Raw genomic sequence first — 72,089 nt, 5'->3', positions numbered from 1 at the left:
TCGTTTTGTATAGGTAAACTCGACACGTAAACTCGAATCGTAAAATCGTACGAGTTTACCTAAAATTAAAATAATATTAAAATTATTATGTATATGACATATATACTACTATAACTAGTATAAATTACCCGTGCATTGCACGGGTTAGTTTTTATTTATAAAAATATAAATTATTTTATATTATGATATCAATTTTTTATAGTATTTTAATAATAATTAGATTAAAATATAACATTTTTTAGTAATAAATTTAAATCTACATTTGTTTATCCTATTTTTGAAAGTGTATATAATATTTATTTTGTGTGTTAATCTTCCAGTTCATATGAGAAATAAAATAATTGTTCCGTCAAAAAATTGAAAGTGTATATTAATCTCTATACACCCTAACCAAGGATCAAAGGACCAAATCTTGAAATTTTATTTTTCTACGTTCAAAATTAAATTTTTTAAATTTTAAACATATAAGTAATTTATATTAAACAGTCATTCATTCATATACTTGTAAAAGTTTAATAAATAAAAAAATACTTGTAAAAGTTTCAACCCCGTGCTCTATGAATATAGTTGGTAAATTTTGACATTATTAGGGGGACCAAACTTCAAACCCTAAATTCTCTATTTCTCTACATTGAGTCTAGTCACTAATATAACCTATAGAAATTTCATCCCATGTATAAAAATTTGGATGTTCCACCCATCATAAATATATCAGAATTTGGATGAACCTTCATCCTAAAATATTTCTAGCAAAGTCATTGGTGACTGTATTTCCTATTTTTTTGTGGATTCGAATTTTTATTGCCCATCTTAATGGTCTCTTAATTAATTTGTGCGACAATTTTAATGACAATATTTCACTCTTTTTTTTCTTTTATGAATTCATAATTGACTAATGTGTTTATTGACAACAATATGAATATTAACGAAAATATTTACTAATAAAAATTTAAACGCCATACATAAAGTGTTTAAAATATGGACAAAACTTACATGCATTTCCATACATGCATTTCTTACTTTTCCTCTCACAAAAAGGTAGTTTTTTTTATTAAAAATAATTTTCTTTTACTTTTTTAAAATGAAAAAACACAAATAACCACCTCTTTGTGAGTGAAAAAGTAAGAAATGCATGTATGGAAATGCATGTAAGTTTTGTCCTTAAAATATTTAGTTAATAATATTTATAAAAATTATTTCTTTTGAAAATTTAAATGTATTCATGTTAAAAAAATAGAATAAGATGTCAAAATATTTCCTAAAATATTTCTAGCAAAGACATTGGTGACAATATTTGCTATTTTTTTATGGATTCAAATTTTCATTGACCATCTTAATGGTCTCTTAATTATTGCGTGACAATTTTAATGACAATATTTCACTCTTTTTTTCCCTTTTATGAGTTCATATTTGCTTTGACTAATGTGTTTATTTATTATTTTTTTTTTCGGCTTTTCACCACCAGTTGAATCTGGTTCGGGGGTCAGTTCTGGCATCAAGTGGTTCCAGCCCCCTCCCGATCGCAGTTGTGGGGGATCGAACCGCGGTCCTCCCTACCAAGTTCAGCACCAATCACCACTGAACCAACTAACGATTGGTTGACTAATGTGTTTATTGACAAAATATGAATATCACGAAAATATTTACTAATAAAAAAACAAAGACACGTTTGCATGAGTTTGTTGCTACTCCTCTGATCACTCGTAATAAGTTAAATAAAAAATGAGAAAAAATACACGTTTTAGAAAAGAATTGAGACTCCTAAATCGAACTTTTTTAAATATGTAAATAAAACAAAGATAAATGTGTAATCTAAATAATCACGGGTAATGAAATCATAGATGAAATCTAGGACAAACTTACAACAATAGCAATGAGCCTATTTTATAGGGAGGTTGAGCTTAAAAATACAATATTTTTTGTTAGAATGTTTGTGAAACTTTTAATGATTAGACACATTCAATAAAATAATTACATGTAGTAAAACCATAATAATAAGCAAATATGTTAAAAAATGCAATACACATATGAGATCAACCACAAGAAAAGACATTTGCGTTTCCAACAACGTATAAATTCAATAATTAATACATATATTATCGTTTTATTTCTTTTTTTTGTTAAGTTCAATACATATATTATTCTTTCTTTTTTTTCTTGTTTTCTTTTTGGGTTAAGTTCAACATATATTTTTTTTGTTGGTCAAGCATATATTTTTATTTTATCTAAAAAAATATGGTGGTACATATTCTTTTGGTATTTTTTTCAATTATGTATAAAAAGAGAACAAATATATAAATGTGATTGAAATTGCCTGCTAAGAAATATAGAATTAATGATTTAAAAAAAAAAATTAGAACAAAAAAATTACAGAAGAGCTTAATTGAATTTGAAACAAATAATTAATAATTTTGGATCTTGGTTTAGAATTTGAGTGAGAATGTAATTTAAAAATAAAAAATTTGTGTGACAATAGTATGAGTTGTTTGAAATAATTGTTAAGATTGTTTTATTTTTTCTATCTAAGGAAAATAATAATGAGTGATTAATAAAAATTATATACATTGATCATTTGAATGATACACTATTAATTTTGTATTTTATATCCATTTTCAAGTTAGAGAATTCAATGAGCATTCTAGAACTAATCAAATAAAAGTTGACTCTATTTTATTTTTGATTTGTTATTCGATTTTTTATTTACTATTATTTAAGATTTTCAAATGATATATATTTACAATCTTTTAAAAAATCAAATAAGAAATATTATAAATATTTTCTTTATTCCAGTTATATTTTTACTAACTTATTTTGAGAAAAAAATACAAACAAAAAAGTTCAAAATAAGAAGTGTTTATAAAAAGTTCAAAAAAAGGTCGCTTCGATTTTTTTAATTTGTTTGGTTTGTGATCTTGAGTTTGGAACTTTGAACCAAATAAAAAAAGAAGAGGTTTTTGGAACTTTCTTTTATATGATTTTGTTTATATTCATTGTACGCCTATTGAAAATTAATAGAGCATAGAGTATCATTTTTTTTTTTTACAATAGACATCACTTTTTCTACAATAATCAGTTTACACATAGTATCTTCAATATTGAAAGGAGAAGATGAGAAATGAATTATCAAATACAATAGAAATATAGTTACATAATTTGCATAAAGGACTAATCATCTATTGTGAAAGTCTCTCAATTTGTTATCTCGATTTGACAGATCTGTGAAAATATGATACATTTGTTATGCCTCTTGATTCTCTACCCTGTCTATTGATATTTTATTCTTTTTCTTTTGTGGTGAATGACATTTTATTGATAAACTAATTTGCTATGGATAAAATGATAATTTAAGAGAAGAATAAAAATAAATTTATTATATTCATTTTGTATGGAAATATGATGATGCAAAGGTAAATAATGCATATCAAATATCTTTCTTACATGTCCATTAGAGAAATCATGAATATCTTCTATGAGCACACAAATACCAAACATAATGGAAAAAAAAAAAGCAAAAAAGAAAAATCAAAACATAAGCATTATCATCTTGTTAGAAACAATAAAAATAAAAATGATGAATAAAATTGTATCGAAAAAATGAGAGAAGAATTTATTTTTTTAATAGAGATCAACACAATAAATCCATGAAAAACTAACACGTATTATAACAAACAAACATTGTGTATTTAAATAAACATAACTTAACCAACTGTATTGTATTGTATTCTCCCTCAGCCAACTGCAACAAAAAAATAAACAAACAAACGATGTTAAAAAATTATCAAAGAATCATATAAGAGGAAAAATAATATAATGCACAAAAAAAAAACTCATGAATGCTAGATCGATGAAAACGAAACCGATAAATCAATAGCAAATGAAAGAAAATATACTAAGAACTTATTTCTATTATCAATGAAAAGTGTAACAAAATAAATGAATAAAAGGGGGGGAAGACAGTGAAGAACTTCATAATGAAAAATTAGAGTAATATCACAAACTTATATTTAAGCCATTTAATTAAATAATAATAAATTATAGAATGTGTGAAGAAACAATGAGTAAAGCAACGTGGAGCTAATGTTTTCAACAACAGTATATATAGACAATAAATCATAATATTTTTGCTCATGAAACTTTGCGGCTAACCCTAAAAAGTTCACAAAAATATGATTCCAAATTATGCTTGACCATGGATTTAATTTGTTTCCATATAGAATACAATAACAATTATTAAAGATTCTAAGTAAAATGATATCATCATGTATTAGAGAAATTGCAAAGGCCTTCATAGTTAGCCACATAGGAATTGGAGAAATATTAGAATGCCACATAAGACATGAATCAAGGAAATGGTGCCACATAGGAATAAGACCATGAGAGAGAAACTCCTAAATATATAAATAATAGATACTATAAAAATCTCAATATTTAAAAATATTAACTTAATTATAAAGTCAAAATATACTAAATCATCATATAAATAGCATCATGTCCATAAACTTGCATCAAAATACATAATTATCCCAACAAAATCATATAAATATCCAAATAACAATCCAAAATAAGAAGATTCATAAGTTTCTAACTTAATTATAGTCTCCTACAAGTCTACAACATCATCTTCAAACTGTGTTTTTGTCTATTGGGCCAAAAAAGATGAAATTGGGCCAGAAAAGTTTGAAAAGGTAAACTCGGAAAAACATGTAAACTCGCCCGAGTTTATCCGAGTTTACCGTTTTCACTTCGAGTTAACTTGGTTAAACTCGATTTTCCCACGATTTTACCAAAAACCGAGTTTACCTTCGAGTTAACAAGTTTTTCATACCTAAACTCGTAAACTCGTACGAGTTTACAAGTTAACACTCGATTTTAACGACAGTGGGAATAATAGTTGGGTGGAACCTGATTTAAAAATTGCAGATTTAGATGTTGTTAATAGCTTGTTAAATAGTATTATGGTTTCTGACTTGGTGGATGCTAATGGCCAATGGAATGTTGAATTGCTGCAAGCTTGGCTACCTATGGGTATCATTCATAAAATTGGTGCTATTATTCCTCCATGCAATAAAAATGAAATGGATATGAGATTCTGGCCTGGTTCAAGGAATGGTACTTATACAGTGTCAGTCAGCTACTTATAACTTATAAGCTTCTATGTGATTTTGGTTGTGGATAGTGATGGGAAGAGAATTTGGTCTTTGGAGGTTCCGGAGAGAATTCGGCATTTTATGTGGATAGTTAAACACAATAGACTGTTATCAAATTATAGGAAACATAAAATGCATTTTGGTAATGCGAATTGTCATCATTGCGGCGACACTCCTGAGACTACCATGCATGTCTTGCGGGGTTGTCCTATGGCTATGATGGTATGGGATCGGGTGGTTGAAGAGGGTAATAGAGTGCAATTTTTTACTGTTAATTTTGACAGTTGGCTGCATCTTTTTTTTTTTTTGAACAGCAGTTGGCTGCATCTTAATTTGAATTTTTCTGGAAGTGCAACCGTGGGGAAGTGGCCGGAGCTGTGGTCTACTGCCTGTCACTCTCTTTAGATGTGGAGATATAAGGAGGAGCATTGTGTTGGTTTTGAGAGACCTCAACATCCATGGCAACATATCGCAAATTCTGCCATATTGTACATGATAGTGAGGGATGAAAATCATGGTTGGTTGGACTGCACCTTTGTTGGGTTTGGTTAAAATTAACTAGGATGGGGCGTGTCAAGGTGGCTTACGAGCGGGGTGTGGTGGTTTGATTAGAGGAGATGCAGAGGAGTGGTTATGTGGTTTTGGAGAGTTTGAAGTTGGCTCGGAGGTATGGTTTCAGCAAGGTAGAGACGCATGTTGATTCTATGGTGGTGGTGAGGAATTTATGCAGTAATAATGAGATTGGGGGAAGCAGGGATCCGTTTGGTTCAAAAGAATCCGCCAATTATTGGAATTGAATTGGGAGGTTAAGGTCTGTCATACGTATAGTAAAAGCCAACGGTTGTGCTGATGTGTTAGCAGCGTTGGGTTGCAGTCATGTCGCCAAAATAGTTATTTAACACAATGCCCTTAGGACGCTTGTGTGGGTGTGGCGCGCACAACAAGCTAAGACGGATAAATTTATATTTGGAGTAATCACCAACATGGGACATGCCTACAACTAAGTGCTCCATTTATCATTCCTCCATGAGCAATTGATAAAATTAACAATGTGATAAATATACAATCCTCCATGACAGTTCTAATAATGATGATGATAAAGGAAAAATAAAACTACAGCAATGACTTTTATCAGTTTGTCATATTCATTATGCATTGTAAACCTTACACTCGCCTCCTCTTGCAACTTGCCTCCTTATCAACAACATTTTCTAGTGCTTTCATCGATGGTTTTGGGGGTCTTCTACTCCTCCTCAGAGTCTCTGCACCTCGCCTGCTCTTGCAACTTGTCTCCTCTTCGTACTTATCAACAACAGCTTCTAGTGCTTCCGTTGATGGTTTTGGGGGTCTTCTACTCTTCTTCGAAGTTTCTACATCTCGCCTCCTCTTGCAACGTGTCTCCTTTTCGTACTTATCAACAACAGCTTCTAATGCTTTCGTTGATGGTTTTGGGAGTCTTCTACTGTTCCTCAAAGTTTCTACATCTCGATGGCTAAATTGATTCTCATGGTCATCAAATTTGATCTCAGCCAAATCATTAACCATAGTGCTCCCCTTATCCAAGTACATTGCACCAACATAATTTGATTCATTTGAACCATTTTGAGAAGCAAGATCTTTTATTAGTTCAGGATGTGAAACAACTTTAGCAAGGAGATCTTTAACAGAATCTGCAGTAACATTTGAAAGATCATCTTCTTTTCCAATTCCAACTACATTGACAAGAGCTTCAAGTCCAACCAAATCCTTCAAAGCAATAACATAATCTTCTAGAGACAATTTGTTTTCCTGAAAATTCTTGAACTCCTACAAATTTCAATGCAATTAATTTAAATTATGGTGCATAATCCAAAAACCTTTCAAGATGTTTAATGGTGTAGCTATAAATTTTTTGAGATAAAATGGTGAACATTAAAAGTTTTAATTAAAGGCCCTATTTAGATTAGCTTATTTTTTAGCTTATGCAATTTTTATGTATTATTATAAGTTTGTTAAGGTAGTTTATGATAAAATAGCTTATAAAAATAGCATAAAACCTAATTTATATAGCATAAGCTTAAAAATAAGCTAATCCAAACGGGGCCAAATTGGCCACTGCATGCTATCACGATTTTTTACACATGAAAAATGTTTTGTTATACCATGGGAGGGTAGAAAATGATTTATGAGTAATGTATTTGTATTGTTTATGATGCAATATGAAATGATGAAAGGATGTCAACGGGGGTCGAGAATTTAACGGAAAATATTTTACCATAAAACAAATACAAAAACATTATTGTGAATCTTGTGACGATAATAAACATTATATATATTAGAAGAAAATGGTCATTTACTAGCGGCAATTTTATACACATATTATGCGAAAATATAACTAAAAATAATATATAAAATACTCACATATACATTTGTAAATGTTATTTTAATAAAATACTTAGAGACCGAGTCTTTGCAGGGTGGAGGATAAATTTCATCCCCATCTCCAAACCTCTTTCGGGTAGACTTTCTCCTCCAGCCCCATTTCCACGGAAAAATTCTCTATCTCCGGGACCTCAAATGGGACAATTCTCACGAAGATCCCCATTTACAGGTCAAATTAACATCCCTAAATTAAAAAACTTAGAAATAATTTAATTAAGTAAATACCTGAAGTAATTTTTTGCAGCATTCAACAGAATCATTGTTGAGTAAACAAGATAAAAGGTATTGGTGTGTTGGTGTTGTGAAAAGTTTTTGCCTATAAACTTTCCTATATCCATTTGTAGTAGTAATATATTCCTCTCTTGCTTTCCTATATACTTTCCACCTTTTGTGATCCTCAGAATTATAAAATTTTGTATAGTAGAAAGTTTGGATATCACCTATGGTTTTGCTACCAATAAATCTTTTCACTTGAGCAAAACTCTTTCCAAATATATACAAGCCAAGCATTAAACTTGCTTCTTCAATTTTATTCCAAGTATCATTTGGATATTTGTAGAAGTTATGTGTCTCTATAGTATCATTTGGAACCTCTGGAGAATAGTTGCAATCATAATTCGATGTTAAAGGTGGAATTTCTACTTGGTATGCCTCACCGGTTCGAGGACCCTTTTTTTCATCCGATTTCTTGTACCTTTGCTTTCTTTTCGCTTTGATTTTTTTGGCAATTTTCTGTAAAAGAAAAGTTAAATAAATTTCAAGAAAACATAAAATAAAACAAAAAAGCATTTTAGACTATACACAATTGAAAAATATTGCATTTGCTTGATACCAACATTAATCGATTCAATGAATCAACTTAGGTCACGCTCCTAAATGAGGTGTAGGTTACCCTTTCAAAATGTAATCTCATCTCAAAACTCAACTCAAAAGATACTTGCAAGCACGTATAAATAACTCAAAATATATACCTAACGGTTTGTTTGTGAATTTCTATCTCAATTAGTTTCTTACAAGAAGGATATAGGATATGCTATTTTACACACAGATAATCGTATTTTAATTTCGTAATACTGGTCATTACGACAAAAACAGATAAAATTGAAGTAATAAAGAATTTTGAAAAAACAAAAATTAAAATAATTATAATCATCTTCATATTATTTTCTCCAAAAAATATAATTAAACTGACAAGGTCCACAAAAATTTCATATGAACATAAAGCAAAATGTTACAACTCGATAATTCTAACCCAAAGTCAAACCATAACCCAAATCTAACCAATAAACTAAATTCATTTCTTTGAGTAGCTGAAAGGTAAAACAGAAAACGAAATAGCACAAACTTTGATCCAAAGTTTATGAATTTACAACAAATTCAGATTAATTTACAACAACAAAAATTAAAATCAAGTAACAGCCATATTGATTTTTTCAGAAAAATAATAAAATACAGATCAAAACGACATAGCCCCACTAGATTTTCCAATGCAAAAAAATAAAACAAAATCAAATGCGATCCATGAAGATTTTGATTATTCAGTCAAAAATATTATAAAATTGATGACATATCTCTACTACGCTAAATTGTATAACATCAATCAAAACACGATGGTGAAGCTAAATAACTACAGGAGAAAAATCATAAAAGAAAAACAAAACTGGGAGATTTACAGTGTTACCTTCATGGTAGAAGATGGTAAACGAAAATGAAAAAGCCTTAAACCTGCATGAATAAGCTAGCTTGAATTACAGACAAATGAAAAATGTAAACAAAGTCTATTAGTGAACACACATACACAAAGTACAAATAAGGAGAGATTGATACCTGCGTAATGTGCAAATGTCGTGGTAGGAGTAGGATCGGTCAAATCGTCTGCAAACGAGATTGATAGAGAGAGAGACGGGGGCGAGGGAGGGATCGATATTGTAATGGGCAGACAACGTTTATGATATATATATATATAATAAAAATATAGAAAAGGGGTTTTTAGATTTAAGATTACGAATTATATTTGCTCCGCATGAATGACGTCACAATAATTATTAAGCATAATTTTACTAATATGGATATTCAGTGTGGCTTATAATACTCAAATCTCTCACCACTAGACCAAACTTAGTGGCTTTAATTATTAATAAGTTACGACATCTTAATATATTTTTTAACTACTTATTAAATGTACGTAGTTAAAGAAGTATTTGAAATGTATACGCATACAAATTGTTTTTTTACGAAATTCATACAAATTGTTGTCTAACTTAGTTCCAAATAATATCTGTTGAAGTGATTGTAATGTAAGTCTCACATTACTAATGAAGAAAAAAGGGTTAAGGAAATTATATCAGATAAATTTCACATTGTTTAGAGAAGTAAAGGTTGGGGGAGCTCAATTCTATATATAGAGACCTCAAGTTTCTTTTTTCAACACATCAAACAGTAGCATCTGAAAACACGTTAAGTATATATTTGTGTTTCTTGTTTTTCTCTTATGCTCTTGTTTTAGAGTATTGTGAGATGTAGTTCAAATATTTACTTTGGAGAGTGTGGATGTACTAAGGGTCATGGGGTGGTTGAGTGTGAAGTATATATATGTGTTGTAACAATTTTTATTTTTTTGAAAACTTTGTATCCGGCTCTAAGACCGACTAATCCAATAGGACCAATCCCACAGCCCACTTGCGGGAGCCCCATTTAAAGCCAAAGTTTTTTTTTTGCTCTGTAAGGACTTAGCCCACTGAAATTGGCACCAGGAGGAATCGAACCTGAGACCTTGAGAGGAGCATACTCCAAGGAGCCAAGCCAACACCACTAGACCAACCCCAAAATTGGTTGGTGTTGTAACAATTTTGACATGGTGTTTATTCTTTGGTTATCAGTTTTGACAATATCCGTGATTTTTTTCTTCGATTTTGGAGTTTCAATGGTATATTCTTATGTTGTGATTGCATTTTGTTATCTTCTCTATGTCTGTTTTTCCCAACAACATCTACTATCTATATAAGAACGTTAATTACCGTTTTCGCGAGCTTAGCTCAGTTGGTTGCGATATTGCATAATATATGCAAGGGTCGGAGTTCGAACCCCGACACTCCACTTATCACTTTAATGGTGGAATTTCTATCCACTAGGCTACTTAACAAAAAAAAACATTAATTACCTTTTTTTGACGCAAAGAACATTAATTACCTATGTAATTATATTCATATTTTTTTCTTTAAATCAATTTTTCTTAAGGATAAAATAACCATTTTATATTTTACATTAATTTTTTTTGATAAATTTTATTTAGTTTTTCATTCTTAATTATATATCTCTCTCTTACTTTTTAAATTTTTTTTCTCTTTTGACTTCTTTTTCCTTTTTTTCATTATTTCCAATCTTAATTATGCATATTTTTCTTATTATTTGTCTAATTTCTTCTCGCTTTTGACTTATTTTTTCTCTTTTTCTTTTTCATTCATTCTTATTTATTTTTCCACCCTTTATCTCTTTTTAACTTTTCAATTTTTTTATTACTTTCTTTTCTCTATCAACTTTTCTTTTTTCATCGTTTTCAATTTCAAGTTTATATTATATATATTTCTTTAATATTATCTAATACTCCACTTTCTATTTTATCATCAAAGAACATTAATTTAGTTTAAATGGACTATACCATTTTTTGAGTCCCGTTTGACCCTACTTATTTTCTATTTTTGGATATCTTCCTTTCAACTATCTAGGGGTGCCAATTTTTAAAGGTAAGCCTAAAGTCATTCATCTTCAACCAATTGCTGATAAGATTAAAATGAAACTTTCTGCATGGAAAGCTTCTTTGCTCTCTATGGCAGGAAGAGTTCAATTGGTTAGATCTGTGATTCAAAGTATGATGATATATAGCATTTCTCTTTATTCCTGGCATGTTACTCTGATCAAAGAGGTGGAAAGGAGTGTTAGAAACTTTGTTTGGAGTGGAGACTCTCAAAAAAGGAAGACGGTTACTGTTTCATGGAAGAAGATCTCCTGGCCTTTTCTCAAGGGGGTTTGAATATAAGGTCTCTTTCTAGTTTAAACAATGCCACCAACTTAAAGCTTTGTTGGAATCTTATCAATTCTCGGAATTCTTGGGCCAATTTGTTGAAAGATAGAGTGATTAGAAATGGTAAAACAATTCAGCACCATATTTCATCTTCGATTTGGAGTAGCATCAAAGAAGAGTTTACAGATATCAAAGAAAACACTATTTGGCTTCTAGGTAATGGTGAAGAGATTAACTTTTGGAAAGATAATTGGTGTGGAATCATCCTTGCTGATTTATGTAATGTCCCAGATAACACTAGATGGTTTCTCTCTTCCACAATGAATGACTACATTTTTAATGGCCATTGGAACTTTCCTCCTCCGATGCAGCTTAATTATAACAATTTGATTTTTCATGTTCAACAAATTCCAATTCCAATCTCAGCTACTTAGGATAAGCTAATATGGAAGCACTCGACACTGGTGACTTACAACTCAAGGAAGCTCATCAGTTCAAACATCAACAATACCAAGATCTGCTTTGGGCCAAAATCATTTGGAGTCTTGACATTCCACCATCTAAGTTTCTTTTAGCTTGGAGGCTCATGCATGAAAAGGTCCCCACGGATGAAAATCTCAAGCTAAGAGGATGCTCTCTTCCATCAATGTGCAATCTTTGCAACAATAATGTTGAATCCTCTTTTCCTCTCTTTTTTGAATGTGATTTTAAGGTCAAAATTTGGTCTTGGTTTGCTAACTGCATTAATTTAGTTCTGCAATTTACATCTATGGATGATATTTGGAAAATTTGTGATATGAATTGGTCCCGCCAATATAGAGTTTCAGTTACCGTTGCTTTGATCAACCTGCTCAACACTATTTGGTTTGTCAGAAACCAAGTCAGATTCAATAACAAGCTCATTTCTTGGAAATCTGCAATCACTATGATTATAGCCAACACTTCTTTGAGTGGGAATATAACTAACAAAGTCTCTTCTAGCTCTATAAGAGACTTCACTATTTTAAAACATTTCAAAGTTAAGATTCATCATCCTAGGCCTCCTGTGATTAAGGAGATTGTTTGGCATCCCCCTTTACTTAACTGGACTAAATGTAATATTGATGGAGCCTCTAAAGGCAATCCTGGTTTATCTGCTTGTGGTGGAGTTTTCAGAAACAATGCATCAGGTCTTATTCTTTGCTTTGCCGAACCTTTGTGATTCATTACTTCTTATCAAGCTGAGCTGTGTGAAGCTATTAGGGCTATTGAAATTGCTCATCATTTGAATTGGAATAATCTATGGCTGGAAACAGATTCTGCATCAGTGGTTTTGGCAGTTTCTAATCCTAATAAGCATGTAACTTGGTCCTTGAGAAATAGATGGCAGAATGCTATGGAGTTACTTAAACAGATAAATGGAATAATCACACATATTTTTAGAGAAGGAAACAAGGTGGCTGATTCTCTTGCAAATCATGGTTTATCTTTAAGTATGTTCAATTATTGGCATCAGGTCCCTTTGTTTATTCATGATAGTTTTTGGATCGGGCAATGGATTAGAAGGAAATTTAATTAGGCCCAATAAATCCAAAATTAGCAAAGCACAATCAAAAGTGATCCATGAAGACTCAGTAGGCGAGATGGCGAGACAACATGACGTGGCAAGAAGAAGTGGCGTGGCGCCAACAGGTTTTGAACACTGTGTCGTGCCCAAAATATCTTCTTCTCCCAAACTGTCAACTGCTTAGCTTCACGTGGAAGAAACCATCACCCCCATGACCTTACATAGCTTGAGGACGAAGGAAAGAATAACCACCCCTACTGTTGCGCTAGCTCGCCGGAGAAGACGGTGGTGGCCGAAGAATCAGGAGACTAAACTTGGAGAAGAAGGAACTCGCAACATATAAATAGCTTAATATATTCATTGTAAAAATGATCACATTTTTTATCAGTCCATTATTGATCAATTGATGTAAATTTATAATCACATTATTAATAATATAACCCCCCTTGAGTGTTCCCCAGAACATTTTGGCACCCACCATAGAGCTGAGGTAAAAACATTTTTCCCAGCCTACCACATCAATCTAGACGAAAAGACGAACATCTTCACATGGCTGGTGATCATAGCAATCATGAAAACTCAAACGCTGCAACCCTGCAAGCCGCCGTCCTCGAAATCCGACATTTGCAAACCCAGACGGTGGCCATTGCGGCAGAAGAACGTGAGAGAGCAAAAAGAACTTCAGAGGAGGAAGAAGGAGAATGTGTTGTTGACTCTCAGCCTTTAGCGCAACACCTATGGGACACTCAAGTCCTAGAAGGAATCAAGGTCCCTCACCTTCCTTCCAAATAGCGGTAGGCACACAAACTGCCATAATAAATGCCCCGGAGCATTTAAAGTGCAAATTGTTGTCTGGAACATTCAAAGACGCAACGTTACGCTGGTACATGAATCTTCCAAAAAATTCTATTGAAAGTTATCCTGACTTCCAAAAGAAATTCATCCATCAATTTGCTGGATCAAAACATGTGAAAGTCACATTAACTAGCCTCTTTTCAATTTTCCAAAACCACGCAGAGTCATTGTGTGATTACTTGGCTATATTTAGCGAAGCCACCATAAAGGTTTCGAATCCTAACCAAGAAATATTCGTAGTGGCTTTTCACAACGGGCTAAGGGTGGGACACTTCAATGAATCCTTAGCCCAAAAGCCTGCATCTTCAATGCAAGAAATAAACAAGATAGCAGAATGTTATACCAAGGGAGAAGAAAGTAGAGAAGAGGCAGAGAGATGCCAAGGAAAAAGAATACGTCAACCGTAACGGAAAGGCTCCTGACCATCAGCAACAAAGGTATGGAGGCCAACATGAGGCGTCATGGAAAAGATGCCAGGGAAACCCTTATTACCAACTACCAAGGCGCGAAGTCAAAGACTATCCCTCCTTCAGGGAGTACACGCCTTTGAACAAAGCCAAAGTGCATGTATTGAAGGAAATTCTCGCCACCGGTTTAGATAACTTTCCTCCCTCTAGGGATAGAGGCGCTTTGATGGGACCTGACAGTGATGCTTGGTGCGCCTATCATCATTGTAGAGGGTACTCGACGGAGAAGTGTTTTCGACTAAGAGATCTTATCGAGGAGTTTATTAAAAGCAGTCACTTGAGAAAGTTTATCGAGGATACGACACAAGGGCGAGTCGTTGTGCCAAAAGTTCCTAGGCGAGAACCGCGGGATTCATCAGAGGGTAGAGAAGAACCTCCCAACGCGAGAGTCTCCGTCAACACTATTGCTGGAGGATTTTCAGGAGGAGGCGAATCAAATTCTGCTAGGAAGCGGTTTGTTCGACGCGCCATCTCTGAAACATACTGAAATTCTGGTATCACTAAAGTTATGTTGCCTAAGATGTCCCAACAACTACTTTATGAATAATATTGTTTCTATTGTTGGCACATCTTATATAACATATAAAAACTGACAGAGAATAAATAAATGACACAAGTAATTGTTAACCCAGTTCAGCCAACTGCCTACTCTGGGGGATACCAATCCAGGAAGGAAATCCACTAATAGTTCTAGTTACTAAGACCTCCAGCAAACCCTAGGATTTACGCCTTAAACTAAGACCTCCAGCAAACCCCTGGTTTACGCCTTATAACCTCGACACTACTCATGCAACTTCTGCCTAGGAACTCATAGACATGAGATCCCATCTCACTTCCACTCACACAACACAACCTGTGTTGTTTAAACAATGTTGGGAATGATGTGGCAACAACTTACCAAGACACTACTTCACTTTTGCTTAAAAGCTTCAAGTGAATCACACACGGTAAACTCCGTACTTCAAAGCTTAGGAGTAACCTTAAAAAATAATAAACTCACTTCTTAACTCGTGTTATAGAATCCACAAGCAAGAATTACAATCAAATAATAAAAGACTCAACAAAGACTCAATATGTGTAACTAATACTTTTCAATGAGATACTAAGTCTTGAGCTTGGTCTTCGTATATATAGCATAATAGCACGCTCCTCTTGCTTCAGAATAGATAGGACGCTCCTTGAGAATCATAAAAGGTGATCTGATACTTTTTCAATCTTCATTAAGGATATATCAAGACTTTCCAAAAGTGTTTAAGGGACTTTAGAAGATAGGATAAGTCATCCAGCTATCCCATTAAGTTTGTCTTATCCTTAAAGCTCCTGATCAGATCAAATCTTCAATAAGCGTGTTTATCAGTGGATTTCCATATATAGCAGATGCTCTCATAAATGCGCGAGATTTCCTTTAATAAGTATGATGTTGTAACATGTTTTCCAACATCTTGTTAGAATATTTGTTTTAGCAAAATTAAGCCAATTTCAAATATCCAACAATCTCCCCCTTTGGCAATTTTTGGCTAAAACAATTTCAAGCCATTACCTTTGAGAGATATAAAAAGCGCAATCCTTCAAATCACCATGATCACACAAAAGAAGGAATGTTAGAGCATTTTTTAAACAAAATTTCACATAGGTGAAAAAATATATGCATCAGAGGCAGCAGCAGCGGAGTTATCATCAAATAGCCTCGAGCAAAAATAAAACATGTTTAGCAAAGATGTTTTAACATGTTTGTCTTAGCGTGGTATCAGAGCAAATGATCAATCAAAGCATATGTCATCGAGCACATCTTCTAGCACATGTTCGTCCAATCAGGGCACCATCCATTTAGTAGCAGACTCCCCCTGAATTCATCAGCTTGTGCATCATCTCAGGGTAAAAAAAATACTCCCCCTGAATACTTGCTTACTGCTACTTAAAACATGTCATAACAAAAGACACAACAACATGTAGCAGAAACAAACAAATCAAAAAGCTACTCCCCCTTTTTAGCCACAAAATGTGCCAAAATAGGAAAGTAAAGTATCCAAAGTGCAGAATTAAACAAAGTACAGACCATGCACTCAGAAGGTGCTAAATCCAGGGCACAAAAACCCACAAACCAAATAACAAAGTACAGCAAAACCAAAAAGTAAAAAAAATTACAAAATCATTCATCATCACTGCTATCAGAGTCATCATCCTCATCTGTAGCAGTATCATATCCTTCATCCTCATCAGCATTGTTTTGTTCACCTGCAGCAGCCACATTTGCACTAGCTTTGACAGGGACCTCATCAGCTTCCAAGCCTTCAATCATCTTCAAGAACACTTTCTTTCTCTCCTCAAGCTCAACCTGCTGTTTATCAATGTCCTGACATTGAACCCTCAAACCAGCAATAATCTCCTTTTTGGTCATAACACCGGCTCCAGCAGTAGATTTCCCAACATGATCAGCAACATTGTGATTACCAAATAGCTTATGATGAAAGGTGAAACCTGATTCCCTCTTCTTAGGTGTGTCAGTTACAACCTTGATGTCTGGATATTGGGCCAAGATGATTCCACATAACAAAGATGGGAATGCTATTGGCATTTTCACAGCAGTAGATCTGATATGCTTAATGGTTTGATCAAAGATAAAAGTGCCATAATCATAGTCGACCTTGGTTCCTACAGCATATATAAATCTACCCAGGTTGGTGGCAACATTAGTTGCATGCTTAGTTGGTACCCAATTAGTTGACCCTATCCTATTGAGGATGGCATACTTGACATTCAACTTACTAGTGGGTATCAGTTTCTTCTTGGGCCATACCTTAACCTTACCAGCAGTTATTTCAGCACTCACAATATCATTTGCAACCTCTAATTCAGCCTTAGGTTCTACAGATCTTCCTAAGTAATTATTGATTACAACAGGAGAAAAATTGATACATTTACCTCTGACAAAAACTTTGTGGTAGTCCTTGCTCAGTGGGTTATCACATTCTTCAGGAATATTCACCAGAAATTCTTTCACAAGCAGCTCATAGCAGGGACTGAAGTCACAAACTGTCTTTAGCAGACCAGCTTCCTTGATGTAGTCAAAGATGTCTTGACACTTCAGAGCATCTTTGGTCAATTCCTTTTCAACAGCTAATCTCCTCTGGTAGATGTAGTCTCATCTCAGTGCAAAGGCAGCACGATGGAAGGAAATGTTGTCACGGGGAGCTTCTTCAACACCTTGAGGAGCCTTCTTTGCAGTAGCCTTCTTAGGGTTGGGGGATGAGATGTTAGCAACATCTTCAGCAACATCATAGTCTGAGTCACTAGATGACTCCTTCTTCCTCTTCAGGGTCTCCTTCTTCTTGCTGGAAGGAGAGAATACTTTGCTCCAACCTTTGATTGGTCCAACACCTTTTGTTTTCACTCTTGGTGCAGGAGTCTTGCTTGCAGTGGGCACAGCCTTCCCTGTACAGCTTCTTAATCACTTTGTAATACCACCAGTTGATTTTTCAGCAGTCTTGGTGGTGACATAGTCATCAACATCTACTACATCTTTTTCTTTTTCTTTCTCAGCTTCTACAGATTTGTCAGCTTCAATCTCTGGTTCTTCTGTGGGGATGGACTGGTTGCTCTCTTCAGACTGAGTATCTCCTTCATCATCAGAAGTACCCTCATCAGTAGTTCCAGTTTCTTCATCTAAGGACTCAGATGTTGTGACAGTTGTCTCAACATCTTTTTCAGCAGCAGCTTCCTTCACAGGTTCTTCCTCAACAGTTTCAACTTCTTCATACTCATTCAAGGATGTCTCATCATCTTGCATGACAACCTCTTCAGTTACCACATGGGTTGATTTTTCAGTCACCATCTCAGCAATAGTTGGTGATTTATCAGCAATGTCAGGCTCAACCTCTGTAGGAGTGTCTTCCATCTCAGTTTCAACAGGCATAGAATTAAGATCTCTCTTTTCAGCGTCAGATCCCAAATTTTCTTGACTAGGGTTACCAGCAGTTGAAATAATTGTTTCAACAACTTCAGACACAGGTTTAGGGTTTTGAGGTTCTACTTCAGTTGCTTTCTCAGATGTGTTAACATTTGATTCAAAAACCAAATCAGACATAGAAAGAGAAAACTTAGATTTATAATCCCTTCTATTCCTTTTAGAAGTTCCTTTCTCGGATTTATTACCAGATGGAGAGATAACATCACTTACTTTTGGAGTTTTCTTCTTTCAACTGATTTTCCCTTCCCTTTCTTCTCAGCAACACTTGATTGAACTTTGGGTTTGGAAGCACGAACAGTTGTAACAGGTACAGCATCCTTGATGATTAGAGACGATTCGATCTTTGCCTTTGATCGAGTAGAACGGCCAGACTTTGTAGTTTGTGATGATTCAGACATGTTTGAATGGTGATTTCTGAGATTTGAGAAGATGAAACAATGGAGTTTGAATGGAGAAGTATGAGAATAGGGTTCTCGAGCAAAGCTAAATTTTTGGAAGAAAAGGAATTGATTGCGTGTGATGACACATTTAAGGGAAGTTTGCAATAATTTCCCTAAATTAGCGTGCATTAATGGATGGAAGGGAAAACGGTTTCCTTTTGCACGCCTTAACTGCTGTAACTGCTATGCTTCTTCATGCAGGCAAATTCCTAATTTGCCCCTTAAAAACTCAAACTGATTTGCGTCAAGTGCCTTTGTAAAAATGTCAGATAGCTGTTCACTTGTACCAATATGCTTAAGTTCCACGCAATTTTCTTCCACAAGGTCTCTAATGAAATGATGCCTGATGTCTATATGTTTGGTTCTTGAGTGTTGAACTGGATTCTTTGATATATTGATTGCACTCAAGTTGTCACAATATAATGTCATGACATCTTGATCGACATTATATTCTTTCAGCATCTGTTTCATCCACATCAGCTGGGAACAACTGCTACCTGCAGCTATGTATTCAGCCTCTGCAGTAGATAGAGACACACAGTTCTGCTTCTTACTGAACCATGAGATTAAATTATCACCCAAAAAGAAGCAACCTCCTGAAGTGCTTTTTCTATCATCAGCACTTCCAGCCCAATCTGCATCACAATACCCTACAAAAGTAGAGTTCTTTGTCTGGGAGTACAGAATCTCATAATCACTGGTGCCCTTTATATACTTCAGAATTCTTTTGACTTGTACAAGATGGCTCATCTTTGGCTTGGCTTGATATTTTGCACATACACCAACAGCAAAGGTGATGTCAGGTCTACTAGCTGTAAGATACAAGAGACTGCTATTAGAGTCATCATCCTCATCTGTAGCAGTATCATATCCTTCATCCTCATCAGCATTGTTTTGTTCACCTGCAGCAGCCACATTTGCACTAGCTTTGACAGGGACCCCATCAGCTTCCAAGCCTTCAATCATCTTCAAGAACACTTTCTTTCTCTCCTCAAGCTCAGCCTGCTATTTATCAATGTCCTGACATTGAACCCTCAAACCAGCAATAATCTCCTTTTTGGTCATAACACCGGCTCCAGCAGTAGATGTCCCAACATGATCAGCAACATTGTGATTACCAAATAGCTTATGATGAAAGGTGAAACCTGATTCCCTCTTCTTAGGTGTGTCAGTTACAACCTTGATGTCTGGATATTGGGCCAAGATGATTCCACATAACAAAGATGGGAATGCTATTGGCATTTTCACAGCAGTAGATCTGATATGCTTAATGGTTTGATCAAAGATAAAAGTGCCATAATCATAGTCGACCTTGGTTCCTACAGCATATATAAATCTACCCAGGTTGGTGGCAACATTAGTTGCATGCTTAGTTGGTACCCAATTAGTTGACCCTATCCTATTGAGGATGGCATACTTGACATTCAACTTACTAGTGGGTATCAGTTTCTTCTTGGGCCAGACCTTAACCTTACCAGCAGTTATTTCAGCACTCACAATATCATTTGCAACCTCTAATTCAGCCTTAGGTTCTACAGATCTTCCTAAGTAATTATTGATTACAACAGGAGAAAAATTGATACATTTACCTCTGACAAAAACTTTGTGGTAGTCCTTGCTCAGTGGGTTATCACATTCTTCAGGAATATTCACCAGAAATTCTTTCACAAGCAGCTCATAGCAGGGACTGAAGTCACATACTGTCTTTAGCAGACCAGCTTCCTTGATGTAGTCAAAGATGTCTTGACACTTCAGAGCATCTTTGGTCAATTCCTTTTCAACAGCTAATCTCCTCTTGTAGATGTAGTCCCATCTCAGTGCAAAGGCAGCACGATGGAAGGAAATGTTGTCACAGGGAGCTTCTTCAACACCTTGAGGAGCCTTCTTTGCAGTAGCCTTCTTAGGGTTGGGGGATGAGATGTTAGCAACATCTTCAGCAACATCATAGTCTGAGTCACTAGATGACTCCTTCTTCCTCTTCAGGGTCTCCTTCTTCTTGCTGGAAGGAGAGAATACTTTGCTCCAACCTTTGATTGGTCCAACACCTTTTGTTTTCACTCTTGGTGCAGGAGTCTTGCTTGCAGTGGGCACAGCCTTCCCTGTTGATCAGTGCATTTTAATGCACATTCTTCTACTATTGTACTAGTGTATTCCTATGGTTTAATTTACTATTTTCACTATTTTAAGGTGTTTTTATATTTAAGTTTATTTCTAACTCTATTTTATTTTCGCACTTAATTTATGAATAAATAGCACTTTGACACCCTTCCGGTCCGCAGGTCATAACTGGAGTTACAAATATCGGATTGAGACGCGGGAAGATGCGTTGGAAAGCTGAGATCAAGAGCTACGACTTTTATGTTGAGGCCAAAACCCAGTTCGGAGCGCAAGTGTGTCAAATAATTGCGTTTATGTTCCAGACGAATTTAATTTCAGCACAACTTTATATTTTTCGGCCCAATTGTTTTAAGGCCCGTTCCATGTATTATTTAAACCGAAAAAAAGGCAGCTAGGGTTATTTCATTCTGATTTCACGAGAAACCAATCCCCAGAGCAGCCACTACCTTCATGGAGAACTAAACTTATTTTCAATCCATTGGTGTAAGGAATTTTGTTCTTGATTCTTGAGGTTCGGTTTTATTATCAATTCATATGTTTATGCTTATCATATATCAATTTTCGTGTCTCCTTCTTTATGTATGAGTTTGATACAATTGATGCTTAATTATTCTGTTTCATATTCATACTATCGAGACCATTCGAATTCATTCATCGCTTGTATAAATTAATTTGAATAGAAATTGATATATGCTTTTTCGCTTGTAAAAAGGGGCTGAATGAATTATTGTTATGATTTTATCTATGTTATCGGTGACGCTTGATCATCTCCATAGTCAATTGAACACGTTGGTGCTTAATCAACGATTCTTTATAGAATTGATTTTCGCTTGTTAAATTAGTTCCATAATCAGTCCAGCATAAACTAACGAACAATCTTATGAGAACCTAGGATAGATGATAAACAAGATTTCCTAAAACCAATGGATTGATTACTTTCACATTGATTAAATTCGTTATTGTTGTTACTGTTTTCAAAACCGAAAACCCCCAATTTGCAATCTTTAAATTGATTCTAACATTGTTAAACCGATTGTGAGTCCTTGCGAAACGACCAAGGTTACTACCTTGTACTACTTATTTTAAAATTATTTTGATCACGAAACGACGGTGATTAAATTGGCGCCGTTGCCGGGGACTCTCAATTGATTTTAGCTAATATTAGACTCAGTTTCTGTGTGGTTGCGTTCTAGCCTTGCTTTCCCGTGTTTTCTGGCTTTTACGTGCCCTAATAATCAGTTTTCGTAAAAAAACAGTTTTCTGGAAAATCTTCTCCAAATCTAGTGTTTCCTGTACCTGTTCATTAGAAAAAAATCAGAGTTCAAAATCCCCTATTTTGGAACAAAATAGGTGACGGAAACCTAAAAAGTTCAAATTCCGTGTTTTACTATTTTATTTTAATTTATTTCTGTTTTTATAGTTTCAGAAAATTCCAAACTAATTTCCAAAAATCTTATTTTACTTAATTAGACTAAATTTCGTGTTTTTATATTTTTCTGAATCTATTTTAACCATATCTCTTCTTTCTTTTTGTTTCATTAACGAATCTGATTCTGATTCTTACATAGTTTCTCTTTGCATACTTTATTTGATTCTAAACTTGCTTTTGATAACATGGCTGAACAAAGAACACTAAGGCAGCTTGCTGCTCCTGATGTCAATTACAATGGTCTATGCATCCAATATACTGACGTTGATATTCCTTTTGAATTGAAATCTGGTTTGATACACTTGTTGCCCAAGTTTCATGGTCTTGCAGGTGAGGATCCGCATAAGCATTTGAAGGAATTTCAAGTTGTTTGTTCTACACCATTGAGGCCTGAAGGTATAACTGAAGATCACATCAAGCTCAGAGCTTTTCCATTCTCGCTCCAGGGTGCTGCCAAAGATTGGTTGTACTATCTTGAGCCGAATTCTATCACAACTTGGAATGATTTGAAGAAGGTCTTTCTAGAGAGATACTTTCCCGCTTCTAGAGCTGCGTCAATCAGAAAAGAAATATGCGGCATTAGGCAGGGAAACGAATCATTGGCAGAATACTGGGAAAGATTCAAGCAGCTAGTTTCTAGTTGTCCTCAACACCAGATCACCGAGCAATTACTCATCCAGTATTTCTATGAGGGGTTGCTACCAATGGATAGAAACATTTTGGATGCTGCTAGTGGTGGAGCACTTGTTGATAAAACTCCAGCTGCTGCAAAGGCCTTGATCGAGAACATGTCACTCAACTCGCAACAGTTTACAACTAGAAATAATTCTGCAAGTGTGAATGAGGTTCAGTCTTCCTCTCCTTCCATCAAGGCGCTCGAAACCAAGTGTGATGCTAGAATTGATGAACTTACTTCCTTGGTGAAACAGTTGGCAGTTAATAGACCTCAAATAGCTAAAGTGTGCGGCATTTGTACTTCTACTGAACATCCAACCGACACATGTCCTATTCTGCAGGATGAAACAATAACTGAGCTACCTCAAGCATATGCAGCAGCAGCAGCCCTTTACAATCAGAACAGGTACAACAATCCTGACCTCTCCACCAACCAGTATCATCCTAGTTGGAGGAATCATCAAAACCTCAGATACGGTAATCAGTCACAGGCTGCAGCCCCCTCTGCCCCACCAGCCATCCCTTCACCTTCATTGGAGGACCTTGTCAAGCAAATGGCTACAAGTAACATACAGTACCAACAACGAACAGATGTTAGCATTCAGAACTTGACAACTCAGATGGGGCACATGACAACACAGATGGGACAAATGGCTAATGCAATAGGCCAATTACAAGCTCAGGGCTCTGGTAACCTTCCTGCACAAACAGTGCCGAATCCGAATGTGAATGTGAGTGCAATTACTTTGCGATCTGGAAGAGTGTCAGAACCAGCACCAGAGAAAAAGAAGAAGAAAACCGTTGCATCATCATCTGCTCCTGAACCTCCTTCTGTTACAACTGAGACCGAACCCGAAAAAGAAAGAGTATATGTGCCACCAATTCCTTTTCCTCAAAGGGTGCAGAAAAATATCAAGAAGACAGTTGAGGAAGACAAGGAGATTTTAGATGTATTCAGAAAATGTGCGGTTAACATTCCTCTCCTTGATGCAATTAAACAGATTCCTAAATATGCAAAATTCCTGAAAGACTTGTGCACACACAAGAGGAAGTTGAAGGGAAATGAGAGAGTCAGGTTGGGACGAAATGTTTCTGCTTTCATTCAGCCCAAAACTGGTTCCTCAGCTAATGTCTCAGTTCTCAGTCAAACCATGCCAGAAAAGTGTGATGATCCAGGAGTTTTTGCTATTCCCTGTTCCATTGGGGATCACAAGTTTGAAAATTGTATGCTTGATCTGGGAGCAGGTATTAATGTTATGCCTAGTTCTATTTATAATAACCTTGATCTTGGTCCTTTGCAGCCTACAGGTTTAATCGTACAATTAGCAAACAGGAGCAATGCCCGCCCTGCTGGGAAGGTAGAAGATGTCCTGGTGCAAGTTAATGACTTGATTCTTCCTGCAGATTTCTACATTCTAGACATGGAGGGAGAAACTAATTCCAGCAGGGCACCCATCATTCTAGGCCGACCATTCATGAGAACGGCAAGAACAAAAGTTGATGTTTATGATGGAACCATGTCCATGGAGTTTGGCGACATTGTCGCTAAGTTTAACATTTTTGATGCCATGAAACATCCCGTGGAAGAACATTCTATTTTTTATATGGATTTAGTTACTAACACTAACCTTTGCTCTATTTGTGCTAAGATTGAATCTGATTTGCAGGATAATAACATTCATACAGGTGAAGTTGTTGTCAATGAGGCAGTCTGTACGGTTAAAGTTCTTGACATTCCGGCTGCCCCAACCAAACACTCCCATGATAAAGAAAAGACTACGCACTTCCATGATAAGATGATTTCCAAAAAGAAATTTTCTGTTGGCCAAAAAGTCTTGCTGTTTAAGTCTCGCCTGAAAGATATGGTTGGTAAGTTTCGATCCAAGTGGATTGGCCCCTTTGTCGTGACTAATGTTTTTCCTTCTGGTGCTATAGAAATTAAAAGTACAGGTACTGGCAAGGTTTTCAAAGCAAAAGGACAGCGGTTGAAGCTGCTCCATAAAAGTGTGGAAGGGCTTCCACCAAAACCACCAGACATAGAAGCACCAGCACCAGCCGCTACACCTGTACAGCTTCTTAATCTCTTTGTAATACCACCAGTTAATTTTTCAGCAGTCTTGGTGGTGACATAGTCATCAACATCTACTACATCTTTTTCTTTTTCTTTCTCAGCTTCTACAGATTTGTCAGCTTCAATCTCTGGTTCTTCTGTGGGGATGGACTGGTTGCTCTCTTCAGACTGAGTATCTCCTTCATCATCAGAAGTACCCTCATCAGTAGTTCCAGTTTCTTCATCTAAGGACTCAGATGTTGTGACAGTTGTCTCAACATCTTTTTCAGCAGCAGCTTCCTTCACAGGTTCTTCCTCAACAGTTTCAACTTCTTCATGCTCATTCAAGGATGTCTCATCATCTTGCATGACAACCTCTTCAGTTACCATATGGGTTGATTTTTCAGTCACCATCTCAGCAATAGTTGGTGATTTATCAGCAATGTCAGGCTCAACCTCTGTAGGAGTGTCTTCCATCTCAGTTTCAACAGGCATTGAATTAAGATCTCTCTTTTCAGCGTCAGATCCCAAATTTTCTTGACTAGGGTTACTAGCAGTTGAAATAATTGTTTCAACAACTTCAGACACAGGTTTAGGGTTTTGAGGTTCTACTTCAGTTGCTTTCTCAGATGTGTTAACATTTGATTCAAAAACCAAATCAGACATAGAAAGAGAAAACTTAGATTTATAATCCCTTCTATTCCTTTTAGAAGTTCCTTTCTCAGATTTATTACCAGATGGAGAGATAACATCACTTACTTTTGGAGTTTTCTTCTTTTCAACTGATTTTCCCTTCCCTTTCTTCTCAGCAACACTTGATTGAACTTTGGGTTTGGAAGCACGAACAGTTGTAACAGGTACAGCATCCTTGATGATTAGAGACGATTCGATCTTTGCCTTTGATCGAGTAGAACGGCCAGACTTTGTAGTTTGTGATGATTCAGACATGTTTGAATGGTGATTTCTGAGATTTGAGAAGATGAAACAATGGAGTTTGAATGGAGAAGTATGAGAATAGGGTTCTCGAGCAAAGCTAAATTTTTGGAAGAAAATGAATTGATTGCGTGTGATGACACATTTAAGGGAAGTTTGCAATAATTTCCCTAAATTAGCGTGCATTAATGGATGGAAGAGAAAACGGTTTCCTTTTGCACGCCTTAACTTCTGTAACTGCTATGCTTCTTCATGCAGGCAAATTCCTAATTTGCCCCTTAAAAACTCAAACTGATTTGCGTCAAGTGCCTTTGTAAAAATGTCAGCTAGCTGTTCACTTGTACCAATATGCTTAAGTTCCACGCAATTTTCTTCCACAAGGTCTCTAATGAAATGATGCCTGATGTCTATATGTTTGGTTCTTGAGTGTTGAACTGGATTCTTTGATATATTGATTGCACTCAAGTTGTCACAATATAATGTCATGACATCTTGATCGACATTATATTCTTTCAGCATCTGTTTCATCCACATCAGCTGGGAACAACTGCTACCTGCAGCTATGTATTCAGCCTCTGCAGTAGATAGAGACACACAGTTCTGCTTCTTACTGAACCATGAGATTAAATTATCACCCAAAAAGAAGCAACCTCCTGAAGTGCTTTTTCTATTATCAACACTTCCAGCCCAATCTGCATCACAATACCCTACCAAAGTAGAGTTCTTTGTCTGGGAGTACAGAATCCCATAATCACTGGTGCCCTTTATATACTTCAGAATTCTTTTGACTTGTACAAGATGGCTCATCTTTGGCTTGGCTTGATATTTTGCACATACACCAACAGCAAAGGTGATGTCAGGTCTACTAGCTGTAAGATACAAGAGACTGCCAATCATGCTCCTGTATAGGCTTTGATCAACATCAATTCCATTCTCATCTTTGGTTAGCTTTAGATGAGTAGCTGCTGGAGTTCTCTTGTGTGCTGCAGTGTCCATTCCAAACTTCTTGATCATATTCTTCGCATACTTGCTTTGAGAAACAAATATGGTGTCTTCCATCAGTTTGACTTGCAGATCAAGGAAGTATGTTAGCTCACCTACCAAACTCATTTCAAACTCTGACTGCATTTGTTGTACAAAATGTTGCACCATCTTTTCAGACATTCCTCCAAATACTATGTCATCAACATAAATTTGGGCAATCATCAACTTCTCTTCCTGTTCTTTAACAAACAAGGTTTTGTCATGGCCTCCTTTTCTGTATCCTTGACTAACAAGAAAGTTTGTCAGCCTCTCATACCAGGCCCTTGGAGCCTGTTTCAGTCCATAAAGAGCCTTCTTCAGCTTGTACACATGATCAGGATTAGCAGGATCTACAAAACCTTTTGGCTGCTCCACATAAACTTCTTCATGTAAGTACCCATTAAGAAAGGCACTCTTGACATCCATTTGGTACAGCTTAAATTTAAAGATGCATGCTATACCAAGAAGTAGCCTAATAGATTCCAGTCTTGCTACTGGCGTAAATGTTTCATCAAAGTCAAGTCCTTCAACCTGAGTGTACCCTTGAGCCACTAATCTAGCCTTGTTTCTTGTTACAACACCATTTTCATCTGATTTGTTCTTGAACACCCATTTTGTGCCTATGACATTAACACCATTGGGTCTAGGAACAAGATCCCACACATCACTTCTTCTAAACTGAGTTAGTTCATCTTGCATGGCTTCTATCCAAAACTCATCAGTAAGAGCCTCTTTTACATTTTTAGGCTCAATCTTTGAAACAAAACATGAATTAGTAACCACTTCATTTGTCCTTCTTGTAGCAATTCCCTGGTTAGGATTTCCAATGATGAGATCCTTGGGATGGTTCTTCTGTATTCTTATTGAAGGAACTTTGTTCACAGGACCAGGTGTAGGAATAGTTGATTCATCATCTGAGTCTGATTCTTTCTCTGCTACAGTTTCTTCAGATGTTGGCAAAGTTGTTGCAACATCTTCTTCAGTGTCTGATGTTCTTGCAGATGTTAAGTCATCTATCACAACATTGATAGATTCTACTATTACCTTGGTTCTCTTGTTGTAAACTCTATAGGCCCTGCTGTTTGTTGAGTATCCAAGAAATAACCCTTCTTCGCTTTTAGGATCCATTTTTCTTCTGTGTTCTCTATCAGATAAAATGTAACACTTACTTCCAAACACATGAAAGTGTTTCACAGTTGGTTTTCTTCCTTTCCACAGTTCATATAGTGTAGTGGAGGTTCCAGTTCTGAGAGTGACACGATTGTGAATGTAACAGGCAGTATGCATAGCCTCAGCCCAGAATTTATATGGAAGATGTTTTGCATGCAACATTACTCTGGCTGACTCTTGAATTGTCCTGTTCTTCCTATCAACAACACCATTTTGTTGAGGTGTGATTGGAGCTGAGAATTCATGCTTGATTCCTTCAGAGGTACAGAATTCAAGGAAGCTTGCATTCTCAAACTCTTTACCATGATCACTTCGTATCCTCACAATAGCAGAGTTCTTTTCTCTTTGGGGTTGAAGGCAAAGTTCTAATGCATCAAAACTTTCAGATTTGTCTTTTAGAAATTCAATCCATGTGAACCTTGAAAAGTCATCTACCATGACGAACGCGTACCTTTTTCCTCCAAGGCTCTCCACTTGCATTGGCCCCATCAGGTCTATGTGCAACAATTCTAGCACCCTTGATGTGGTAAGATGTTGCAACTTTGGATGCGACATCTTTGTCTGCTTCCCTATTTGACATTCTCCACATATACTTCCTTCCTCTATTTTGAGCTTTGGAAGACCTCTGATTGCCTCTTTAGCTATTGCCTTTTCATGCCCTTGAGGTGCAGGTGGCCAAGTTTTTGGTGCCACAACTTTACCTCATCTTCTTTGCTAATAAGACATGTGGATAAATCTTCTTCTTTAGGGATCCAAAGATAGCAGTTGTCTCTTGACCTTACTCCTTTCATCAACAGCTCTCCTTGCTCATTTGTAACTAGGCATTCAGCTTTTGTGAAGTTAACTTTCATGCCTTGATCACAAAGTTGGCTTATGCTGATTAGATTTGCTTTAAGCCCTTTTACAAGCAACACATTATCTAGCTTTGGTAAGCCATAGTTTGCAAGTTTACCGACTCCCTTAATCTCTCCTTTGGCTCCATCTCCAAAGGTCACAAAACTGGTGGCATAAGACTTCAGATCTTCAAGATAGTGTTCAACACCTGTCATATGTCTAGAACAGCCACTATCAAAGTACCAAGTTTCTCTTGAAGAAGCTCTCAAGGATGTATGAGCTATCAGACCTGTGATCTTCTTCTTTTCTCTCCATTTCTTTCTAGTTGTAACATTAGAAAAGGCAGGAGTATGTAACTCTTGATCATCTCTTCTTGGATATCCGTGCAGCCTATATCAGAAAGGCCTAATATGTCCTTTCCTTCCACAATGATGACATGTCCAATTATAGAACCTGGGCATAGGATGTTCCATAGGTTGTTGCGACAATCCTCCTGACACAAAAATTCTGTTGATTGGAGTGTGTATGGTGGCATTGTTGAACTTCATCTGCTGCTTTACCCTTTCATGTTCAAAACCAATGGGCTTAGGTTTCCCATAGTTTTGTCTTTGTAACATTTCTTCAAAGGCATCAGTACCTTTGGTCATCATTTTGGCCACCTTTGTGACATGATCCAAGTCAGCATTTAACTTGGTCACTTCTTCTCTTTGTTCAGCAATCTTACTCAGGAGGTTGGATTTTTCCATTTCCAACTGATGAATTTGACTACTCTGATCTTCAACCTTAATGTTGAGATTATCAATGTTTGTGAGTAACTCATTTCTTTCAGCTTGCAGTTTGCCATTGATTTTCTTTTGTTTCTCCAATGCTTTGCAAACCTTTATGCTTCTATTATGAAGATCTTTATAAGTAGCATAGGATGTTCCATAGGTTGTTGCGACAATCCTCCTGACACAAAAATTCTGTTGATTGGAGTGTGTATGGTGGCATTGTTGAACTTCATCTGCTGCTTTACCCTTTCATGTTCAAAACCAATGGGCTTAGGTTTCCCATAGTTTTGTCTTTGTAACATTTCTTCAAAGGCATCAGTACCTTTGGTCATCATGAAGCTAGTTCTATGCTTCTATTATGAAGATCTTTATAAGTAGCAGCTAGTTCTTCATAAGTTACCTCATCATCACATGATTCTGAGTCAGATACACAAACTCCTGTTAATGCATTAACAAATTTAGCAGATTCTTCCTCCTCTGAATCTGTATCAGACCATGAAACCACAAGACTTTTCTTTTGTCTTTTTAGAAAGGTTGGACATTCTGTTCTGATATGGCCAAAACCTTCACATTCATGGCATCTTACTCCTCTTTCATCTTCATTTGTCTTTTTCTGAAAGCTGGACTGTTTGTTGTTGTTGAATCTACCATTTGGCTTGGGCCTTTGGTCCACTTTCTTCATCAACTTGTTGAACTGTCTCCTAAGCATAGCCATAGACTCAGCTAAGCTTTCTTCACCTTCAGATTCAATTTGTAAGTCATCAGCAACACTCTTTGAAGCAAAGGCTAGATTCTTATCTTTCTTTTCATTCCTCCTGTTCAAGCCAATTTCATAGGTCTGAAGTGATCCTATGAGTTCATCTAAATTTAGACTTGAGAGATCATGAGCCTCCTCAATGGCTGTCACCTTCATATCAAATCTTTTAGGCAGTGATCTGAGTATTTTTCCAACTAGCTCCTCATCTGAGATAGGTTTTCCAAGTGCATCAAACGAATTTGGAAAGTCAAGCACATTCATTTGAAAGTCATGAATGGTTTCTTCCTCCTTCATTCTGAGATTCTCAAAATTTGTTTTGAGCATCTGAAGCTTAGTTAGCTTAACTTTTGATGTTCCTTCATGAGCTTTTCTCAGAATTTCCCAGGCATGCTTAGCAGTAATACATCTCTTGACAAGCCTGAACATGTTAGCATCCACACCATTGAAAATTGCATACAAGGCTTTAGAGTTGCCAAGTGCCAGATCATCCTCATCTTTTGTCCATTCATCATATGCCTTCTTTACATCAGTTTTATTGCCATCCTTGTCAAGAACCATTGGTGGTTCCCATCCACGTAACACAGCCTTCCATGTCCTGCTGTCAATTGATTTTATGAAAGCCTCCATACGAGATTTCCAATAATCATAGTTCTCAGGACCTGTCAGTAAAGGGGGTTTAGACACTGACCCTCCTTCTTTGTCCATTGTACCAGAAAGTACTTTCCCTGGAGCTCACCCAAAATAACAGAACAGGGTGCCTGCTCTGATGCCAATTGAAATTCTGGTATCACTAAAGTTATGTTGCCTAAGATGTCCCAATAACTACTTTATAAATAATATTGTTTCTATTGTTGGCACATCTTATATAACATATAAAAACTGACAGAGAATAAATAAATGACACAAGTAATTGTTAACCCAGTTCAGCCAACTGCCTACTCTGGGGGATACCAATCCAGGAAGGAAATCCACTAATAGTTCTAGTTACTAAGACCTCCAGCAAAACCCTAGGATTTACGCCTTAAACTAAGACCTCCAGCAAACCCCTGGTTTACGCCTTATAACCTCGACACTACTCATGCAACTTCTGCCTAGGAACTCATAGACATGAGATCCCATCTCACTTCCACTCACACAACACAACCTGTGTTGTTTAAACAATGTTGGGAATGATGTGGCAACAACTTACCAAGACACTACTTCACTTTTGCTTAAAAGCTTCAAGTGAATCACACACGGTAAACTCCGTACTTCAAAGCTTAGGAGTAACCTTAAAAAATAATAAACTCACTTCTTAACTCGTGTTATAGAATCCACAAGCAAGAATTACAATCAAATAATAAAAGACTCAACAAAGACTCAATATGTGTAACTAATACTTTTCAATGAGATACTAAGTCTTGAGCTTGGTCTTCGTATATATAGCATAATAGCACGCTCCTCTTGCTTCAGAATAGATAGGACGCTCCTTGAGAATCATAAAAGGTGATCTGATACTTTTTCAATCTTCATTAAGGATATATCAAGACTTTCCAAAAGTGTTTAAGGGACTTTAGAAGATAGGATAAGTCATCCACCTATCCCATTAAGTTTGTCTTATCCTTAAAGCTCCTGATCAGATCAAATCTTCAATAAGCGTGTTTATCAGTGGATTTCCATATATAGTAGATGCTCTCATAAATGCGCGAGATTTCCTTTAATAAGTATGATGTTGTAACATGTTTTCCAACATCTTGTTAGAATATTTGTTTTAGCAAAATTAAGCCAATTTCAAATATCCAACACATACCTTATCAAGCACCCACCTTTCCCATCTATTCCTGATTTGTCTTTCACGGCGGAGGACGGTCAAGGAATAACGCCACATGATGATGACCCTCTGGTTATACAAGTTCAAATCCTAAATTGTGATGTGAAAAAGGTCCTAATAGATTCCGGCAGTTCTGTGGACATCTTCTATTAGGAAGCCTTTAAGGACATGCAATTAGAAGAGGAACAGGTACAACCATATGTGGGAACTTTGGTTGGATTCTCCGGAGAACAAGTGGATGTGATGGGATTCTCGTTTATGACTTATCACCTAATCACTACCCGTGCTATACTCTACCTAGGAACTCCTAGATATGAGGTCCCACCTCACCTCCTCTCAAACTTACAACCAGCAAGAATTTCGTAAACGTTACAGATTTATAATGAAGACACATTTCTAACACAGACCAATTCCTTACTTCAAAGCTTAGGAATGGTTCACTCGACTAAAAACAAACCACCTCTGTGCTTTGGTAATCAATAGTAGCAACCAGAGAGGTATACAATTAACAAGGAACAACAAAAGACTAAAACCCTAAAAGACTCCTTTTATAAAATATTGATTTCGGTTTCAGTGATGAAAACTAGGTCTTGAGTCTTCCTTATATAGTATCTGCAGCATAGGCTTGTTGAGTAATCCAGGCTTCAGATAGAATAGTTGGTCAAAGGAGTATCCAGCAAACATATTCTTGAACCAAATATCATGTTTCCTTAAATAGATTGTTTCCTTAAATGTTTCGACCTTAAGGAATAAAACTTTTCATGGCCGCCTTCTGGAACTAAGAAAACGCAAAGCCTGACCCACTAGATGTTGTATCCAATGTTGAAGCATTCTATCCAACATCTTGCTTAGCAAATGAGGCCAACATAAATCTCCAATAACTTCCAATTCAGGTTCTACGCCCAAACAGAAGCAAGCCCCAAAACAAGGTGGCATAAATGTGATAGAAAATGCAGACATGGATCCTAGGGAGGAATTTCAAGACAAAAGAGTAAGCCCGATAGAAGAGTTAGAGTAGGTGCAGATTGGCGAGGAGCCTCCCCAAACAACAAATTTGGGAACGGATTTGTCGCACACTTAAAAAGAGAAGATAATGAAAATCCTGAAAAAGAATGTTGATCTTTTTGCATGGAAACCCTCTGACATGCCGGGGATAAAAGAAAGCGTTATCACGCATAAGTTGTCAATATCGCCCAGCATTAAGCTAGTATCGCAGAGGAAAAGAAAAGTAGGAGAAGAAAGGCGAGCCGCGATAGCGGTGGAGGCAGGAAAGCTAAACGAAGCGGGTTTCATCGAAGAGATAAAGTATCCATCTTGGTTGGCGAACGTGGTCATGGTAAAGAAAGCTAACGGGAAGTGGAGAATGTGCGTGTCCCAAAGACCCATACCCATTGCCCAACATTGACAGACTAAAAGATGACGCTTGGGTGCAACATGATATGTTTCATGGATGCTTCTCTGGTTAAAATCAAATCAGAATGAACCCCATGGACGCCCCTCATATAGCCTTCATGTCCAATACTTGCAATTATTACTATAATGTCATGTCTTTTGGATTGAAAAATGCATGGGCGACATACCAACGGTTGATGGATAGTGTCTTCACCGAGCAAATAGGGAAAAATCTAGAAGTTTAAATTGATGACATGGTGGTGAAAACAATGGAAGAGGGCGAGCACGATCAAGATCTGACTGACATTTTGAACTCAGTTAGAAAATACAACATGAGGTTGAATCCTGCAAAATGCTCTTTTGGTGTTCAAGTAGGAAAGTTCCTAGTTTTTATGCTTACCAACAGAGGGATAGAAGCGAATCCTGTGAAATGTCAAGCTATAATTGATATGAGAAGCCCTTCCTCTGTGAAGGAAGTTCAACAATTGACAGGAAAGATAGCAGTGTTGTCCAGATTTTTGTCGTGTGCAGGCGAGAAGGCTTTTCACTTCTTCACATCTTTGAAGAAAAGTGAGAGATTCTCATGGACTCCTCAATGCGAAGAATCATTCAAGTAGCTGAAGGAATTTTTGGCGTCACCTCCAATCCTGACACGCCCAATACCAGGCAATACTCTTTACCTTTATCTAGCAATTTCTGAAAGAGCCTTAAGCTCAGTTTTAGTTCAAGAAGTAGAGGGTGAAGAGAAGCCCATTTATTTTGTTAGTAGAACCCTAAGAGGAGCAGAAGCGAGGAATCAAAGGATAGAAAGATTATCCCTTGCAATAGTAGTTACGGCAAGAAAACTAAGGCAATATTTTCAAAGTCACAAGGTCGTAGTTAGGGAAGACTATCCTATAAAGAACGTCCTAAGAAAGCCAAACTTGGCTAGAAGAATGGTGGCATGGTCCATAGAATTGTCAGAATTTGACCTCACTTTTTCTCCAAGAGGAGCCATTAAATCTCAAATGAATTACCAGGTCACTAATAATCCAAGATAGGGGTATACTTACAGAAAGATGAATTACCAAGTGAGAAAGAAAAGGCTTTCAAAATAAGGAAGATGGCGGCTTGGCATTCCATGGTTGGTGACAAGTTATACAAAAGAGGATTTGCCTCGCCCATGTTGTTGTGTGTCGGCGAAGAGGAGGCGAAGCCGATTATGGAAGAAATACATGAAGGATCCTATGGAAGTCACATTTGATCAAGATCATTAGTAGGAAAAATCCTAAGGGCAGATTTCTACTGGCCAAATCTACATGACGACACCACCATGTATGTTAGGAACTGTGACAAATGTCAGCGTCACGCTGATTTACATCACGCTCTTGGAGAACCTTTGAAATCTGTCTTATCTCCTTGGCCATTCTTCATGTGGGGAGTTGATATCGTGGGTCCATTTCCCATTGATTATAAGCAAACAAGGTGGAATATTATTGCTATGGACTACTTCACCAAATAGATAGAGGCGGAACAGTGTCCAGTATTTCGACAGATCAAGTTAAGAGGTTCTATTGGAAAAGGATCATCTGCGGGTTTGGATTGCCAAAATACATAGTATCAGACAATGACACTCAATTTTCCATTGAGAAGGTCATTGAATTTTGTCGTGGAAAGGGAATCCAAAACACTTTTATATCAGTTGAACATCCTCAAGCAAATGGTCAAGCTGAATCCGCCAACAAAGTCATATTGAGAGCTTTGAAATGAAGACTAGCTAGTAAAGGCGATGCTTGGGTAGCTCATATCTTGCCCATTTTATGGTTGTACCATACCACGCCTCAGTCCTCAATGGGAGAAGCATCGTTTACAATGGTTTATGGTTCAGATGCAATGATCCCAGTTGAGATAGACCCACCAAGTTGGCGTAGAGAGAGACGACAACCTTATAAGAAAATAACAGAGCCCTAGAAGAAAACCTTGACATGATTGAAGAAAAGAGAGAAAGGGCACATTTCAGAGAATTCGCCACAAAGTAGAGAGCAGCAAGGCGATACAATTCACGAGTCATACAAAGAAGGTTCAGAGAATGTGACTTAGTACTAAAAAGACCTATGGAGAAAGATAAAGGAGGAAAATTCGCGGCTAACTGGGAAGGCCCCTTTCGCATTCACGAAGTCTTTGAATGAGGAGCATACCGTTTAAAGACGATGGAAGGAGGAGTCTTACCCAGAACATGGAATGTTACAAATTTGAAGTTTTATTACAGCTAGGCGAGGAGCGCCGCAACAAGCCGCCTATGGCGGTATCATTTTCATTTGTTTTATTTTTCATATATTATTATTGTTGAACCTTTGATGTATCAAAACTTATTTGCAGAGAATAAAAGAGCAATGAGACACTCTTTTCTCTTGAGAAAACAAGAGTTTTTAGTGAGGCTCATTGCATTCAATATCTCATTGTTAATTTATATAATAATTAATTGCATATTTGGGTTTGAAATCGAAAAGGTTAACCATGTGTTACAATTATGACAACACAAAAAAAAAAAAAATCAAAGGTCACCCTGATTAAGTTGCGGACTCTGAACCAAATAAATCAAAGGTCAACCTGATTAAGTTGCAGGCTTTGAACCAATGAAAATTCAAGGTCAACCTGATTAAGTTGCGGGCTTTGAACCAAATAAATCAAAGGTTAACCTGATTAAGTTGCGGTCTCTGAACCAATGAAAATTCAAGGTCAACCTCATTAAGTTGCGGGCTCTGACCCAAGAATAAAGGCCAACCGGCTCTGGACCAAAAAAGGCCACCCGGCTCTGGACAAGAAGAAAAGGTCAACCGGCTCTGGACCAAAAAAGGCCACCCGGCTCTGGACCAAAAAAGGCCACCCGACTCTGGACCAAAAATGTACATAGGAAACTCCAGGCGCTATAAAACGCCCTGGCCATCACCTATGACGGGAAACTCCATGTGAAATGAAATCTCTGTGGCCATCACCCATTTCAGATTCAGCAATACAAAAAAAGGCGAGGTCATTAACATGTACAACACCAACAACAAATTTTTAAATACAGCAGAGATAGGCGACTCATCATGGCACCAAATCATTTGCAATTGCCAAAAAGGCAACAGATATAAAGTTATTCGCAAAATGATTCCTAATTGTAAATACTAAAGAATATTGCAGGTGCAAGGATAAAGATAAAACGATTTCAAATGGAGCACAACAATTATTCATACAAGATTCAAATGAAAGCCTCAGAAGGGCATGATGTCAAGGCCACTAAGGGCGAGTTACAAAATCAAATTAAAGCCTCAGAAGGGCGTGATGTTCGATGCCACAGAGGGCATATTACAGAAACAAAGTAAAAAGCCACAGAAGGGCGTACAAGAACTATTTCAAAAAGCATAATTAAAACTATTGGTGAGGAGTATAAGGGACAAGTTTCCCATCAACGATCCGCTTCATAGCATCAAGTTCGCCCAGGCGTTCTGCGTCCAAGTCAGGGAAAAGAATTTTTATCTGTTCCAAGGCAAACGAGAAGTCCTCATCATGCTGCATGACGGCGGAAAGTTGGAGATCGTTGATGTCACTTTTCAGTTGGGCTTTCTCCTTACCCAAGGCCTCAACAGTAGACACCGCCTCCTCATTCTCCTTCATCAAGTTGGAAATTTGCTTGCCTTGAGCAGCAACATTTTCCTTAAGTTTCTTCTTTGTGGCGGCATAGCTATCCTTTACCTTTTCCAGCTTATCCTCATAATCTTTTTTCATTTTCTCAGCTTCATTCTTCTGAGACTCCCACTTCTCCTCGTTGAAATATATTCCCAAAATCTCTTCTTGGACCTCCATGGTTTCTTTCACGATATCAATCTGATTGTTCACGGCTTCAGACACCTATGTGTGGCATTCCTTCACATTCTCCACAGCAATGACAAAGGAAGCATCAAAAGTTATCCCCTTCTGAAGGCGGAGAACGCTATCCAGAAAACGTTTCTCCTCCTTGTTCAACCTTCATGTGTAATCGTTCAGTTCCTTCACAAACTCAGAAAAATCATCGAAGTTCTCCATCAACTCTTCCATATCAATACATAGCATACGACAGAGTCTCTTAATAACTGGCAAGGCCGGAGATTGACCACACTCGAATGAAGAATCCATAGCTGCAATAACTTAGAATTTTTTTGTGAGTTTGGTTGTTTGGAAAGTGGTGATTCAAATGCAACTTGAAGCGTTGAATTTATAGGAAGATAAGCATACATCGTGGGATTTTAGAAGTGGGTTAGTGGGAAACCCTAATTGCAGTTATCTCCTTCAAAGGGCGCGACAAAGAACGTGCAGGTGGTTTTTCAAATGGCGCGCGAAAGAACGTGCAAGAACGATGTGAAAAACGTGCTAAATTATTTACCTTCAGAGATGCAATAGGAACGTGTGTTTAATTCTCATGTAAGCACTTCACCTCACCGAGCTTTGTGCTTGGGGAAAATTTCTCATCCCACCCACTCACTTTCTCACCCACCCCCTGTTTTTCCATTTTTGCCCTTGGTCAAAAAATTTGGAACGCGTTTTCCGATTTTTTTTTTGCCTTTAAAAACAACTTCGGAATGTGTTTTCCGAATTTTTTCCAAATTTGAACTAAAAAAATTCGGAAAACGCGTTCCGAATTTTTTGACCAAGGGCAAAAATGGAAAAACAAGGGGTAGGTGAGAAAGTGATTGGATGGGATGAAAATTTTCGTGCTTGGGGGCTGTGGACCAGACAATGGACTAGAAGGAAATTTAATTAGGCCCAATAAATCCAAAATTAGCAAAGCCCAATCAAAAGTGATCCATGAAGACTCAGTAGGCGAGATGGCGAGACAAATGACGTGGCGAGAAGAAGTGACGTGGCGCCAACAGGTTTTGAACACTGTACCAAAGTGTTCACCAAAATATAAATGATTGAAATCGAGTCCAAATTAAATGATTGCAATTTTTATTATCAAGTTGACAATTTTCAATCCAAAATCTACTAAAACTACCGGATGAAATGAGTCTTCTCATGCTAGCTGATACTAGTGAGACTATTTTTTTAAGATCATTTTCTTTTTGTCTTTTCCTTTTTTCTTCATCTTGTACCAAAAAAATATTTTGAGGTAATACAATTTTTTTTATGGAATTAATTTTTTTTAAAAATTCTAAAAAAAATACAATATCATAAAATATTCCCGACCCACAACACTTTTATTATTATTATTATTATTATTATTATTATTATTATTATTATTATTATTTTAATCAAATCAATATCTTTTATATTATAAGCTTGTATACACAAGCAATCCCTAAACCCTAATTTGTTTTCCCTCCATTTTATCTTGTAATTTTTATTAAAAAATAATACAATTTTGTCTTGACTATGATTCAAACCCGCAACCCTTCAGGACAAGACAATATTTCCAACCATTATGGCAAGTATACCAATTGTGATTAAAATTATGTGCAATAATTGATAAACACCATCAATTTTAAAAGTATATCATATCAAAAATATTGTTGACTATATTATTTATCTGATCGGGAGAAGTTGGTTAATGAATTGCAAATTATATATCGGACCTACTGCGTTGAGTTTTGCGTAACCGAAGTTAGTATAGTTCCAAATTTTTTAATAGATTGTTTTTTACACCAAAATTCTCAATTATTTATATTTAATTTTTGTGAAGTTTTAATATTGAATAAAAACATGAGGCTTCTCGGTGGTGCTTCGAGTGCAGATGTTGAACAAAGAAGATTGTTTTCTGAATGGGTTTTGGGTGTTGGCGATGGAGAAATTGGAGATGACAACGACGATGATTTAGAACTTGACATTCCATCAGATTTATTGAATTTCCAAATTCGGGTGATCCTCTTGTTTCTATCGTTGAAAGCATTTATCCCCAACTTTTACAAAACATGAACGATATAACGTATTTCCAAAATAGAGCTATACTAGCTCCTAAAAATTCAATAATCGACACAATAAATGATTATATGTTGGATTTAATTCCTGGTGAAGAAAAAATATATTTGAGTTATGATACTCCACTCACACAAAATGTAGACGGTCAAACAGTGGATGATGTTCATACTCCCGAATTTTTGAATACGATTTCTATGTCGGGACTTCCAAATCACAAGTTGAGACTTAAAGTTGGAGTTCCAGTTATGCTATTAAGGAATTTGAATGAAAAAATAGGATTATGCAATGGAACAAGACTTATTATTACGAGATTGGGAAAACGTTCTTGAAGTTAAAATTATTTCAGGAAGTAATATTCGTGATTAGGTTTTCATACCTAGATTTTCTCTGACACCATCTGACGTGAGAATTCCTTTTAATTTTCAACGGAGACAATTTCCTATAATGATTTCTTTTACGATGACTATTAATAAGAGTCAGGATCAATCTTTAAAGCATGTTAGGATCTTCCATCGCCAGTGTTTTCACATGGTCAGTTGTATGTTGCAATTTCAAAAGTTACTTCTAGAAAATGATTAAAAATATTGATCATCGATGACGACAGTGAAGATACGACTAAGACTTCGAATGTGGTCTATAAGGAAGTCTTCCTTAATATAACATAATTTTCTTTGTATTAATATTTATACAAAATTATTGTTGAAACGTTTAATGTTACTCAACTTTTTTCATATACCTTACATTATTTAAATTATCGTATATTATATTTAATTATTATATATCTTACAGCTAATCAGACCCGTGCACCGCACGGGTCAATGTTCTAGTTGATTAAGTTTTTCTATTTGGTCTAGTGGTGAGAGATTTGGGTAGTACGTTATAGGTCCTGGGTTCGATCCAAGTTCATTGTAAACAAAAAATAATAACACGATCATAAGTCACTAGTATATTATAGGTTCTGTGTTCGATCCCAGCTCGTCATCAAAAAAGAAAAAAAAGAAAAAAACAATAACACGATCCATTAAGTTTTCCTTATACTTTCAAAACCTGCGCTATTCTTCTCCAAATAGGAGGAGCTTCATTCTTCCTTCAGCTTCCAGCTTCCATTTGGTTTCACACTAAACTAACTAACAGGTAACAAATTTTCTGCAATCATTTTTGAAATCAATCGGAATTAGGGTTCAAATTTTTCAAATCATTATCTTTTCCTTTCATTTACCTGTTCCTATCATATAGGGTTTAGGGTTTTATTCTTTGATTCATGCATTGTTTCGTTTGATTTCTCTCTCATATTGTTCAATTCGTTTGATTCTTCCTTTAAATGTTAACTACAAATCTTCATAGAACTTTTCTCTATCTCAAAAACCTAACTTTCCCACCAAAACCTTACCAATACCCATCACAATTATCTCCACATTTTTGCACCAACACTTCAGAAGATTCAACCACTTTTGCAGTCTCCTACCTCATAAACAATTTTGGGTTCTCCCCACAATCTGCATCCAAACTTTGCTCAACCTACCATCTTAGTTTTAAGACTGCCCAAAAACCTGATTCTGTTATCACATTCTTTAGAACCAATGGTTTCTCTAACTCCCAACTACGCGATATCATTGCAAAGTTACCAGGGCTACTTTCCTGCAACCCCTCCATAAGGGTATTGCCAAAGTTTCAATTTTTACTCTCCAAAGGTGCTTCTAACTCTGACATTGTTAACCTTGTCAGTAAGAATCCCAGAATCTTGTCTACAAGCGTGGAGAATCATATAGTCCCAACCTATGAATTGCTTTATAGATTCTTGCAATCAGACATGGACATTATTGCTAGTGCAATACGATATCCAGCTTTACTTTGTGAGCATCGTGTGCCACACAACATCACAATCTTGGTTGAGAATGGAGTTGCAGACTCGAGCATTGCAAAATTGCTTCGGAGGAATAGTTGGGTATTCCTGAAATGTGAGATGCTGAATTTAGTGGAGGAATTAAAGAATTTAGGGTTTAATCCTTCAAAAACAACTTTTGGTGTAGCGTTGGAAGCCAAACTAACTGTAAACAAAACATTGTGGAAAGAAAAAGTCGATGCTTTTAAGAAGTGGGGGTGGTCTGATGAAGATGCTCATGAAGCATTTAGAAAGAAACCTCACTGTATGTTGGTATCCATTAATAAAATTAATTCAGTGATGAGCTTTTGGGTCAATCAATTGGGTTGGGATGCGCTTGCCCTTGCAAAAGGACCGTCGGTTTTATCGAATAGTTTGGAAAAAAGTATCATTCCAAGGGCCTCAGTTGTGCAATTTCTGCTGAAGAAAGGTTTGCGAAAAAAGGATGCAAGCTTAACTTGTCCATTTGTAGTGTCTGAGCAGGTGTTTCTTGATACGTGTGTAAAACGTTTTAAGGAGGAGACATCTTATCTATTAAAGCTTTATGAAGAAAAATTGAGTCTTGCACAAACCAGGGACAAAACCGGCATGTCATGATCAAGTTTTCAGGTATTTAGCCTTAATTTGTTATCGTGTTCCATATTCGATTTGAATACTTGTTCAGGACTTGATTGGAGCTAGTTTGAGATAGTTTAGTTAACGTTTTGCATTTCCTACTTACACAAATGTTGGTTTTGTTTTTAAATTTGTTAACCTTTTTCAATACCACGATGTATATAAGTCTTAATAATTGGCTAGTAATTCATGTGAAAGTTGATTTTAGCTTGCACTTATGGGCATGAATACTTTTTTGTGATAGTAATTTCTCTCGCCATGTTTGTTTAGTCTAATAATCTATTGCATGAATTCCAGCTATACTGGAATAGGTTGCTGGATTCAAAATGGTTTCAAGTAGCGGTGCAGTTGCAACTGTGGTTACATTTCAAATACCGAAAGTGAAAACAATTGTGGAAAAATGCAGTCGTAAATAAATACGGTAGTTGTGTACTTTTCAACATTGTTAAGGCAGTAATTGTGGTTGTGGACTGCAATTATTTAAAACACTTGCATTTAGGATTATGGCGTAGTCTAACCTTATGTATTGTTTGAATCTGCTTCATATTCGGTTGCTGCTTGTTGTCTTTACCTTTTGTCCATAGGTATTTGATTAACTGTCATTGACATATTTTTGCATGTTATGGATTTTATGTGACTACATTATGCATTGAACATTGTTGTTGTCTTGACTCTTGAGCCACTAAGGTGTAAGAGCTCAACATATGATTTACAAGTGAACTGTATATTAGTCGATGGATATAATCTTTTATTGAACAGCTGGGACTTTTTACATGTCTTGATAAGAAGTTTTCTCTCCCGACCCCCCCCATTTCTTTTATACCCCCCGAAAATCCCATTTTGCCCTTTGCGGTATAAAAAAATTTTGTCAAGAGACTTCGGTTTTTACGAACCGCAGTCCATGGACTTCGGTTTTTACGAACCGCAGGCCATGGACTTCGGTTTATATAAACCACTCGCTGAATTACTTCGGTTAACGTTAACCGAAGTGTTTCTATATATAAATACTCTGCTGTCAGTTCTTATTATTCACAAAATGAGAATTTGAAAAGCTTACGGAAAGAAGATCAACTTTTGACGCATTTGAGGCTTGAAATCGAGATTGAAGCATCATCTAATGGATTCAACACGCACCAAAGCACAAAACTCAGGTAACCACCGATTTAAATTCGTTTTTTCTTGCTATCATAGACTCTGTTCTCGCAAGGTTTCTGACAGTAATCCTTCGGGGAATATAAACCGAAGTCAGGTTATGTGACCTTCGGTTTATAGGAACCGAAATGTTGATCCTCTGCGTTAGACTTAGGCTTGGCTTGACTTGACTTTATATTGACTTATAAACTGTACTTCATATTGACTTGGCTTTATTTTGGCTTCATATTGACTTCATAGTGTCCTATGTGTTTAATTAGTGTTGTAATAGGATTGTAAATATTATGTGTGGTTGATTGATTGTTTTTTCATTTGCGTATGCTGTAGTTACGGAAGGCGAAATTAACGAAGTTGTCGAAGTTAGGCGACCTGTTGTGCTTGGCCTTTTTGCAACGGGCATTGTTCAAGCTGGTCAACCAAGAAGTCCTCCTAATGTGCCGCAGCCGATAGAAATTGACACATCGTCTCATTTTGCGACTGATAGGGAAGAGAACGACAGAGATGAGTTGATCAAATGGGCTCGAAGCGTGTCGCAAAGTTTAAGGTTCGCAATTATAGTTAGGCGATCCGATTCGGGCGAGAAGAGAAAGGCTCAATTGGTGTTAGAGTGTGAACGTAGTGGGAAGTATGTTCCAGCCAAGAAGAAGTTGAAATCCGATACCTCCGGAACAAGAAAATGCGAATGTCCTTTCCGACTCCGTGGGTATTACAACAAGGCAACAAAACTATGGCGTTTGACTGTTGTCAACGGTATGCATAACCACGAGTTGGACAAAGGGCTTGAAGGGCATCTCGTGGCGGGGCGTTTGAAACCGCAAGAGAAGGAATTTATGGACGAGATGACAAGGAATGCGGTCGCTCCAAAAAACATATTGTCCACATTAAAGGAGAGAGATCCGGAAAACAAGACCTCTGCAAAGCAAGTGTACAACGCTCGTCATAGGTACAGAGTTAAAATGAGGGCGTCCATGACTGAGATGCAACACTTATGCAAGAAGCTTGATGATAATAAGTACTACTACAAGTATCGGACGGTTGTTGAAAATGGAGTAGAACATCTTCAAGATATATTCTTTGCACATCCGAGGTCCATAACTTTATTCAACTCTTTTCATACTGTGCTGATGATGGACTCCACATACAAAACCAGCAAGTACAAAATGCCGCTGTTTGAGATAGTCGGATTCACTTCGACCGAGAAGACATTCAACGTTGCTTTTGCCTGGCTCAGTAACGAAAAGGAAGACAACTTTATATGGGCTCTGCAACAACTACGTTGTTTGTTAAGGCGTGAGACAAATTTGCCGAAGGTTATCTTGACGGATCGAGATTTAGCTTTGATGAATGCTATTCCGGCTGTGTTTCCAGAAGCGGCGGCGTTGGTTTGTCGGTTCCATGTTAAGAAGAATGTGAGGACCAAGGCAGTCGAGCTGGTCAAGGTGAGGGATGGGGAAAAGGTCAAGGCGGCGGACATGAGGGAAAGAGTCTGTTTGGCGTTCGAGGATGTGTTAGATTCGTCTACTGAGGCCGAGTATACTGAAAATGTTATGGCTTTTAGGAAGTTATGTGAGAGGTGGCCAAAATTTGTTCGATACGTTGAAGAGACAATTTTGGACACCGACAAAGAGAAGCTCGTGAGTGCATGGGTGGACAAGCATATGCACATGGGCAACCATACGACAAATAGAGCCGAAAGCGCACACGGTGTTTTGAAAAGTTACTTGACCGACGGTCTCGGTGATTTGGTGAAGGGTTGGGAATCGATACACAGAATGTTAGGCAATCAATTCACCCAAGTGCAAACTGAATTTGGCCAGAACATGTCTGTGTATGGACACACATACCGGAAGAAAACACTTTACTCGACTTTGATGTTTAAAATCTCTAGACGTGCAATGAGATACATCCACACTGAATCAAAAAGAGTCGAGTTTACTGGTATGGATAGCATGAAGTGTGGTTGTCTGATGAGGACTAACTACGGGCTGCCATGTGCGTGTTTGATTGCCAAGAAACTGCACCACAATAGGCCTATTAGACTCGATGAGGTTTACAAACATTGGAAGATAATTTGTTTCCAAGATGAAGAAGTTGGTGGTGACGTCGAGGACGATTATGCGTGCACGGCAGAGTGGCAAGCAATTCAGGTGCGTGTTTATTAAAGGCATAATACACTTATTTTACGATTTTACGATCATTATGCGTTGGTTTTTAATTTTTAATGGCATATTTTTTTTTGTTTGTTTTAGGAACGATTGAGGACAGCTGATGTAAGCATGAAAAATGAGATCCGAGATCAACTCCGCAAGATTGCGTATCCTACAACCACCGATGTGGAGCCTCCGAACACAAATGTAAAATCAAAAGGGGCTAAAAAGAAAAAGGTGGTCCGTGGAACAAGATCCACCAGCAGAGATAAGTCTCGATGGGAGCATGTTGAAGAATATTTCACGGAGACACAAGCGTCGCAATCGTCAAAGCCGTCTCCGTCAATTCCATCCCACTCAAGGCCATCATCATCACAACCTACCGCATCAAACCCTATGCCTACGGTGTCTGAAGCTCCGCTCACTGTGTCCAACCCATTGCCACTAACCTCATCATCTCAAATTTTTGGAATTAACCACATGCCAAAATTCATGCATCCCTTCATTGAAGATATCATCAACGTGGACGGCGACGGCTATTGTGGTTACCGTGCCGTTGCATTGGCTCAGAGAGGCAACGAAGATGATTTTGAACTGATACGGTGCAACATGAGCAGGGAGTTGCGATTGAATAAGGATATGTATGTTGCTATATTTGGTTGCGAGGAGCGTTACCAATATATCTGTGATGCACTACTCCCACCCCCGAGGACGAGACAACGTACTAGTATTAGGAATAGTGTTGCACCGATGGATAAATGGTTCACGTTGCCGGATATGGGACATATCGTGGCCACCATATTGGATAGAGTAGTTGTTCAGCTCTCCATACTTCAAAACGGCCCTTGTGAAACTTTTTTCCCATTGCGTTCCATTCCGTCACCAAACCCGTCTTCAAGGGTTATTTGCCTTGGCGCGTTACCGGATCACTATGTTTTGGTAAAGCTTAAAGTTGGGTGTCCGATACCCAAATCAAACAAGTCGTGGAAGCAATATTGTGCTAAACAAAGTTTGGGTTGGGAAGATTCATTCATAGCTGCGCAACATAGGTTCGAGGAGATGATGAGCACCGAGAACGTTGTCCCCATCCAAATAGTTGGTGCAGGCAGTAGAGAAACTCCATTGGTGATTGACTGATCATTTGGCCTATTTTAATGTATTTTACGTTGTTATATATTTTGATGTAAAGAACATCCATTTTGTAATGATATGAATCGAGATGTAATGACATCCATTTTGTAATGAAATATATTGAAGTGATTTGGTGTTGTGTAATTGTTTGTGTCAATATAATGATATTGGTTGAAGTAATTTTGATGTTGTGTAATTGTATGAATAATTTTTCCAATATGAATGTGTCTGGATGAACAGCATTAACAGTGGATTTCGCGTGGATGTCATTCCATGGAAGGTCGTGAGTTACAATATCATTGGTTGTCATGAAAATATATTTCGGTAACTAGGTACCGGGATTTACCCAGATTTCGGTAAATATCTGCCGAACCAGCCTATTTCCAGTGAACAACCGAAAATTTCGGTAGATTGGTACCGAAGTATGCTGTTATTCCGGCACATAGTTACCGAACTAAAATTTCGGTAAACATCTGCCGAACCGTACAAATTCCAGTGACGCACTGAAATTTTCGGTAGATTGGTACCGAAATAAGGGGGTATGACAGTAAACTTCGGTTAATATTAACCGAACTCATAAACTTCGGGGAATGCGAACCGAAATGTGTTTAAATTAATGATATGAATCGAGATGTAATGACATCCATTTTGTAATGAAATATATTGAAGTGATTTGGTGTTGTGTAATTGTTTGTGTCAATATAATGATATTGGTTGAAGTAATTTTGATGTTGTGTAATTGTATGAATAATTTTTCCAATATGAATGTGTCTGGATGAACAGCATTAACAGTGGATTTCGCGTGGATGTCATTCCATGGAAGGTCGTGAGTTACAATATCATTGGTTGTCATGAAAATATATTTCGGTAACTAGGTACCGGGATTTACCCAGATTTCGGTAAATATCTGCCGAACCAGCCTATTTCCAGTGAACAACCGAAAATTTCGGTAGATTGGTACCGAAGTATGCTGTTATTCCGGCACATAGTTACCGAACTAAAATTTCGGTAAACATCTGCCGAACCGTACAAATTCCAGTGACGCACTGAAATTTTCGGTAGATTGGTACCGAAATAAGGGGGTATGACAGTAAACTTCGGTTAATATTAACCGAACTCATAAACTTCGGGGAATGCGAACCGAAATGTGTTTAAATTTACAACTGTTTACTGGGGGTATAAAAGAAAACTGGGGGGTAGAAAAGATGTAAGCATATGCCTGAAAACTTGTTAAAAATCATATAAATAACTTAATCGATACGAACCCGTCAAATAATTTATATTTGAGATTACACCGACACTTTTTGTGGTCGAGATTGGATTGACAATTTTTATTTTTTTTTATTTTTTTTTTTGTGGTCAAGATTACACCGACATTTAGTTGTGGTTAAAATTACACCGACGAAATTATGTGGCCGTAATTAGATTGAATGTAGTATAAAACCGCCGTATGTGTATAGTTGTGAAAAACACGTTTGAACAATTTCGCAAAATGAGTGCTTCAAATCGGTCTGTTAATAACAATAGGGCGACATCTCATGCATTTTCAGTTAAGTTTCGCGGTAACGACGAGTTGTTCTGCGTTGACCTGTCGAACAATTTGACGACTATTCAAGCTCTTAAACGCCAGATCGAAGTCATGTATCGCTTCAAATACGGCAGACAAATCAAAATAGAAAAAATTGCGTATTACGAATCGACAATCGACCTGGCCAGTGATAATGTCGGTGGATATGATGAGCAACCGCGAAAATACGAGTGGAAGGAGTTGAAAAATGATGACGATGTGAACGACATGTTCAATGGGGTAGAAGTTGATCCGAAGTATCCACGTTTGTATGCTACCTTAGTAGTTACAAACTGAAATTTGGTTACTCATGTTGTTGAATTCTCAGTTATGTTGTCGTTGCATTTTAGTTTACGTTATCGCTGATTTTTCAGTTATGTTGATGTTGACCTTTTAATTAATGAATGCTTTTATGTTGCACGTTTTTTATGCTCCATCTAAATTTTCTAAACGCTCGCCCAAACGAATCAACACTCACCTACCGCATTTAAGCCCACCTAACTCCGCTAACTACCAATCCACCTCATTAACGCTCACCTACCGCCATAATGTGCACCAAACCCATCTTTAAATTCACGTGTTTTGTTGAATTCAACACTCGACAGAAAAAAAATAACGGGAAAATGGATGTCTCACTCACACAACGAATGAGATCTACTCTTGCGGCAGTTTACTTCGGCGATGGAAAACCGCATTTGTTTCGAATCAATGACGGTGAAACGTTCGAAGGTCTGAAACAGCAGCTGTACCAACTGAATCGCACCGTCAACAACCCGAACGACAATAGAACGGTATCAAATCTCCTGTATCGAAAGCCATCAATTGGTTCTGACGGACGCGTTGCTTTCACTCGTATGGCTGTTGAAAACAACGATGATGTTGAAACTATGTTTTCAATCTTCGAGCAGTACTCCTCCACGGGACCTATCGAGCTAGATGCGACACTGACAAGATCAGTTGAAGCCATCCTTGCTTGTCTTGTTGGGCCGGAAGACCCAAATAGGCAAACTAAGTGATGCGACCGTGTTGTTATCGTTTTGTTTTTTAATTTGCCTAAGTGTGTTTTCCTTTTCATCTTTGTTGTGATTTTGAGTTTGCCTAAGTGTGTTTCATTTTCTTGAAGTTATAATTAATACTATTTCGGTAAAAGCATACCAAAGTTTTCCCAGATTTCGGTATTTAGGTACCGGAATTTTGACTCGGTCACTGGAAATAGGCAATTTCGGCAAAACTTTACCGAACTAGTAATTTCGGTAACTGAAACCCGAATATTACCCAGATTTCGGTAATTTCCTCCCGAATTTTTCTCTGGCTCACTGTTTTAGTATGTTTCGGCAAAGTTTTACCGAAATATATCTTTTCCCAACAAATGACTTTAAACTATGTATCACCCGTGGGATCATATCCACGCGAAATCACCTGTTCGGATATAATCGTATTTCAAATGAAATTCATACATTCCAATCCAAATCCAATAAAAAAACAAATTAAATGGAAACCGCATTCAATATAAATCCATGTTCATACATCCCAAGCAAAACGAAATTATACGGACAAGTTGTTCCATTGTACACGGCAGGATTTAAAAAAAAATAAAACATAGCGAAAACAAAAAATAAAAAACTACAAGCTGCTTGTTCCGGCATCTTCCGTTGTTGTCTTCTTCTTCTTCTTCCTCTTCTTTGTTCCTTCACCCGAGTCTCTTTTCCTCTTCCGTCGCACCAAATATGCATCTACAGGCTCCAAATCAGTGTAGGCTTTTTCAATAACCACCAAAGCATCGGCCAAATTGAGTTGACCATCGAGCGCTTTCCTCAAATCCGCTCGAACCTTCTTAGTCACTTCAGACACGTCGCATTCACCACTCACGTTGTCCTCCTCAAGGTTAGCATGTGTTGGTGGATCCGCTTCAACCAGTGGCAATATCTTCGGATGAGAAACACGGTATAACCATGGAATGTATCCGGGTACGGTATCAAATGCACGCACAACTTTTGGTCCTCGCATCTCCTCTGTCACATAGTTGGCAGTCAGGTAGGAAGCAAATGCATCAGCAATCGTAAACCGATTCATACCAGCCTTTGCAGATACATCAGGGTGCCTAGGGATAGACTGGACATGTCCAAATTGTCGGAGGACACGTTCTGGCAAGTGTGGATTGATAATAGCACTTCCACACATAATCCAACCAGTGTACCAACTGATATCTTGAAAGGGTCTGGTTTGCCGGTGCTCCTCATATGGGCAAAACACCACTTCATCCATGCGCATTGTATCCAATGCGGACCTATGCTGCCCTGGAAATTTTGGTCCTTTTAAAGGCAAAAATCTTGCCGCATAGGGATTGTCGTGGGTGTATCTCTCATCAACAAAACGTCCACCAAAAGTTTTGAAATGCGCCATAATCCAGGCCTATTGAAAACACATGATATGGGTAAGCAAAATATTTAATTATAACAACCGACATTCAGTTAAAAGGCAAAACGCATTTTGAGTTTGTATGTATACCTGAAATAGACAGTTATAACCACCATGATTTCCACATCTCGGGCGGCTTGCAGCATCCAAGTAGTTGTACAGATATGCCAGCCCAGAAGCACCCCAATTCCACGTGTTAACTAAACTGAGGTCTCGCAAGTAGGTAAGAAAAATGACGTCCACGTACTGCATACTTTTGTTGGTGAAAATGGTTGCACCGATCAAGTAGAGCAAATAGCATCTAATGGTGCATTCCCTGAGGAATTCCACATCTTCAGCAGGCTTCTTTAACCTTTCAGCTTTCAAGGCATCCTTCAAATTATCGAGATACAAATCCTTCAACGCCTTAAACCCTATATGTGCTCCTTTCATTTTTTGAAACTCTTTCTTGCACTTACTAATAGGGAAGTTCAGATACTCTACGCACATCTCTTCACCATCTTCCTTTGTACATGACGTTCCGTTGTGGTCGAGCATTTTTCCGGTAATCGGAATATGAAGCAATGAGGACACGTCGTCCAAGGTTATAGTCATCTCACCAATAGGAAGATGGAAAGTTCCGGTCTCAGGATGCCATCGCTCTGCAAATGCCGTCAACAGACCCCAATCGGTGTGATTGTAATTTGTCCGCCGCAGAGTTTCGAGTCCGGACGCATTAACGACATTCCAAAACCACGAGTACTCTTTCGGACATATCTTGAAATTGTTGATTTTTTTCCCGTTGTTCATTACCCTCAAATACCGGGATTGGAGCTGCAAAACATTACACTTCATTACACTTCATAACAATCGACATCGAAAATAAATAGTGTTATATGAATCGTAACTTACCTCTCCTTTCCACAACGGTACAGCAACATGTTTTCCAAATCCCGACAACAAAGACAAGTCAGACGGACCACCATCATAACATGTAACTGGTGGTGGTTTTACTCGTGGTGGGTTCCTTCCTTGTGTTACTCGCGTAACCTTTTTCCGTGATTTTTTAGGTTCTGGTGGTGGTTGTTCAGCCTCCTCTTCCTCCTCCATTTCCTCTTCCGCTTCCTCATCAACTTCTTCTTCCCCATCATCATCCCCCTCTTCATCCGCTTCCTCATCCGCTTCCTCCGCTTCCTCATCCACTCCTTCCTCCCCTTCCTCCCCTTCCTCTTCCCCTTCTTCAGAAATATTTTCTTCCACGTCTTCATTCTCCTCTTGCGATTCTGCATCCTCCGGTCGAGGCTCATCCATCGTGGTTGAAACTGCTTTCCCTTTAGCTCGACTTGGAATTTTATCTACATTGACCGCAGCCTGTCTACGTGCAGAGCTATGTGCTTTGCTTGCACCGCCACGTCTTGTTCGGCCAACTTTGTCGTCCGTCATGATTCCTACAAGAAAACAGTCACCATAAGTATCTACGAAATCAATATTCATCGGTTACTCATTCAAACAATTTTTATACATAAATCAATACTCATACAAGCATTTTGTCAAACACTTGGTGCACATAAACAAGAATACAAATCCAATTCATATGCCCTAAAATAAATTACCCTATACAAGTCCAATCATATACCCTAAATTAAAATACAACCCCAAATTTAGTGGAATCAAAACAATAATCACGAGCATTAACAAATCAAAATAAAAAAATAAAAAAAAAAGCAAGAAAATGAGAGAGTTGAGTTTGAAAACTTACTTGTAGAGATGAGCTTGGTGATTATCAGGGAGAAATTGAATGTTTAGAAGAGAGAAATTGTCGTTCTACTGGTGAAACCTTAAATTTGCGATTAAAACCTCCAAAATCGCCGTAGCCTCTGTTGCAAACCGTTTTGGCGCAAATGGTGAACGTTTAAAGTTTTTGTTAATATATTAGTTAATTTCGGTACATGCGAACCGAACTATAGCTTTTTCGGCAGTTGTGTACCGAATCTCACCCAGATTTCGGTAATTAGTCCCCGGAATTTTCATTGGTTCACTGGACAGGACGTATTCGGCATAAATATACCGAAAGTTATTTCGGTTACAAGGTACCGAAATTTACCCAGATATCGGTACGTGGATACCGAAATTTTGTTTCGTTCACTGGAATATGATCTAATCGGCATAAATATACCGAAATGTATATTCGGTTATCAGGTACCGAAAGTTTACCATATATCGGTACCTGGATACCGAAATTTTCTTCGGTTCACTGGAGTTAGGTTGTTTCGGCATACATCTACCGAAATGTATATTCGGTTACCATATACCGAAATATACCCAGATATCGGTAACTGGATACCGAAATGAATTGCATAATTATCTTTTTTTTTTTTTTGGGTCTTGCACGTTTATGTAACATCATAAACTATCATAACATAGCTGAGTATTAGACACATCACGTTAACGGAAATTTAAAAAAGGTAACGGGTAATTAAACGTAGTCAAATACACCAAATTGTTTGAATCAGACTACATCCAAATTCGACAAATTCAAATAATAAAATTACATTAAACAACAACTGAGTTACAATATTAGCTAAGCCTACTCTCGAGTGTTGTACCGTCTCCCTCTACCCCGCTTAAGTCGCCGACACGTCAAAACAGGGTTAAGCAAATTCAAAATCCTCCGCAAAGTACCATGAACAGGAGTTCCTTCCACCGCCTCACCTTCGCGAAGTGACCTCTCCACCTCATCCCTAACACCACGGCATACCTGAAGCATGTTAGGGTCATTCCTTGCTTCCGCGGCCTCTATCAACACCTCTAAGTTAGGTGGCCTTGGTGGTGACGCCGGAGCTTGTACGGGTCGCATAACTGGATGCGACACTTTGTAAAACCATGTCATGTATCCAGGTTCATGGTCCCATGCGCTAACCACAGCCTGACCCCTCATCTCTTCAGCAATCATCCTCAAATCCAACTCCTCCATAAAAACACGATCAATCTCACATAGGCTCATCCCCGGAGTCGCAGACAAATCCGGTTTTCTAGGAATGCCTTGGACATGTTTAAATTGTCTAAGCACGCGTTCAGTCAAATGCTTTGCTTTCAAATTACCACATCTCAACCATCCAGAAAACCAGCATGAATTTATCAAAGGGCGGACGTGTCGGTGATCATCATATGGACTGAATACGCAGTCGTACGTCTGAATATTATCCAAACTGTTTCTATAGCTACTTGGTTCCCTATGTCCAGCTCCGGGAACAAACTTTGCATTTCGAGGCATGCCCTCAGAATAGATAGGATCCTGCGCCCACACGCTAAGTCCCGGAAAATGAGAAATTATCCAGCCCTGAAAGCATGACAAACAAGTTTCATTATATTGACGGACATTACATATCATACATGTTGAATAATTTTCGTAAGCGCACGTTTATGTTACCTGAAGCAAAGACATGTACCCAGCCATCTGATTCACTGTCACCAAACACGCATCATCCAGATAATGTTGCAAATGAACCAGAGCAGCAGCACCCCAATTCCATTCACGGACAGCCGACAAATCCTGAAAATACTGCAGGTATACTACGTCCACGTAGTAACTGCTTTTGTTGCTAAATATGGTACAACAGACCAAAAATAGCAAGAAAGCCCGTATGGACCTGTCCCTATACAGCTTAATCTCATGCGCCGACTTACCTTCAGCAACAGCTTTATCAGCTAATCCGTGGTTAACACTATAGATATCCTCCACGTCAGAATGCTTCAGATGGAGCCCGTTCATTTTGGCAAAATGACCCATAACAACATTCCGATCAACTCCTAGAAATGAATTAACCATGTCAGCCGCTTCATCCCTTGACATTTTGCCATGGTTCAGAAACTTTCCCTCGATCGGAATATGCAACAGACACTGGACATCGTCCAATGTGATGGCCAGCTCACCCAATGGAATGTGGAATGAACTCGTCTCCGTATGCCATCTTTCAACAAATGCCCAGAGGAGCCCGTAGTCAAGCACGCTAAAATTAGTCCGGGTAAGCGGCTCCAAACCCGATGCTTCAACCACATCCCAAAACCATCTGTCCGTGCGGCGGGACGGTTTTTGTATATTAATAACTTTTTTTCCGCTGGCGATGCAACGTAAATTTACAGCTAAAATCTGAAAAATTCAAATAACACAAAAAATTATCGAGCTAACGTAATCACAACATTTTTAATAAAATAATCGTCGTATTTTAAATTGGTTTACCTCTTTGTCATTTGGGTCTGCATACCATATCGGAATAGCCATATGCTTATCGTACTCCGTTAACAAGGACAAATCCGTCGGTCCTCCTCCAAAACCTACTTCATCATCATTACGTGAACACTTTGGTGGTTTTCGGCGTACTGGTTTGCGCCGTTGTTGTCGATGTGGTTGTTGCGGTGGGTCTTGCGGTTCATCTTGCGGTGAGACTTGTGGTGAGACTTGTGGTGATCCAAGATCATCATAATCAAAACACGCATTTAAAAATTGGTCGGCATCAAATTCATCTTGCACCACCAATGATTGTCCTAGACGTGTCCGTCCACGTGTATGCGACCCACCCGCCTCGGCATCATGTGTACCTTGCCCCGGAGTTGGTCCTTTGCGACGACCTCGTTTGGACGGATGATTTGCAGCAAGCTCTCTACGAGCGGAAGCATGTGCATTGATTGCCTTTCCATGCCTACCCCTAGGTAGATTTTCTTCCATATCTATACATAGATAAATAAATTCACAGTCAATACAATACTTATAATTCAATCGAACACATGATTCTTGCAACAATGGAAACATAATTCAAATGGAAACATGCATTCATATTCACTCGTACATTTTGACAAACACTTAGAGTACACTATAACTCAATTAGCTTCATATTCACATTTAACTCAATTAGCAACATTCATTCATGCTAGTATGTAACCAATCTAACAACTAACCAATAATCAACGATTCAAACAACATAATCAACAATTTAACTCAATAATCAGATATTGAAATTTTGGAATTTTTATACGGAAGAACAAAAAATGAATTTGAAATGTCATGGTGATGAGGAATGCATAGAATGACAAATAAAGGAAAGAAACTTACTTGATGAAATGTGATTTGAAGTTGGATGTTGAAGTTGGCCGCAAATGTGTAGAAGAAAGGAAGAGAGGAGTTTTGTGGTTTGTTTTTCAAAATAAAACGAACTTACTGAAATTGTTCATATGTAAGACAACTTCGGTTAATATCAACCGAATCAACCCTTCGGTTAATATCCACCGAAGCAACCCTACATTCGGTTCGTGGATACCGAACGATGTCAACACCACGTTCGGTTCGCAGTTACCGAAATGTTTCAAGATGTCAAAAGACTTCGGTTTTTATAAACCGCAGTACCCCCAAGGGTAAAAACGGAAATTCAGGGGGTATAAAAGAAATGAGGGGGGTCGGGAGAGAAAACTTCTCTTGATAATTAGATATACCACATGGATCGGTGAGAAGTGGAATTAGTTAGTGATCAAATTCTAATTAACAAAACCAAATAAGAAAAATCATAAACAAACCAAATAAAAAATTCCAGTAACATATTGCAAATTGTCCGACGGATGTGATCGAATCCCAGTAACAACAAAAAGAAAAAAAAAACACGTAAAAGGAAATAAAACTACAAGAATGACTTTTATCAGTTTGTCATATTCATTATGCATTGTAAACCTTACACTCGCCTCCTCTTGCAACTTGCCTCCTCTTCATACTTATCAACAACAGCTTCTAGTGCTTTCATCGATGGTTTTGGGAGTCTTCTACTCTTCCTCAAAGTTTCTACATCTTGCCTCCTCTTGCGACTTGTCTCCTTTTCGTACTTATCAACAACATCCTCTAGTGTTTTCATTGATGGTTTTGCGGGTCTTCTACTCTTCCTCGGAGTTTCTACACCTCGCCTGCTCTTGGAACGTGTCTCCTCTTCGTACTTATCAACAACAGCTTCTAATGCTTTCATTGAGGGTTTTGTGAGTCTTCTACTCTTCCTCAAAGTTTCTACATCTCGATCACCAAGTTGATTCTCATGCTCATCAAATTTGATCTCAGCCACATCATTCACCATAGTTTCATCATCTTCAACTTTTACTTTTGGAAGATAATTTGCAGTGTTAGAAGAGGAGACTCCACTAGTGCTCCCCTTATCCAAGTACATTGCACCATTTTGAGCATCAAGATCTTTTATTAGTTTAGGATGTGAAACAACTTTAGTGATTGTTTCCTCTTTTTCTGTAAGAGCCTTGCTTGGGAACATCATCTTCGATTTCATTGCATGGTACAAAGAGTGTGATCTTGATATGATATGTTATCATTGTTGTTGCTCCGCTGAAAAAGATAACAAAGTTTGTCTCTATAAAAAGTGTGCAGTGGAATGAATGAGTGTCCACATATTTATATATTTCTATTTAGGGAAGTTTCTTATTAATTTGCTTAAAAAAAAAATGTTTCTTGTTAATTATAAAAAGTATTTTTTTTTTTTTGACAAAAGTTTAAACTTTAAAGGAGTATATCTTTTTTACTAAAACTTTTGTATTTATTAGTTAGATTCTATAAAAATCAATTGCCGTAAATATCGTTCTCTCTCTCTCCATTCCTTTATCATATCTTTATTTTTATTTTTTTTTATAATATCTTTTTTGACGATTTTTTTTTGGTATAAAAATCTTGTTAGATGCAATAAGAACTATAGAGAAAGCAAGTAATTGTTATGGGAATGACTTGTTTATTCAACGTGAAAAGCAAAAATAAATAGAAGTAAAAACATATGTGCTGTAACATGCTACAGCCCACGTTCTAGCTAAAAATAAGGAAACAAACTTGACTAACAAACTTGACTAAAATCAGCTAACAAACAATGCTAAAGACTAGGACTCTTTTGACTAATTAAGCCTTATCATTCCCTCCCTTGAACTAGACTGCATTTGCAGCTAGTTAACTCCTGAAAAATCACAGACTCCAAGCTTCCATCTCAGCTCCCGAAATGACTCCAATTTTAGCGGTTTGGTGAGGATGTCTGCTAACTGATGCCTTGTACCACAAAACTGAAGCTGTACAACTCCATCATTCACAAGCTCCCTTAAGAAATGATAACGTACATCAATGTGCTTGCTCTTGCCGTGCATCACCGGGTTCCTCGACAACTTAATTGTTGAGCTGTTGTCACAAAAGATGACAGTACTTTCACTGCCCTTGTAGCCTATCTTCTTCAGCACCCTTTGCATCCATATTGCCTGACAACTACTTCCAGCAGCTGCTACAAATTCAGCTTCTGTCGTGCTCAATGTTACTATCGGTTGCTTTCGAGAAGACCAAGCTACTGCAGCTCCACTTAACATAAAAACATAACCTGAAGTACTTCTTCTATCCTCCACTGATCCAGCATAATCACTATCGGTAAATCCAATCAATTCACAATTTCCTTCCCTTTTGTAAAGAATGCCAAACTTTGTTGTACCTTGCAAGTAACGTAAAATTCTCTTCGCCGCCGAATAATGAACTTCTGTAGGTCTTGACATATACCTGCTCAATAAGCTAACCGCATACATTATGTCTGGCCTCGTAGCAGTCAAGTACATCAAGCTTCCAATCAACTGCTTGAAAAAAGAACCATCCAACTCAACACCATTTTCATCTTTGGAGATTTTAAATCCTGGCACCATTGGATTTTCAACAGGATTGCTATGCTCCATTCCAAATCTTCTCAACACTTCTGTCACATACTTCGTTTGACTGATGAAAACACCGCCATCAAATTGGACTACCTCAATACCAAGAAAATACTTCATCTTACCCAAGTCTGACATATCAAATTCCTTCATCATGGACTCTTTGAATTCAGACATCATTTTTTCATCATCTCCGGTATAAATTAAATCATCAACATATAAGCTAATGATCAAATGTTTACCTTGTTTGACTTTGGTAAACAAAGTTTGCTCACTGTCCTCCTTCTCAAAGCCTTCCTTTCTAAAGTATGATTCAATTCGGCTGAACCATGCTCGCGGTGCCTGCTTAAGTCCGTACAAAGCGCCACTACAACAAAATTGCATTTTAGCTTCAAAAATATTAGCGTCTGCCCCGACGCGGACGCTATTAGCGTCTATTTAGAGTCTGTATGACTGTCGCTACTGTCTTTTTATTGTAAATCTTTATTTTAATTAAATAATTATAGATAGCGTCCGCTTTGATAGACACGATTGAAACACTAATAAAAAATAAAATAAAATTCATCTTAGAGTCTACTGGAGCGGACTCTAATAAACAATAAATTAAATAAAAAAAAACTTTTTGTTAAGAGCCAATTTTTTTTCCCAATTTTTCATTTTCCCACTTTTTTTCTTTTCATTCCCTATTTCAGCAATGAGCAATAATATATCATTTGATATATTTTTGCTTTTCTTTCTCAAATACACAAAAAGAAGTGACAAAAAAATACAGAAAAAGAAGAAAACAACCCTAATCCTCCAACAATGGGTAAACGGAATTGAATTCGTCAGAATGGGTGAACCAAATTCGTCTCAACAACCGTAATCCTCCGAATTCGTCCCTGTCGAAGAACAATCCGCTGTGGAAGAAGAAAACTCTTCCATCAACCCTAATCCGTGAAGAACAACCTCAATCACTCCGCCGTTATTATCCATCGTTCTCGTGGTTACAAGGTTAGTAACTTCATCTCTTCAGCTCTCAAAGTCACACTACCAACGATTAAGTGCCTTTCTAATGTTAAGTGTGTTGGTGTTGTATTACTGTCTGTTAAGTAACTTCATCTCTTCATCTTTTTTGCAGTTTTTGCGTACTATTGCTGTTCTTTTGTGTTTGTGGTGCCTTTCTAATGTTAAGTATGTTGGTGTTGTATTATTGTGTGATAAGTGTGTTATTGTGTGTCTGTGTGGGTTTTCAAGCTTCTTCATTCCCTAAACCCTAAAAAAATCCTAAATCTGTGATTCTCATAAGCTTCTCATCGATATTCTTACTCATAAGCTTCAATCCTAAATCTGTGATTCTCACTCACAAGCTCCAATCCCTAAATCTCTCAAGCTACGTTCAGATTCAACATTCAGGCTTCGTTCGAATCCCTAAATCACTCAACCTCTCAAGCTTCGTTGAACCTCTCAAGCTTCGCTGAACCTTCAATCTCCATTCAACTTCGTTCAGCTTCGTTTAACATTCAAAATCATATTCAATCTTCAAAATCCAGGTTCAATTTTACTTCAGATTCAATATTAAGATAGCTCATTGAAATATTCCTTGAAATTGAGGTTCACTTCAATATATGATTTGCTTAATTTTGCTTCAGATTCAATATTGCTTAATTTTGCTTCAGGTTCACTTGAAGCCCCTTTACATAGCTCATTGTATGAATAATTAAGCTTCAGATTTTTAAAGTCAATTGAGGTGTTTAACCTTCTGATATGTGGTTTATTTAGCTTGTCATTACTTTGTAATTTTGAAGGATGTGATTTAGAATAAGTTGAGATCAGTATGGTAGCTTTATTGTTGAAAGCTCATAGCAATGCCATCTTTGATAACACTCTAATAAGGCTCTGTTTGGCGAATTTTTTTGGAATGTACAGATTATTTGAATCCATTTCATGCATATGATGAAGGGAATCTTACATGGCTGGTAAGTGATCATTCTGAAGCTTGCAATACGTAGTAATCAGTACTATAATGGCTAATTACCTGCACACAAATGTTGAATCAGTGTTAGATATGTATAATGTAAGTATCAAGGAGGCTGATATTCATTATAGTTTATTTTGAAGATTTTGATGCTGAAAGAAGGTTATCACATGCATTCAAATTAATAGTTAAAGTGTAGATTTTAATAAATTTTGTGCTACTGTTTAGAGTACCTTTGTTCATGTATGATTCAAAAGAAGAGAAGGTTTATTTGAAGAGTTTTATAATTGTTCTGTGAAGTGGTATTCAGTTATGTGACTGTTCTGTTATGTTTTGCTAGTTTGTGACTGTTATTCAGTTCTATTTCAAAATGATTATGGTGTCTTGAAGGTCTTAGAAAGCTTAGTCTTCATAATAATCAAATTAGTGGTTCAATCCCTTCATCATTAGGACTTTTAATCAATCTTAGAGGAGTTCAACTCTTCAATAATAGGTTAAAAGGTTCAATCCCTCCTTCATTAAGTTATTGATATTTTATGTAGAAATTTTTAAAATTACTTACTTACGGATTAGATTACAAGAATGTATATACATATATACACTAATAATGGGTTTAGGGTCCAATAATTGGAACTCTAACACTCCCCTCAAGCTGGAATATATATAGAAACAGAGATGCATCCTTGAGCTTCAGAAACTGTGTTTACTCTTTTACTGTCATTATTGAGATTTATCAGTCTAGTTTTTTATGAGATAAGAAGTAACAAGAGTAAGGTACTGTTTAAACATAGTGAATTTGATAAACCTAGTTTTGATCTCAGTCTGATGATATAGAATATTTACCTTCTTTTGATCATTGTTTATTATTTACTAAAATGAATGATATGTTATAAAGAATCCACATAATTTTTTGAAACTATGTCATGTTGCAAGAAATTAGGATTTTGATGTTTTGAAGTTTTGATTATATGAATGTGAATGAGTTAGAAAAGAGAAGTATAACATGTTTCATACTTTCATCTGTTAATACTTAATACTAGCCTGTGTCATTTAATACAAAGATCAAACTTATGGATATTATGAGGCTATACAAACTTACTAGATAGGAAGAAGAATAAGATAGTATTTTGACAAATTCTGCTGACAACGTTCTAACAATCTTGATGTGAAATCTTCTTCCGTCAGGTTCTCTTACTTTTATCGTGCCTCATTGGATTATATAGTAAAATGTGGGAAGCAGCCTGACTTACTGCATCTTCTTCCGTCAGGTTCTCTATACTAATTGATTATTCATTGAATCCTTTAAACCTCTTTATCTCAATATAATCTTACTTAACATAACATATTAGCATATAATTTTGAAATCATGGACACAAAAAAGTCAACATATAACAAGCTTGTTAAGTTGTTAGCTTAATGGTAAAATTGGTTGTATTGTAATCCCTCTTGTTTAAGTTCTATCTGTTCACTTTTTGTTTGAATTGCATTTGTTCCAAGACCTTGGCAAAAGTTGTAAATTTCTTTCATAGATCTCTTGTCAAGCTGGGAAAATATGAATACATATTTGCATCGGTCGTTTATCATATACTCTTATGTTTCTTCTTTTGATTTTGATTTGTCAATTGTCTATCTTTGTGCCGGTGATCACATGCTTAATTTACTCTATTTCATATACCTCTATCTTAGCAACCATACTTAAGTCCATTCAATTTGTTAGGAGAGCCAAAAGATGATTCTTTAAGACTTAAAATTGATTTTGATGTGTTTAGTGTTTCTAATAGTGATTAGAATTGATTCTACATGTGATTTTGTCTCTAAATGTGATTTTTACACTTAAATTTATTCACTTTCATGTGAATGTATCTTAATAGGGTTCGAACCAGAGAATATAAATTTTGTTGGTAATTAGTTTAATTTTGTTGGAGGCCTTGCCGTGTGTTTTGTCTTTGGAAAAGGATGCAGTTTTTTAATACAGAGTGTTGTTTTCTCTTCTTGAATGGATGGCAATTTACTTAAGGATGGACTTCCATCTTATGCCCTTTGGCTTTTCATTTACGATGTAGTTTATTTATCCTATTGTTTTAGATCAATTTTTAGAGCAAGTACTGATGCGGTTTTGATAGGTGCTTAGGACTATTTTGGTGGGTTATATATTAGTGGGTTATATTTTGATAGGTGCTTAGGACTATTTTGATGGGTTATATATTTTGTGGGATATTTTGGTGGATTATTTATTAGTGGATTATATTTTCATGGATGTAGACCTTTTTTGTTGACATTATATATGGTTATATGGTATAAATAGAAGGTCCAGTAAAAAACTATTTAATTTATAATTTAGTTGCATTAATATTAATTGTTTGTTGATTTTCCATCAGCTACAATGCTATATTTGAAAAAAAAAAAAAATGTTTGCGTCTGCTTTTAGTTGACACTATATTATTCAAAAATTAATTTATAGCATCTAAAACAAGCAGACGCTAAGATTAGCGTCTGCTAGCGTCTGCTTTTAGTTGACACTATATTATTCAAAAACTAATTCATAGCATCTAACAAAAGCAGACGCTAATATTAGCCAATAGCGTCCGCCGTATATTCAAGTCACTAGCTTCAGCTTTGCGTTTAAAAAGACAGACGCTAAAGTAGCGTCTGCTGGACGCAACTGCTAGCTTCAGGCAATTAAGTGTCCGTCACGACACAGACTCTAGGTAGACGCTAAACCCTTGTAGCGTCCGTTTTTTGGTATTTAGCGTCTGTTTTAGGCGGACGCTCCAAAGCAGTTTTCTTGTAGTGGCTTTGATAAGCTTATATACCTTATGCTCCTCATTCTTTATTTCATAACCCCTTGGCTGCTCCACGTATACATTCTCAGCTAACTTCCCATGAAGAAAGGCTGACTTCACGTCCAGCTGAAATACACACCAACTTCTTTGTGCAGCAAGTGCCAAAATCATTCGAACCGTGTCCATACGAGCTACAGGAGCATACACTTCTTCATAATCAACTCCATATTCCTGAGCATACCCTTTGGCGACCAAGCGAGCCTTGTATTTTTCTACTTCTCCCAGCTCATTCAACTTTGTTTTGTACACCCATTTGACTCCTATTTTTCTCGCTTCTTTCGGCAGCTCCGTGAGATCCCATGTTCCATTCTTCTCAATTGATTTCATTTCTGCATCCATCGCTGCCCTCCATTTCACTTCCTTTACTGCTTCGTCAAATGAAGTAGGATCAGAATGAACGGCATGAGCAAACAAGACTAATTGAGTTTGTACCTCTTCATCGGAAAGACCTTCACCAGAGACATAATCATTCATCCACCCTGGTGCTCTTCTATTTCGGTGTTCTGACACAGGAGAAGCTGCATTTTCATCTTCATTACCATCAGTTGCATTTTCTTCTTCATTACCTTCAGCTGCATTTTCTTCTTCATTACTATCAGTTGCATTTTCTTCTTCATTACCATCAGTTGATTCCTCCCTTTCTTCACTTTTCTCATCTTCCCATTCCGTATCAAACGTGTTATCTTCTTCAGATCTCTTCTCCCAATTCCATTGCCCGTCTTCTTCAAAGACAACATCCCGGCTGATAATAATCCTCTTGGAGGTAGGATCATAAAGTCGGTATGCCTTTGATTCTTCACTTACACCAAAAAGAACACAACAACGACTTTTATCTTCAAGCTTTGTTCGTCGAGCATCTGGTACATGTGCGTATGCTATACAACCAAAGACTCTTAAGTGCCCGACCGAAGGCTTCACCCCACACCAAGCTTCCACTGGTGTCATTTCCTTCACTGATGATGTTGGACATCTATTAAGAACATAGAATGCCCAGTTTACTGCTTCTGCCCAGAATTTTCTTGGAACATTTTTCTCAACCAATAAGCTCCTCACCATATTCATCACGGTTCTATTCTTCCGCTCGGCGACTCCGTTTTGCTGCGGTGTATATGCAGCAGTTAATTGCCTCTTGATTCCATTCATTTTACAATATTCCTTGAATTCATTTGATGTGAATTCACCTCCACGACCAGTTCTTAGACATTTAATGGACAAGTCAGTTTCTTTTTCAACAAGAGCTTTAAATAGCTTAAAGGTAGTGAATGCATCTGACTTATAAGCAAGAAAATACACCCATGCCTTCCTACTATAGTCATCAATAAAGCAAATGAAGTACCTTTTGTTACCCTCCGAAAACGGAGAAATCGGACCGCAAATATCAGCATGAACAAGTTCCAACTTTTCTGATGCTCTCCATGTGCTTCTCCTTGAGATTACATCACGATGTTGCTTCCCTTTCAAACAATTTTTGCACACAATTTCCCCCTCAGAGAAACATGGCAAGCCTCTCACCATGCCTTTTGTTTGCAAAGTCTTCAACCCTTTGTAGCTGAGATGACCGAATCTTCGGTGCCAAAGGTGAGCCACGTATTCAGTGGTTACTTGGAAGCACTCTTCCTTGTTTTCTTTTTTGATTGATTGAGTGCTTGATAACAGCACAAACATTCGATTTGCTGTCATGTTGGTTTGGAATACCAAACCTTTTGTGTGGTGATAAATTCGACATTCATTTGACTGCATTAGTACAGCCAAACCCCTTTCTTGCAGCTGCCCAACACTGAGAAGATTATTCTTCAAACCAGGCACATAATATACATCCCGTACTAGATAATTTACTCCTTTTACATTCAATCGAACACTTCCTTTTCCAACAACGTTCATGCTTGCATAATTCCCCAATCTAACGACCTTGTTGAACCCTTCTTCTAACTCACAGAAGAGTGATGAATCACCACACATGTGATTGCTGCACCCAGAGTCAATATACCACACAACATCTCGATCACCTCCAAACGTGTCTACATACGCCATTAGCACCATCTCTTCAGATTCCTCCAAATCAACATAATTTGCTTGGCACTCGTACTGGTAGTGTCCAAGATTATGACACTTGTAACATTCAACTGTTTCCCTACTCCTTGGTTGGCTACTCCTGCCTCTGCCTTGTCCCCGGCCTCCTCGGAAAGCAGTTCTTCCTCGTCCTCTTCCACCATAGCCCTGTTCATGAGTTACCTTCAAAGCATGTTCATCTTCTCCACTTACTTTGAACTTTTGCTCATGAACGAGCAGAGAACTTTGCAAGGCATCCACTGATAGCTGATCTATATCCTTGGATTCCTCGATGGAACAAACAATGTAGTTCCACTTATCAGTGAGGGTTCTCAAAATCTTTTCAACGATCTTGACATCATCAACATCTTCCCCATAATTCCTCATGTCATTTGCAACCGTCATTACTCGACCAAAATAATCAGTGATCGATTCACCCTGCTTCATTGCTAAGACCTCAAAGTCTCGGCGTAGACGATTGAGTTGTGCTCTCTTCACTCGAGCATTTCCGCGACACTTCAACTTCATGGAATCCCATAGCTGTTTAGATGTCTCCTTCTGCGTGATCGTCTTCAGAATTGACTTGTCAATTGACTGAAACAAGTAATTCTTAGCCTTCAAATCCTTCAGCTTCATCTCATCCAGATTCTTTATTTGCACTGCGGTCATCCCATCTCTACTTGTTGGCTCCGTGTAGCCTGATTCAACAGCAACCCAATATTCTTTGGATCGAAGGAGATTCTCCATGACCATGCTCCAATGATCGTAGTCGCCGTCGAACTTTGGTATGGAGGCTGCGGCAAAATTTGCTTCTGAACCCATCTCTCAGGTCACTGCTCTAGATACCAGAATGTTAGATGCAATAAGAACTATAGAGAAAGCAAGTAATTGTTATGGGAATGACTTGTTTATTCAACGTGAAAAGCAAAAATAAATAGAAGTAAAAACATATGTGCTGTAACATGCTACAGCCCACGTTCTAGCTAAAAATAAGGAAACAAACTTGACTAACAAACTTGACTAAAATCAGCTAACAAACAATGCTAAAGACTAGGACTCTTTTGACTAATTAAGCCTTATCAAATCTTATCTTGATTTCTTCTTATTGTTGATTTGATACTTGAACTTCGACCCGTGCGGTGCACGGGTCTAATCAGCCGTAATATGTAATAATAAAAAATACTTGGATAAAATTCATACAACCGAAATTATGTTATATTATGAAATACTTTTTTATAGACTACATTGAAAGTTTTATTCGTATCTTTTTAAATTTATTTTGGAATTGTATATTTGAAATATTTGGAATTGAATTAAATAGTGGAAGTTTCTAGTGAAAATTTATTTAGTTTAATGTGGAAAATGAAAAGGTATCCCAAAGAATTAGGGTTGAAAATTAGGTAACGGGTTAAAAAAATATTATAAAAATAATTACAAAACTAATAAACAAATTTTTCTTTAATCAACAAAGATTAGTTAACTAAGAATTTTCTAATGTAAAATTTTCCAACATGTGTGGTGCAAAAATTATGCTTATTATAGGCGCAAAACAATTTTTTTTAGCAGCCAAACGTTGATTGACACGTATAAATTAAGAATGTGGGTTGGCTTATTATAGGCGCAAATAAAAAAGTTTAGCAACCAAACATTGATTGATACGCATAGATTAAGATTAATTGATAGCAAAATTAAGAATGTGGATTAGCTTATTATAGATGCAAATAATTTTTTTTTAGCAACCAAACATTAATTGATACGCATAGGTTAAAGTTAATTGATAGCAAAATTAAGAATGTGAGTCACTCAATAAAAGAGGGAAAAAAATGATAATGATGTGAAATAAATTTATGTCATATATGTGAGGGTTAAGAGATGAGATTTCTAACTTTAATCACAATTGAAGAACATGCTTTAGTGGTTGAAAGACTTTATTTTACGCAAGGGAGGCAGGTTTGATTCCCGTGTTAGACAAATTTGTATTTTTTTTAGTATAAATTAAGCTGCTCTAAAAAGAGAAGGAAAAGAATTAGGTTTATGGTTAGCATTTCAGAACAAACTTAGAATATAAGAGATAATAAGAATTAATATATCCAGTTAAAAAAGCAACTTTTGTGATTTCTCATCTATTCTAATAATATATATATATCAACGTGTAACGTTACTATATATTATTAATCTATCTATATATTCTAATACAAATAGTATCTCTTATAGTAACGTTACTATATATATTATTAATCTTTATTTTTAATAGTAATTTCTTATTAGCTCTAGTGGTTAAGAGGGTTAAGAGATGAGATTCATAAATTTAATCACAATTGAAGCAGATGCTCTGGTAGTTAAAAGACTTTGTTGTAAGCAAGGGTGGCAGGTTCGATTCTCATGTTTGACAAATTTGTACTTTTTTAATATAAAGTTGTATTGAAAAGAGCGGGAAAAAAAATTAGGTTTAGTGATAGCTTGGCGGAACAAGCTTAGAATATAAGAGATATTGGTAGTAATTTGCATTTGGATAAATAAATTAATGTCACATTCTAATGAAATTGGTAGTATAAACATTTAATATTTATATTTTTCATAGAAGATATTTATGGATTTAGTAAAAAAAAAAAAAAAAATTATGGATCTCTTTTTAGTGTTTACTGTAATGTAAAATAATCTTCTTTCTTTCTTTTTTTTTTTTGTTAAATAACACTTTTTGTCCTTAAATTAATTTGAAGTTTGTTTGCTTAAAAAAAAATATTATTTCATTTTAGTCCCTTAAGTTTTGAATTTTGGACAATTTAATACTTTCAGATACCAACTTTAGACAATTTAGAGACCAACATAAAACGAAAAAAATTAAAGACTACCATAAAACGAAAAAACTTAAAGGACCAAATAATATAGTGTTTGTAATTTATAGAATCACAAAATAAATATAGTCCAATAAAATCTCATAAAATCATCAAGACTTTTTTTGCCAAAATTGTCTCATAAAATCTCAATCCAATACACCCTCCGTAATTTATAGAATTAAAATGAAACAAACAAAATTTAAGGGACTAAAGTGAAACATAAAATAAATTTGAGGAATAAATATATAATTTAGCCTAATTTTTGTATAATGACAGAGGATAACAGAGATACAGGATGAAATTCATGCTCTTTTGTAATCGGAGATATCAAACTAATAACTTTTGGTTATTAAACTACTAATAAAAAGCGGTTTACTTCGGAAAGTGATAGGCAACGAAGGTGTAACATGTTTGGACAAGAGCGAGTAATGTGACGATGGTGGCAGCTAAGTTGTAACCACGCTTGAAAATTTTGTGAACATTATATTGTAGCACTAATCCAAAATTTGATGAAAATAATGGCTAAGTAATATTTATTAATTTGCAGTCAATAATGCCACGGTCAACCTCACTCGCGAATGAAGGAAAAAAGCTGCTAGATCTCGATTGCTCTTGTCTGAATGGTCTACTATAACTCCGCTGATTTTGAGCAGAAGAAGCGGAAACCCATATACTACGCTTGTCATGGAAGGTACATCTTTTCGGCCATACAAAGCTTAGTATGCGGCCCACTAGACCGTCTAGTCTGATTCAATGGTCAGTTCTGACATCAACTGATTTCAGCCTTCTTCCTATCGCAGTTGCGAGGATCGAACCGTAGTCCTTCCTATCAAGTGCAGCGCCAATCACCACTGGATCAACTAACGATTGATATATCTAGCCGTTTTAGATGAAATAAAAGTCAATAAAAATAATTATTTCAGATTTATAAGCTTTTATGGATTCATAATTATTGAATTGAGTCAACATAATTATCACGTTTTGACCAAAAACTTTCAAAATAATATGTAATACTATATAAGCAAAAATGACATTTATAGGTTATTAATGTATTTGGTCTATAATATATACCAATACATTAATTATACAATGAACCTAGAAAAATAATTTTTGCTTATATAGTGTTACGGATGGAGTATTAATTAAATGAGTGAAAAATTCTTTGAATTGAGTCAACATAATTATCACGTTTTGACCAAAAACTTTCAAAATAGAGTTTAATTGTTGTGTACTGTCGGTGTAAAGATTCTTTACACATACATCCAGTGATGTGTTGTCATATCATTTAATGAATGTGACACATCATGTGTTTTTAAATACCATACATGATGTGTCAGTATATTATTGACTTTTTTAAATACCATACATGATGTGTCAGCCTTCTTCCTATCGCAGTTGCGAGAATCGAACCGTAGTCCTTCCTATCAAGTGCAGCGCCAATCACCACTGGATCAACTAACGATTGATATATCTAGCCGTTTTAGATGAAATAAAAGTCAATAAAAATAATTATTTCAGATTTATAAGCTTTTATGGATTCATAATTATTGAATTGAGTCAACATAATTATCACGTTTTGACCAAAAACTTTCAAAATAATATGTAATACTATATAAGCAAAAATGACATTTATAGGTTATTAATGTATTTGGTCTATAATATATACCAATACATTAATTATACAATGAACCTAGAAAAATAATTTTTGCTTATATAGTGTTACGGATGGAGTATTAATTAAATGAGTGAAAAATTCTTTGAATTGAGTCAACATAATTATCACGTTTTGACCAAAAACTTTCAAAATAGAGTTTAATTGTTGTGTACTGTCGGTGTAAAGATTCTTTACACATACATCCAGTGATGTGTTGTCATATCATTTAATGAATGTGACACATCATGTGTTTTTAAATACCATACATGATGTGTCAGTATATTATTGGATGCATGTGAAAAATAACTTTACACTGACGGTGCATATAAATTAAATTCTTCAACAAGATAACTATTTTCGTGTTATTTGTTTAAAAAATAAAAAATCTTTTTTTTCCTTCCCCGCGAACTATATATATGTGGTTAATTGAAGGAGTGAAGTGAAACCAAAGGAAATTCCTACATTATCAGCAAATAAAATGGTTCGTATATTGTCCTATGCAGTGGTGTTCATTTTATGTGTTACGTCTTGTTATGCAGTCAAAGTTGTAAACGTTGATGCCATTTGCAAGAACGTCACAGATTATACATTTTGTTCAAATCTTCTCAATGCAAAACCTGGGAAAAGTCGCGATCTTGTTAGCCTTACACAATACACCATTGACGCTCTTCGTGTCAATGTGACCAACACCGTCAAGCTACTCGACAGTTTAATTGCACATAGTGGTAGTAATTTCAACCTAACATACCATTACAATATGTGTTCAGAACTTTTTGGTATCCAAAAGGGTGCCCTTCATACGTTTGAGGATGTTGATAAACTCTTCAAGACAGGAGATTACGAATCTGTGGTTGAAAGCATGAAAACTATCCAATTTGATGCTTTTATATGTCTTTCAGGAGAGTCACCGAGTGATCCTCCTTATGAGGATACCTCTGTACTTCCAAAATATGTTAATGTTGTTAATTTGGTTGCAGAGATTATTATTAGAATGTTATCCTATGTGATAAATACCTAATTATTTTGTACCAAAATTAAAAGGAAAATATTATTATTAATCCAAGGCTTAAATGCAGTGTAATTTTGGCCTCTAGGTTTCAATTGTGCGATTTTAACGCTTATTTTTAATTGTTTGATTTTAGTCATCCATATTTTAATTGCTCGATCTTATTCCCTCATTTTATTTACATTAAGGGGAGGCATTTGTGTGACTCACGATAACTACAAGAAAGTCTATTTCATTTAATCGTTTGATTTCCTCTTAATTCATAATGATTCCTTTCTTGTGCCAATTGTGACTCACGTCCAATAGGATGGCAATTTGACCCATACCCAGTGGTCACCCGCAAAAATTACCCATAACGGGTAGGGTAAAAACCCGCATTTTGGGTACGGGTACGGGTAATTACCCGTAAAAATGAACGGGTATGGGTGCGGGTACGGGTACCTTAGTACCCACCCCGCCCCATACCCACATAATGTATATATATATATTTATTTTATATATATTTTTATATAATAAGATATGTATATCAATTTAAAAAAATACAACAACTATTAAACTATTACACATTTTTAATAAAAATGTTTATTTATAATAATACAAACACAATGTAAATATGTTAACAAAGAAATGAACTTTAACATGAGATTGGTAAAATTTTTGTTTATAATTTTCATGAGTAGACATTAAAATCTTTCAAAAAAATTAATTATATTAAAAGGATAAGATATTTTATAATCGATTGATTTATTTTTAACAAAAATGCGGGTAACGGGTACGGGTACTTAGGTACCCATAGGGTATGGGGACGGGGATAAAGGTTGTTACCCACGCGGGTATGGGGATGGGTACGGGTATTTTTTCAAACTGCGGGTATGGGGATGGGTACTATAGTACCCTACCCATACCCTACCCATTGTCATCCCTAACGTCCAACTATGATTCTAGGCTTTTAGTCAAACTTGCTTCTCATATTCATTCCTCTTAATGTGAAATTGATTACAATTCATTTTCCCACACGCTTTGCTTTCATGGATTCATTGAAAAAATAATGTATCTGGCCTATATAGACTGCATACATTAATTTTTCAATGAATCTAAAAAGTGGTTTTTTGCTTATAATTGTGTCCGGAGGGAGTATATATTAATCCTAATTTTCCTTTCATGGTACAACGGCCTATTATAAACCACTAGACACTAGTATCCGGACTCGTGCCAAACACGGGTTAAAAAGTGAGTATAAAAATTAACATTTTAATATTTCAAATTTCATAATTATCTAACACAAAAAATTATAAATTACACTAATATGTTTAATAAGTCACATCGAATTGTTTTGTCTTTAACAATCTGTGTAACAAATTTTGCTACTTCAAAAATTAAAATGCCAATAATTAAATAATG

The 72,089-nt window shown here is 36.6% G+C and overlaps 7 protein-coding genes and 1 long non-coding RNA gene across 9 annotated transcripts; 6 read left to right on the top strand and 2 right to left on the bottom strand.

Annotated features, from left to right (window-relative positions):
- The first annotated feature begins 22,596 nt into the window (after positions 1–22,596).
- On the top strand, positions 22,597–25,218 carry LOC123886544. Its single transcript, XM_045935852.1, has one exon. The coding sequence runs from the start codon at positions 22,597–22,599 to the stop codon at positions 25,216–25,218; it is 2,622 nt and encodes an 873-aa protein (XP_045791808.1).
- Positions 25,219–40,786: 15,568 nt separating this feature from the next.
- LOC123884965 lies at positions 40,787–42,909 on the top strand. The gene is made up of 2 exons (XM_045934198.1): positions 40,787–42,232; positions 42,536–42,909. Exon 1 carries the CDS (start codon positions 41,063–41,065, stop codon positions 42,218–42,220), a length of 1,158 nt encoding a protein of 385 aa, XP_045790154.1. The 5' UTR covers positions 40,787–41,062; the 3' UTR covers positions 42,221–42,232; positions 42,536–42,909.
- Positions 42,910–43,071: 162 nt separating this feature from the next.
- LOC123887564 (PKS-NRPS hybrid synthetase cheA-like) lies at positions 43,072–46,983 on the top strand. The gene is made up of 3 exons (XM_045936894.1): positions 43,072–43,389; positions 43,718–45,537; positions 45,640–46,983. The coding sequence occupies exons 1-3, from the start codon at positions 43,356–43,358 to the stop codon at positions 46,672–46,674; spliced, it is 2,889 nt and encodes a 962-aa protein (XP_045792850.1). The 5' UTR covers positions 43,072–43,355; the 3' UTR covers positions 46,675–46,983.
- Positions 46,984–48,858: 1,875 nt separating this feature from the next.
- On the top strand, positions 48,859–49,251 carry LOC123886543. Its single transcript, XM_045935850.1, has one exon. The coding sequence runs from the start codon at positions 48,859–48,861 to the stop codon at positions 49,249–49,251; it is 393 nt and encodes a 130-aa protein (XP_045791806.1).
- A 607-nt stretch (positions 49,252–49,858) lies between these two features.
- Positions 49,859–55,028, bottom strand: LOC123886542 (protein MAIN-LIKE 1-like). Its single transcript, XM_045935849.1, has 4 exons — positions 54,873–55,028; positions 51,545–52,080; positions 50,744–51,466; positions 49,859–50,647 (listed from the first exon to the last, which is right to left on the bottom strand). Exons 2-4 carry the CDS (start codon positions 52,073–52,075, stop codon positions 49,859–49,861), a joined length of 2,043 nt encoding a protein of 680 aa, XP_045791805.1. The 5' UTR covers positions 52,076–52,080; positions 54,873–55,028.
- LOC123886541 (protein MAIN-LIKE 1-like) lies at positions 53,220–54,914 on the bottom strand. Its single transcript, XM_045935848.1, has 3 exons — positions 54,873–54,914; positions 54,063–54,782; positions 53,220–53,972 (listed from the first exon to the last, which is right to left on the bottom strand). Exons 1-3 carry the CDS (start codon positions 54,912–54,914, stop codon positions 53,220–53,222), a joined length of 1,515 nt encoding a protein of 504 aa, XP_045791804.1.
- Positions 55,029–59,009: 3,981 nt separating the features above from the next.
- LOC123885622 lies at positions 59,010–62,633 on the top strand. 2 transcript variants are annotated; one of them, XR_006801199.1, is made up of 5 exons: positions 59,010–59,335; positions 59,463–59,874; positions 60,251–60,300; positions 61,485–61,567; positions 62,225–62,633. It is a non-coding gene; the product is annotated as an uncharacterized LOC123885622 (long non-coding RNA). The 2 variants fall into 2 exon arrangements; XR_006801200.1 differs by lacking the exon at positions 59,463–59,874 and having other exon boundaries at positions 59,019–59,335.
- A 7,527-nt stretch (positions 62,634–70,160) lies between these two features.
- Positions 70,161–70,700, top strand: LOC123886539. Its single transcript, XM_045935847.1, has one exon. The coding sequence runs from the start codon at positions 70,161–70,163 to the stop codon at positions 70,698–70,700; it is 540 nt and encodes a 179-aa protein (XP_045791803.1).
- Positions 70,701–72,089: the final 1,389 nt, after the last annotated feature.

This window comes from Trifolium pratense, linkage group LG5 (assembly GCF_020283565.1).
Source record: "Trifolium pratense cultivar HEN17-A07 linkage group LG5, ARS_RC_1.1, whole genome shotgun sequence".
NCBI classification, from domain to species: domain Eukaryota; kingdom Viridiplantae; phylum Streptophyta; class Magnoliopsida; order Fabales; family Fabaceae; genus Trifolium; species Trifolium pratense.
Note: the sequence above shows the minus strand (reverse complement) of the source record. Positions and strands in the feature narration are given on the sequence as shown.

Excerpts from the sequence above, each read along its gene's own strand:
- LOC123886544 (XM_045935852.1), top strand. The coding sequence starts at position 22,597 with ATGGCTGAACAAAGAACACTAAGGCAGCTTGCTGCTCCTGATGTCAAT.
- LOC123884965 (XM_045934198.1), top strand. The coding sequence starts at position 41,063 with ATGTTAACTACAAATCTTCATAGAACTTTTCTCTATCTCAAAAACCTA.
- LOC123887564 (XM_045936894.1), top strand. The coding sequence starts at position 43,356 with ATGGATTCAACACGCACCAAAGCACAAAACTCAG. Across the intron at positions 43,390-43,717 it reads CACCAAAGCACAAAACTCAG|TTACGGAAGGCGAAATTAAC; the intron begins GTAACCACCGAT and ends CGTATGCTGTAG. Across the intron at positions 45,538-45,639 it reads CAGAGTGGCAAGCAATTCAG|GAACGATTGAGGACAGCTGA; the intron begins GTGCGTGTTTAT and ends TGTTTGTTTTAG.
- LOC123886543 (XM_045935850.1), top strand. The coding sequence starts at position 48,859 with ATGGATGTCTCACTCACACAACGAATGAGATCTACTCTTGCGGCAGTT.
- LOC123886542 (XM_045935849.1), bottom strand. The coding sequence starts at position 52,075 with ATGACGGACGACAAAGTTGGCCGAACAAGACGTGGCGGTGCAAGCAAA. Across the intron at positions 51,467-51,544 it reads TACCGTTGTGGAAAGGAGAG|CTCCAATCCCGGTATTTGAG; the intron begins GTAAGTTACGAT and ends AATGTTTTGCAG. Across the intron at positions 50,648-50,743 it reads GTTATAACTGTCTATTTCAG|GCCTGGATTATGGCGCATTT; the intron begins GTATACATACAA and ends TGTTTTCAATAG.
- LOC123886541 (XM_045935848.1), bottom strand. The coding sequence starts at position 54,914 with ATGGCTATTCCGATATGGTATGCAGACCCAAATGACAAAGAG. Across the intron at positions 54,783-54,872 it reads CAGACCCAAATGACAAAGAG|ATTTTAGCTGTAAATTTACG; the intron begins GTAAACCAATTT and ends TGAATTTTTCAG. Across the intron at positions 53,973-54,062 it reads GGTACATGTCTTTGCTTCAG|GGCTGGATAATTTCTCATTT; the intron begins GTAACATAAACG and ends TCATGCTTTCAG.
- LOC123886539 (XM_045935847.1), top strand. The coding sequence starts at position 70,161 with ATGGTTCGTATATTGTCCTATGCAGTGGTGTTCATTTTATGTGTTACG.